Source organism: Eleutherodactylus coqui, chromosome 2, assembly GCF_035609145.1.
Source record: "Eleutherodactylus coqui strain aEleCoq1 chromosome 2, aEleCoq1.hap1, whole genome shotgun sequence".
Lineage (NCBI taxonomy): Eukaryota > Metazoa > Chordata > Amphibia > Anura > Eleutherodactylidae > Eleutherodactylus > Eleutherodactylus coqui.
In genome coordinates this window covers 266,023,588-266,095,676 of record NC_089838.1, presented here as the reverse complement: position 1 = coordinate 266,095,676, position 72,089 = coordinate 266,023,588, and the positions used below count along the sequence as shown (strand labels likewise).

The 72,089-nt window shown below is 43.2% G+C and overlaps 1 protein-coding gene across 1 annotated transcript; it reads right to left on the bottom strand.

The window, feature by feature from the left end:
• Nucleotides 1-20,067: 20,067 nt before the first annotated feature.
• NOX5 (NADPH oxidase 5) lies at nucleotides 20,068-63,792 on the bottom strand. Its single transcript, XM_066589994.1, has 16 exons — nucleotides 63,673-63,792; nucleotides 59,144-59,294; nucleotides 57,306-57,516; nucleotides 56,223-56,457; nucleotides 55,969-56,122; nucleotides 55,712-55,887; nucleotides 53,813-53,995; nucleotides 53,590-53,722; nucleotides 40,876-41,015; nucleotides 38,345-38,362; nucleotides 37,786-37,818; nucleotides 35,746-35,870; nucleotides 29,648-29,732; nucleotides 28,501-28,600; nucleotides 20,564-20,730; nucleotides 20,068-20,262 (listed from the first exon to the last, which is right to left on the bottom strand). Exons 1-16 carry the CDS (start codon nucleotides 63,790-63,792, stop codon nucleotides 20,131-20,133), a joined length of 2,163 nt encoding a protein of 720 aa, XP_066446091.1. The 3' UTR covers nucleotides 20,068-20,130.
• Nucleotides 63,793-72,089: the final 8,297 nt, after the last annotated feature.

Here is a 72,089-nt window from a genome sequence, read left to right as displayed (position 1 = left end):
AATGCTGCAGGATGTAAATGTATGCCCTGCAGCGTTAGGGGTTAAATTTTATGTGTGAAATGCCCATAATGTAGCACACTGCAAAGAATTATCCCTAAACTAATAGTCCAATATAACAATTAAAGAGATTAATACATTCATTAGCGCCATAACCAAGATTAATAAAGGGATAAACTGTTAAGTCAAGCTAGCCCTGCTATTTAAGTTTGTACTTCTTAATATGACCTGAGCAATGGTTAAGTATGATGTGAGTTGTCAGTTGACAAACAAGAATGCTACAACCCATCATCATTCTACACACCATACAATGACTACACGACTGATCAGAGACAGCCAGTGGCAGAATAAACATAGACATTGTGACTCACCACAGGACATCATCTTTAATTAGCATTGTTGTTTTCTTCTCCATCCAGTCCAGATCAACATGAGAATTTGTCCTGCATACAACTTGTCTCTTCAGAGTTTGACACACAAATGTCTTTGGCTCTTTGCTTTTTGACATTCGTAATTACTATGTTAAAATAAACTTTTAATAATGCCACACATAGTTTGCCATAAATACTGTATAACACAGCAACTCACATCACTCCCTGAGTAATGAATAACAAGCCGCACGGTCCCCTTGTAATAAATAATGATCCACACTGTCTGCCTGTAGTAAATAAGGAGCTATAGCGTTCTCCAGTAGGAATAAATAGCTATAATGTTCCCTTGTAGTAATAAATAGCCGTATTGTTCCCTGTAGTAATAAATAGCTGTACTGTCTCCTGTAGTAGCGATAATTACCCCTGTAGTAGCAATAGCCATAATGCCTCCTGTAATAGTAAAAGCCATAATGTCTCCTGTAATAGTAAAAGCCATAATGTTCCCTGCTATAGCTATAATGTGGCCCATACTAAAATAATAAATTCACTCACCTTCCCCATGGTGTCTTCCATTCACTGCTGGGCCTCTTCAGTTCAACATCCTGCGGAATGATGCAAGTGATGTGATGACGTCATTGTGCCACCTGCGTCATATAGGAGGCATCGATTGGCAGAGTAGGCAGCCCAGTGCAGCCTCTGGCACTGGTGCTGCCACTGTTTATTGTATCCATGTCTTAAAGATGCAGATACAATTAACTTTAAATTCAAGCTGAATTCAGGCAGCCGCTCTTTTGTGAATTGCTGCCCCCTGCATTTGTGAAGAGGTGCCGCCTGAGGCAGAGGACTCAACTCACCCCATAGATGGGGCAATCCTGGCATAGTCAACTACACTAATCTGTCCTCCAAAAATACTGGAAAGAAATGGAAACTTGGTCTTGTGTTACCTATATATATAGGTGTCACTTTTCATTTTAATTCTGTCTTTGATGATAATGTGATGGTTACTGAAAAGCTCTCTTTCTGCAGAACAGGAATATCAGACTATTACTATTGACTATGGTCAAAGTGAAAACTGCAGGATTTCAAGATTTTTAAAAAATATATAAATAATGACATGGAAAATGTAAGGCAATCACCAAAAATTCTTCAAACTTGATTTAAACAAGAGCTTATTTTTGACAACACATTGCCTTTAACTGAATTCTGAAATAGTTGGGTAACCAGCAAATTGAGAGCAGAGCTAGTGTAACGGTTAGTAAGAACGGTTGGTCTGTATGACACACAATAGCATTTCTTGTCGCAGGTTCAGGTCAAGCCTGCTGCTTGTGGATGAATACTGCTGAGGAAATGATTATGCATATGGTGATACTAGAAACTGAAGTGTGAATTTGGCTTTTACAGACTTGAGCAGGAGCAGGCAGAAAGCCTATAATTGCATAATAATTGTCATTGGCAAACCTATGGCTTTTAGGGCGCAAAATCTGCGATTCAAGACATATGGCTAATGATGCCAATGGAATTTTGGTTTTACAATGACTATACAGATTATAAACTGAAATGTCAAAAATCCAAAAACTGTTGTATCTGTGGTTGGTTACATAAAGCCGGTCATACAAGATCAGATGTCTCCTCCAGATGTGATGGTACAATACATAGCTGTCAGCCAAACACTTGACGTTTACACATTTGGTGGACAGCTAGAGCGTGCACATAAATGTGAAAAGGGGAGAAAGCCTCTGCCAAACTTCACTGGCAGCAGCCTATCTCCCAGAGAAGCAAAGAATCGGGCACTTGAGACTCAACTGCCTGATTCTTATCTCCCCTGATCTCCCCCACTATCTCCGGCACCTCAGAACAGGTAGAACCAGGGAACACGTGACAAATGAAAATAACTGAAAATACACCCAATGCTTGTCTGGTGGTGCAATGACAGAAAGCAAGAGCTATGTGAGATCATTAAAGGGGTTGTCCCAGAATCGCATTTTATCTCCAATCCACAGGATAAGGGATAACTTGATGATTGGTGGGGGTCTCACCACTTTCTCCCCTTTTGCGTGTCACTGTGGTGCTGCTTCTCCTCCCGCAATGATGTTAGAATAAATGGAGCACTGGGCAATCACGCACCGTTGACGCTCCAGTCATTTCAAAGGGGTTAAGTAAAATACCCAGGCACTTGCTCCTCGGCTATCTCCAGCAGTCACAATTAAAAGGAATGGAGCACCAGCGCACTTGTGTAACCAGCACTCCATTCAGTCCTCTCCTTACTGTGGGGGTACAATAACCCTGCAGAGAGGAGAACTGTGGAAACTCCTGTTCTCATGGTTGGTGGGGGTTTCAGTGGTTCAATTCCACCATTCAGCGAGTTATTCCCTATCCATTTGCAATTCTGGTACAAGTTTTTTAACCCATTAAGGACCAGGCGCGCTTTAATCCTCCTGTCTCTGCAATCAATAAGAGGCAGGACGGGTTATCAGCTGTTAGTGACAGCTGATAACCCAGAGGAGAAGGCAGGAGGGTTTTTTAACTGAGGGTTTTTCAATGAGCGCTGTGTACTAGAAAGTGAAAGCAGAAGTGTAGCTTTTACTACGGGAGCGGGGGGGTCATGTGACCGCCAAGGTTCTCTGCTACAGCAGAGCTGGAGGGTCATACTAGACCCTGGCCAGCTCTGCCAGTAACTAATGTCACTACAGGGGTTGCTTTTCCCTGTAACTGGGGCTCCTACGGATGCCCCAGCTACCGTGGGAAAGTGTCAAATAAAAAAAAGATGAATGTCCCACCAGAGGTCTTATATGACGTCTTCAGGGACATAGATAGTAAAAAACATGATTACACACACAAGTAAATAAAAATTACAGAATGCAACAACAATATATACATAAGAAAGAAATTAACCAAAAGCTGACGCCAACCAAAACCGTCGCCGTATGCGCCCTGTAAACCAAAACCATACATACTATATATCAAAACATCCAAAACAAATAGAGAAACCCGTTTCCATACTTTATTTTAGCATAAATATACAAAATAAAAAAATAGCTATAAAATGTTTTTAAAAAATCATTTTTTTAGCATTTTACCCCAATAAAACTAAAAAACGAAAAAAAAAGTCAGTGAAAAAGATATTTTTAAAAAATCATCTTATATGTCACAGAAAGAAAAAAATCGCAGTAAAATAATTTTGGTAGCTAAAGGAAACAAAATAGGGCAGTAAAACTGCCACATGGGTAAAATCCCTAAAAAGGATCTAGTCCTTAGGTACAAAACAGCTTGGTCCTTAAGGGGTTAATGTAATTCAGAATATCAGAATATGGCAGGGAGAAATACTAGGACTGTGGGGAGCACCATTACTACTGCAAGCCCCAAGGGGAGCACTATGACTACTGGAAGCCACATGGAAAGCACCATTACTACTCAGGGCTACAGAGAGAGCACCATGACTACTGTGCACCACATGGAGAGCATCATTACCACGGAAGGTTACATCTGGGAGTCAATGTCTAGGTGGTTTAAGAAGTGGAGGTTTGGAAAGATCAGAAATCTTGGAAGAAACTGTTGAGCAGACTATGCTTTTAGACGGAATGATTATTGTCCAAAATAATCGTTCAAGTGAGTGAAAGTTTGTTTTCGCTCGTCGTTCACTTTATGCATAAACACCTACCATTGGCTTGTTCACTTATGTGAAAAAATGAACAATTCTAATTGATTTCTTGTTTGATCGAGCCAAGGACGTATCTGTCTGTCTAAACAGGCTGCACGAGCAAACGATGACGTCACTCGCTCGTTGGCTTGTTCAAACAATAAATCATCTAATCCATAAGGGCCCATCATACTGTAAGTGGGCGCATGTTATTTAGGCGCTTATTATTATTTGCTTGCAGTGTTTCATTACTATAAGTGAATTCTCAGCATTACCTCTCTATATACTTGAGTTGACGGTAGAATGCTGGCTGGATGTTTAGGTCATGTCTCCATGGAAACATGTACACGTCTTCTCTCCTGTACTCTCAGACCTGACAGATTAATAAGCAGGCCTTCTGCACTAGCACATGGGTTATAATTAGTGTCTGTCTATGCGGCAAGTGGCAGCCTCCCAAGCTGCCGGGATCTGACTGAGAGTCATCAAGATCATCCGCCTGCACAGCTGTCATCCAGTGTATCACTGCAACGTAGCTTGGGGCAGGTTAAGCTCGTGCTATCTATATTGTGCATATAGCAAGAAGAGGAGATAAAAAGTGTAATGCAACCGCTCTTCGGGAGAATTACACATAAGAAAGCTGCCACTTTTGCCTTTTTCTAATTAACCAAGTCTTACTTTGTAATTGTTGTGATAAAACATAACATCATAGGTTGCTATAGGTTACAAGGATAACGTTAATTTTTGACAGGTGTTCAATACATAAGAGCAATGACATAGCTTTGTCCATATAAAACACATGAACATAGTAACATAGCATGATAGGCCAAAAAAAGACATATGTCCATCCAGTTCAAGCTTTTTACACCCCAATGTTGATTCAGAGAAAGGCAAAAGAAACAATGAGGTAAAAGCCAATTTTCCATTTCTGGGAAAAATGTCTTCCCAACTCCAATCTGGCAATCGGAATAATCCCTGGATCTCCAACCCTTCTGATGTAAATAGTGATTATAACATATAATATTGTATCGCTCAGGAAAGGCATCCAGACCCCTCTTAAACTCTTATCGAATTCGCTATCATTCCATCCTCAGGCAGGGAGTTCCATAGTCTCACTGCTCTTACGGCAAAGAACCCCCTTCTGTGTCAGTGTAGAAACCTTCTTTCCTCTAGCCGTAGAGGGCGCCCCCTTGTAACAGTCACTGTCCTGCGTATAAATCGATGATGGGAGAGATCTCTGTATTGTCCCCTAATATATTTATACACAGTAATTAGGTCTACACTTAGTAGTCTTTTGTTCTAATCTAAATAACCCCAGTTTTGATAACCTCTCTGGGTATTGTAGTCCGACCATTCCGTTTATTACTTTAGTTGCCTGCCTTTGTACCGGCTCAAGCTCTGATATGTCCTTTTTGAGTAACGGTGCCCAAAACTGTCCACAATATTCCATGTGTGGTCTGAGCAGTGATTTGGAAAGAGGAAGAACAATGTTCTCATCATGTGCCCCATGACCTCTTTTGATGCACCCCATGATTCTGTTTGCCTTGGCAGCAGCTGCCTGGCACTGGTTGCTCCAGTTAAGCTTACAGTTAACTAAAATCCCCAAGTCCTTTTCCATGTATGTTTTGCCCATGTTTACAATTACACTTTTGTACTTGTATTTAATGGTCCATTTTCTGAATGTAATATCTAGACCCCTTCAGTTCTACAGAACGAAATGTACAGCACCATAGGGGTCTTCATTATGAATATGGATAGTTAAACATAAAGGTACAACATTACCTTCTGAATGAGGTCTTAGCAAAATAATGAGTACTTTTATTTCCTTACCTTATAGCAAAAACTACTAACATTATTATTTGTGTACTGATGTGAAGGTATTATGGGAGATTTACCGAGCCAATGTATATTTTCTTGAAAAATGTCTTTTGCACCAGGGTCTTCATATCTAACATCTAATCTTATTCTAATAAGCTCATATACATCAGGTAGAAGCTGTGTTGAGCTCTTTAAAGGCTTTGGAAACCTTTGTGCATGAAAAATCAGTACACACATACTCAGTTCCCTACAGAAAAAATGAAGCACTTATCTGTTTTTGCATTGAGTTTTCATTGTTATGCATTTAGAAAGTCTCATACGTGGTTTGTATGCTCTCCTACATTCTGGCCGGACTCACGCGATTGGATTTGAACTGCGGATTCCGTGATTGTATGATCCGCGGTAATACACTGTTCAATCAAATGCATTAGATTAAACAGTTCTGCTCACATTAGCAGTTTGGAATTGCATAATCCGCTCGCGGAAAAGAACGCAGCATCTTCTATTTTACCGGATATCTGCGACATAGAGCCCATTGTGATGTAAGGTTGCAGATATACCCACAGCCCATATACAATTACATCACAAAGTGTGGTAAATTAAAAAAAGCTTCAGCCATGGGTACCACGGGAAGCAGGAAATAGGTGAGTGTAAAATATACAGCATCCGGCTCCCCGGAAATTCCACACCATTTTTACTGGCTGTGTAAAGGCAGACTTAGGCCGCCTTCATATACACAGCACACTCTGCAGAAATTCCACAACATTTACAGTTCTTACCAAGTAAATGAGATTTTCAAAATTTCCTTCACACGTAGTAGACTTTATCTGCTGCGATTACGTAAGAAAGTTGTAAAACGCTGTGAGTTACAAATCCACAGCATCTCTATTTATGTTGTGGAAATCTGCTTAGAAATCGTTGATTGCTGCTGTTTGTAAATTACATTTTCTGGTGTGACCTCAGCGCAGGAACTACCACTAACATATCACAAAAAAGCAACACATTCCACAGCAGAAAATCTGCATGTAAAACGCAAGTACATATACAAAATCTGCAACAAAAACCGCTGAAAATCCAACACATCTCATTAAGGCCTTAGTCAGACGGGCGTTTTTTTGCACGATTTGCGGATCGCATGACGGATGCGCATCCGCAAATCGCGTGACCGGTGCCCGAAAATCGCCCGAAAATCTGCTCCTAGCCGCGTTTCATTAGAAATGGGCTGGAGCTGTCCAGCGCATTGCATTCAATGGAGCCGGCAATACAGCCCGCTCCATTGAAAGCAATGGGCTGCGGGCGAGTGTGGGATGAATTGTTGGGAAGGGCTTAAATATATAAGCCCTTCCCTGCAATTCATCCAGAAAAGTGTTAAAATAAAATATATATATATACTTACCTGCTCCCGGCAGCCGGAGTTCCGCGCGGCCGGCCTGCAGTGGGTGTGAAGGGGGTGTGAGTCAGACCTGCCCCCTGATTGGCTCAGCGCTGAGCATATAGAGAAGAGAACAGGAATCGCAAATCGCCGGACGCATGCGCATGCGCAAATCGCGGCAAAAAACGCCCGTCTGACTAAGGCCTAACTCTGCCAATCTGCAGAAAAGCACCGGAAATTCAGCAAAATTTCCTCAGCTCAGACATCGTGTATGAAGGTAGCCTTACGCCGACTTCAAACGTGTGAGAAAATCACGTGACACTTGTGCATCTAACATAGACCTCTATGGGGACCCTTGGTGTGCAAGTGTGGAAAAAAATAGATCTGACAAAAAAAGGAAATGTGTATAAACCCATTGCAATCATTGGGTTCTATTCTCTGCGTATTGCGCGCTCAAATTTTGCGTGTGCAAATACGTCCGATTAAAGCTGCCCTTAGGATATGTTCACACACAGCTGATTTGCTGTGGATTTTCATCAGCTGAAAAAAATCTGCAGCAAATCTGTACCATTTTTCAGATGGGCGCTACAGGGCATACTGGCGTATTTTTTCTGGAACATTGAATCTCCATGCTATTGCGTATGAGTTTGAAAAAAAAAGGCGTGAAGATAGTTCCTGCCCTATCTTTCTCACACCTAGTATTAATGCATGAGAATACCGCTAGTGAGAATGAAACCATGCAGGACCAGATTACGCATTGGGCTGCATAGAACCTGTATTTACAAATAGAACATTTGAAAAATTACTATTTTGTAACTCCATTGTAGCATTTTTTTCCAGTGTCCAGAGCCTTTAGAATATACTTGTTTCTTTTTGCTTTCCATGAATTAATAATGTATACATTGACTTAGAAGATGCCTTATTCTCCACAACACTGCGCTGAATCTGATGGACCCAGAATTGAGGGCTGTAGGGGATGTGTGCTACTGAGTATATAGAACATCATAGCAGCTAGTCCGTACCTCTTCTGGAGCAGAGCTCAGGAAAAACTGGCAATTAGGGATGGAGCATAAAGATGTATCAGAAATACTCAAGTGTTTACTCTGAAAATACACCTGCAATGATGAGTACACTTAGAATTCACGTCAGGTGTCACTGCTGTACTTCATTTATAAACCTGTTCTCTGCTGTAAAAGCAAAGGTGTAAAATGGTTCTGTTAAAAAAAATAATGGTTTATTCATACCAAAATTTATTCTCATATATTAGAAAGACTCACGTTGCTTTCTTATAAAAAATGGAGATTTGCTGAAGCTTTATAGCTTGTAGAAATTACAAGAAGAACGACACAAAATAACATGTCGGTGTCCTTATGTAAGAAGAGGAAGTTGAATAAGTTCAGTAAGGTGACCCCTCTTCTTCAGTTCTGTGTCCATGTCTTCATTGGGTGTGTTACGCAGCCTCAGCACCCACCAAGGGACCTGCTAAAAGACCTTTCACACAAAACGGAATTATGCCGCAGTAGGCACCATAAGCCGCGGTAAATTCTGCATCACAATCCACAGACTGCTCACGGAATTCAAAACAGCTTAAAACCTGCCTGCAGTTCTGCATCAAAATCCGTAGTTAGACTTGCGGATTTTGATGTGGAATTCTATAGTTGCGGATTTGGCTGCGTCCCGCAGTATAATCCCATTCCGCATGAAAGGCCCCTAACACCTATTTAAACACATTAGGGCGGCTTCACATGTACATATTTGTGCACGTTTTTGCACATACAAAATTGTGTATGCAAAATCCAGAGAATAGAATCCATTTCCTTTTTTGTGTGTACCAAAAAGTAGGTACTGCTCTATCTTTCTGCATATTTGCACAACAAAGGGCCCCATAGAAATTTATGGGACATGCTTAAATACTTACGCAATATGCAAGGAGATGCACAATACACTGCGCAAAATTCTGTCTAAAAGAATACATTTGGACCTTGTTAGGCTAAATAGCCTTTTAAATCAGAGCGGGGATGTGTTGTGCGTGCATATGCACAGGCCCTGTATGCGCAAAAACGTGCAGTACTATATGTAGACACACGCACAAATCAACCGAGTTCACTGTGCAAATACGTTACACTAAGGCAAGGGTATCGTCCGCGTGGAAAAACGAACGCAAGTAGGGAATGACATCAGAAAGTTGCCCAACCTCCCGGAAACACACTAGTATCGCTGAAGCGACCGCACAGGCTGTCATGGTGAGCTGTTCTGAGAGTCTTCAGAACGAGATACTACTGTGGAGGAAGAGCCCAGAAGAACAAGCGGAGGTTGCAGACAGCAGGCTGGATGGTTGTGTTGCTCCCCATACCCCACAAATTCTTGCTTTTTTAAATTCCATTTGTTATCTGATCTCCTAGCAATGCGCATACGAAGCCGCGTCCATATGTAATGCTAATTGCGTATGCAGGGTGGATCAAATCTTAGAGATCAATGGAGCCCGTATATATGGAATCTGCGGTAAAATAGAGCATGCTGCGATTTTTCTTCTGCTTGCGGAATTTGCAATTCTTATCTGCAAGTGTGAGTGAAGCAGCGAAAGCCTATGCATTTTAATGCCCGCGTATCACACACGTGGACGGCCATCATGGAATCAGCCATTTAAATCAGTTTCTGTGAGACCAACCTTAGCATACCAATGTACACGAACGTATAAGAATTGTGAGAAGTTAACCCTTTCCACATATCATTTCCGTTACATTTTCAATCAATATATTAGTTTCCAAATGCACATCTCGGGGCTCACTCACACAGGTGTATGTGTCCTGCATATTTACTTACATATCCTCTACATGTGTAAAATACACAGTACACACCAAATATGCATGTACATAACACGTATTTGCTGCATAGGTTAATCCCCATACCCTGTATTGGTGCATATTACTATACCAAAATAGCACAAAATAGGTCATGCTGCATTTTATATCACACATATAATACGCGCATGAAAAAACCCAGCAGGTGTGAGTAGCCCATATAGAAATCAATGGGCTTTTAGCGCCATGTATCACACGCATAATACCCATGCGACATATGCCCATGTGAGTGAGTTCTAAGTTCATGTGTATAGCAACAACACATTTCTTATGTAGAAGTCTCATTAACATGTATAAATACACTTTGGTTGTATCCAGAATTATATGGCAAGTTGCTCCATAAATTGATATTCTTCACACCTAAATGAAAGATTCATATGTTACAGAGAATTCAGAAGAAACAAGCAGATGGTGGAGATATTACTCACTACTTAGTTGTATTAACTCCCTCGTGTCTATGGCTGTCAGATCACGGCATCCTCTCAAATGAACCGTGCACGAGAACCTCCAAGAATAACCAGCGCACAGAGGGGCAAATGTGTCATAAGTGAGCTGTCACTGGAGCTCGGTGTAAAAGCTGTCACTTATTTGATTTTATTAAAGGGAACTTGTCATCATGGAAAAATGCAGTCTAAACTGCAGGCATGATGTTAAAGAGCAGGAGGAGCTGAAAAGATCGATATATAGATTTATTGGAAAAGATTCAGTATACTTTGTATTTTATCTAAATCTCTGCTCAGTCTGAACTTAGAGGTCCAGTGGGCGGAGCTATCGGTGATTGACAGTCCTCCTTGTATATATTTGCAAACACAGATAGCTGTCAGTCACTGATAGGACCTCACACTGGACTGGTCATCCCACAATGAGCAGACTTTAAATGAATAAATAGACTCTGTGGGAAGAAACCATCATATGTATGACTGTTTGTGTCCCACATATTTCAAAACTGTGTGAAGGCCATTTAAATGATCGCTCATCAATTGGTGCTTGTTAAATGGCTCAGATCAAACTGTTTAGAAACACTTTTATTCAATAATAAACTGTACTTAACCCTCCCTGAGAAAAATCTATGTACACCCCTGGTTATGGCATTTATGTGGTATGATATTGTGTTGGCCCCCATAAGCCATTCTCAATCTGCCAGAAATACTAGGTATTAGTAATAGTATTGAGGGGGTTGTACCAGGGAAAGCAGATAAGTTGGTCATTGGTGGGGGCCTCATTCCTGGGACCCCCACTGATCATAAGAACGAGGACCCTGCATCTCCATTTGCGTGTCATTGCACGCTTCCTTCACCCCCTGAACTGATCTTCCCTGTGCTATTGGGGGGATAAAAGAATGCATACTAGGCAGAGAGATAGTGAGGGAACACATAGCTAACTTAAATGAATTTAAGTCTCAAGGTCACGATAAATTACATCCTAAGATACTAATGGAGGCTTGCAACAGAGGTGCAAAGCAATAAAAAAGGATTTTGGGGGTATGTCAAAAGCAAAAGAAAAGTCAAGATGCTATTGGATGCTTACAAGATGAAAATGGTGAATTGATTAACAACGATGTTGAAAAGGCTGAACTTTTAAACTCCTATTTTGTATCTGTTTTCTCTCAGAAAGTATATGGAACATCAACTGATCTTCCCTGTGCTATTGGGGAAATAAAAGAATGCAGGCTATCTGTAAGCAGAGAGATGGTGAGGGAATTCTTAGCTAACTTAAATGAATTCAAGTCTCAAGGTCCAGATGAATTACATTCTAGGATACTAAAGGAAGCAGCAGTGGTAATTGCTCAGCTACTCGCCATAGTCTTTGAAAATTCCTGGAGAACAGGAGAAGTCCCAGAAGATTGGAAAAGGGCAAATGTTGTCCATGTCTTCAAAAAAGGGAAGAAGGTGGATCCAGGAAACTACAGGCCTGTGAGCCTGACTTCTATACCGGGAAAGATCTTTGAACAAATTATTAAACAGCATGTATGCAAGTACTTGGATAAAAATGGAGTAATTAACCAGAGCCAGCATGGGTTTGTAAAAAACAAGTCATGTCAGAGTAATTTAATTTCCTTCTATGACAGAATCACCGACTGGGTTGATCAGGGAAATGCGGTAGATCCACCATAAATGTATTTGACCAACAGCTATGTTTTAATATTCTTAATGTCTTTTTTGTTAGCCATTAATGAGTATCATATCTGCATCTGCGTGTACCTGCCTTTCTTTTATCATCTCTGTACTGCGGATGGTCTGCAAAGTAGGCCGTCAGACATGCGCAGTACCTTTTTGTTTTTTTTAAACCTCTGCCTAGTGATGACGTGAAAACCACGAGCTTTCCACAATATCATTGCAGAAGGGCCGCACTTCGGACAGCTTCCATTGACTTCAATGGAAGCCATCTGCACAAAAATAGAGCATGCTGTGATTTTTCCTCCACTCATGTAGAGGAAAAAGCGGTTTTACAATAGCATGTTATGGGCAGTATTTGCTGCGGAATCTGCATGTATGCAGGCAGACTTGCTGAGAGTAATAAAACTAAGGTTATTGTTTTAGGTGCTAATTCAGGGCTTTTTCACCAGAGCGCATATTGTCCGCTGTTTTCATGTCCCCCCAATATACGCTACCATCTGATGCATTGGATTCCAATGCATCAGATCAGACAGGCATATTCCCGTGGTGTAAAAGCACCCGGCCGCAAATATAGCGCCAGCCGCTTTTACATTGGGCAGCAAAGATAGTCCTGGAACTATCTTTCTGTCCGAAATACTCCTACAGGAACCAATGACAGCGTCCGGAGAAGGGAGGTGGGAGGGAGTTTAGCAGCATGACTGCTAAACTCCCTTCCCCTTTTCTCCTCCCCTCCGGCTGTTTGCAGTGGGACTGGGCAGGAGGGAACTAAGCTCCACCCCACTCCCTCCTATAGCTGGCTGCGGACAAGGGGCGGTGTGGGCATGGAGCTTAGCTCTTCCCCTCGCACCACACACTCTCATTGCAAACAGCCGGAGGGAAGGAGAAAGGAGGTGAGCTGGCAAGCGAAGGCAACGGCATTGCGCCTTCGGCATATATGTGTCGGGCCTGTGCTGTCTGAACGGTGGCAAAAAACATTAGATTCGTGCAATCATTCACACGTTTTTACGGCGCTGGCATGTGCACGTAAAAATGCCTACGCCCATGGAAAAGAGCCCTTAATCTGTAAAAGAACTTTCAGATAGTTTGAACTTTAATTAACCCAGCCAATCTTTTGTTCCTGAGAAGAAAAGTGGCGCCAGGTGAGTCTTTCACCTGCTTATCCCCCAATATTCCCATAGAAAAAAAACACATGCAGGCTCAGACCAGGGGAGCCGGTACCTGAATAAGCACACAGTCAAGAGTTATCTTATGCCTATCGCCAACGTAATTGTGTCATTTCCACATCACAAAGCTGTACAGACAGTTCCAGCCACAAAGACTGTTCCTATTAATGCTGATAATAATCACCGCCTTTAAACTGCTGGTGTTATTTCACTGCCAAGAATTCCAAAAGAGAAGTTGGCAGATATGTAGATGCTCGGGTCAGGGTCATAAATATTATAGCCTCTATGAAGGAGAAGGGTTAATTACCAATGAACTGTAGTGCATTAGCACACACAGGCAGTGTAAATCAGAGCCTGTAGGGGAACATTTTCTTTAAACAATTGTTCCCTGTAGGTCAATTGATAAAAAACAACAGACATCAACATGAAGGTTATTGTGTGAAGAATCCCAGAGGTTTACGGTATTGTATTGCTGTGCATTTATATCATTAAAACTATGTTGCACTCAACTGTTGACCTTGCTTTCTGTCATGCTGATTTTCCCCTCTGGCCCAAGTTTGCAGTGATATGTGACTGTGACCCAAACTTTGTTCATGCTGTAAGTCTTTATATTGTCATTGTCGGCGTAATTTATGCTACAACCAGGAACCGTGAATCTGTGCTTGTTAAAAAAGAGAAAGCGGTGGGCATTAGCTGAATCATAACTGATTTGTCATGTGCTGTTATGCATGGTTTTATGAGTTGTTTCCAAACACTAGCTCTACTAGACAAGCTTGATAACACGTTAGAAGATACACATCCATAAAGCGTCATATCCAACACATTAAACATCTGCCAGTCATCATGAAGCAGAACACATAAACAGAGTGGAACAGATATTCAAAGGAAGCTAAACAAATGTCACCAAAAAGCATGTACTGTGTAAATCCTTTACAAAATACTTCAGTTCCAGAAGGAAGAAAACTGTCTTTCTAGTGTTACCTATAGAATGTGGCTACATTGCCCAAGGATAGTTAGTACCTTCAGACAGCAAATCCATATGAAGGTACTAAACCTGTGGAGAAGTTCCAGGATTCGGAGTCAAAGAACAAAACGGCCCTATGTTAATCTAGATTTGTTCAATAGAAAAATGTGGATCAGGTCTATGTGTTGCAGACATAAAGCAAGTTTTAAATTGCATCTGCATACTGGACAAGATGAAGGTGCAGGGTTCACTTTCAATGAATGATCGCAGACCATAACAGTTGAACATATGACTTTACTTTTTGCACATAGACTTGATGTTTACAAACAGGCTAAGTTGCACATTATACTTGATGGTTGCAGTTCACTTTGACAATATTCTTGGTGCAGTTCACAATAAATGGTTAGTGGTAACAATACACATTAGGTGATACATGTTGATTGCTGATCATACTTGGTGGTATGAAACACTTGAACATTCTAGAACTCAGTCTTTTCCCGCACAAACACTCAAACATCAGTTAAGCTCATGTTAACTTCAAGGAGACAAATTATCTTCACAATGACCACAACTTAGTTGTGTCATTCAATTTTGGTACTAACTTCACCAAGTTTTGACACTGTTCTTATTGCTAGTTCTCCTTGCATCTTTCCCTAATCTCTCCCTGATTCAAGTCCCAAACACCAGATACCACTGTCCCTAAGCAGCCGTCAGTTGTCTATGTTGGTATTCCTATCTAAAACACTATCCCTGAACACAAGATGGCACAGTGGCCCAGACAAGTACCAAACAAACAATGCTGAAATACGAATCAAGGCAGACTGAAACAAACAAGGAATGACAAGTAAATCCACAGACTAGGAAACAGAGATTGGACTAGGAATAAGCAAGGAACAAGACACTGATTGGGCAGACTAGATAAGACTGGACTAGAACAAGCAATACTTGAATAAACACAGGTTATCACAGCTATCAATTGCACCAAAATTATTGCTACTCAGTCAGACGCTCCTCTGTGTAACAAGGCGAGCATATGGTCATAGCGTATTACAAGCATAATATGCTCATAGACGGACAACTTCCAAAAGCCTAAGTAGAAATTAGTAGTTCAGCACCACCAGAACCCCATTAAAAGCCTAACTTATAGCCACCCGACATGTTTCGCCTTATGGCATCCTCAGGGGGAACAATAACCAGGGCTATAGTGTTTTTTTTTTCTGTTTGTATTTCCCGCACCGTCACTTAGTGATGACATGGGTACTGCAGTCCATACACAATGTTAATTGTGTATGGGCTGCGGATTGGACACCTCCATTGACATTAATGGAGGCCATCCGCGCAGATTCTACCGTAAAATAGAACATGCTGCGATTTTTCTTACGTTCGCGGAGTACACAATTTGTATCTGCGAGTGCGGAGGAAAAATACATACCTTTCAATGCCTGCGTTTTACCACGGATCGTCTGCATGGACGCCGATCATGGAATCTGCAATTCAAATCCCGTCTAGTGAGACAGGCCTAAGGAAGGTTTCTAAATAAAGACGCTTTTAGATGGAATGATTATCATTCAAAAAGTCATCCAAATGAGCGAAAGTGAACAATAATTGTTCAGTCTAAGGCCGGGCTCACATGGGCTTATGAATACCGCATATTACGCATGCGCCATACGGGCATGTGACATGCAATAACTCACAGGCAATCAATTACATTGCCTTACGCAGTTTCACTCACATTAGAGTGTGGATATTCCATAATACGCCAGCGCAAAAAGGAATGCGGCTTAAATGCAAACCATAGTTGGCTAGTTCACTTCTTGTTTGGTTGAAGCAGCGCTTGTTCCGTCCCTCTCATTCACTTATACAGCAAATGTGAACAACTGAACGATTCTCGTTTGAAAGAGCCAACAATGTATCTGCCTGTCTAAAGAGGCTGTATGGTAGCGAACAAGCTAGCGGTGATGGCACTCGCTCATTTGCTTGTTCAAACAATATATCGGCTTGTATAAAAGGATCCTAAGACACAACTGTGGGATATTAAAACAGTTTCAGAGTGAATAAATCTGAAAAGTGGTTGACTGAACAAACTGTTTTCTGGTGACGGACTTCTAAGACTTAAACTATTTCTAACGAAGATGCATTTCAGAAATTTAAATAATCGGATTGTTATTTACACTGAACGAGCACTGCATCAGGAACACCTACTTAATAATGGGCTGGTTTAAATTTTTGGGCAATCACGGCTTTCGGACCTCAAGAATCAGATTCCACAAAGTGAGCATTCTCTATACTCAACTTAACCCATGTCCCCTGCAGCAGCTCCGTCAGTTGGTGCACATTTTGTGATTAGCAGATCTCCCATACCTTTCTAGCATATCCCAAACATGTCCAATGGGGTAACACAGTCCGGTGAGTTTGTGGACCAAGGCAGTGTGGAGAATTCATTGTCCTGTTCCTTCAACCACTCCCTAGTGATCCGAGCTTGATGACACGGAGTGCTCTCCAGTTGAAAGAAAGTACTGTGGTTGGGAAGACTTCCTGAAGATATGGATGCAGATGTTCAGTTATCAGGTTCCTGTAGCAGTCACCATTCAAGGATTGTGATAGGATGACCAATGGTCTTAGACCAAGTCAGGAAAAAGCTTCTTGGACCATGACGCCGCAACTGCCAGCCTCTTGAACCTCCAACAATGCACCCATGTGATAAAGCTTCCTATTGTTCAAGCCAGATGTGGACCCGCAGTAGGAATTGTCACTTCAGACAATCTTCTCCCATGTGTCTAAGATACATTGACGTTTTTACTGGGCCTATACGAGACCTTGTTGGCGATGATGCAGAGTCATCACGGGTATCCTTGTCGGTCTCTAGCTGTTAAACCCCAGTTGACACAAGGTATGCCACATAGTCCTTGTAGACATTTTTCTAACTTCCCAGCTATTGCACTGCTGGGTCAGCTGATCCATTGTGGTACATTGTTGCTGAACATGCCACCCAACACCTCTAGGATCAACCACACGTGGCTTGCCGCTGTGTGACCTTCTGTCAGATGTCTGTCCATAGTATAATTAGTCTTGGTACACTTTTGATACCATGGTTTGGTAACAGCTAACAAATGCGACTATTTAAAAAATATTGGCATCACACCTTTGGGCGCCAACAATCTGCCTACAGTCAAATTCATTCAAGTCACCATATTTACTCATGACTGCCAAATGTTGCCTTCCACCATCAAAAGATGTCACGTGCTAGCTGTTCTTAATGCATTGATCTTTCAGTGTAAATAGGTTTTATCCACTATTAACAATCCCTTTTCAGTATAAGGGTTCCCCAAAAATAAGCTGATCATTGATTTTTCTGCTGCCGAGAGCCTCAGCAGTCAGCTATAATCTGTGGCGTAAACCTAGTAGCAATCTTTCTGCTTTGACTAATTGCTGGAGGTCTTGAGATAGGGAACCACTCCCTCCTTTATTAACTGTCTAATAGGGTATGTTTTTCCATAATTATTGCACCTTTAACTGTAAACCAGAGGGTAATTTTTGTTAGTTTTTGAAAAAACAATGATAGTAATTTATGTAAAATTACAAACAGACATACAGTTTAACTAAATTGCAATCATTGTTATCCATCAAAAATTTGTGTATAAGAAAATCGATAAAAGAAAAGTCAAAATTGAGTGTTCAGAGTGCGCTGGCGGTCTGGGCACCCAGGGGATACCATAGCGGTCAATATATAGAACAATTAAACAAAGTCAAAGACAACAGCTAGAATGATTTTTTTTTCTTATAGACATTCAATTGTCTTCATAACTGGCTTCCCTATTTACATTACCTTTTGTCTAATACAAACAATGCCGCCTTGGTTATGGAGACCCCTGAGAGATAAATTTGCAATCCTGTGGGCCTGTGTGAGCAGATAAGAAACAGATGAAATGACTAGTCATGCTTTGTAAATTGGATTGTTAGCAGTTACTTGTTATTCTTCTGCCAAAATGAAGACATTGAAGGGGACCACTGGGAGGACAAGAGCAAAAGACATAACCACTTGTTGGAGCACTCAGGATTTCCCTGCTCATTGACAAGTGTGGAGGCTGGCTTATCTGCCAATGAGCGATAAGTGACAGCAGCAGCTCCAGGAGTAGTTAATTCCAGGACAGCACACTACTTATAGTAATAATGCAGATATCACACAGTAATAAAGTGGTGTGCAGCTCGAGAGCTTTCTGGATTATGGAGACGACGAAGGCCAATAACATTAAGTACGCAAGTATTCTACATATTGCAGAGGCAGAGTTGGATTAGCTTTTAACCCTCTTAACGACCTATGACTGATATATCCATCAGAAGAATGCAGGTTTCATCACCAACATAGAAAGGGGTTCTTTACTGTTAGAGCAGTTAGACTGTGGAACTCTCTGCCTGAGGACATAGTGATGGCAAAATCCATAGAGGAGTTTAAAAGGGGACTTGATGTCTTTCTGGAGAGGAAGGATATTATAGGTTATAAATCCTAGTTAAATTGTTAATCCATGTATACAGGCAGGTAGGAACTATTAGGGGTTGATCCAGGGAACAGTCTGATTGCCATTAGGGAGTCGGGAAGGAATTTTTCCCCCAAAAGGGCTAATTGGCTTCTGCTCTTGGGGTTTTTTGCCTTCCTCTGGATCAACAAAACAGGAGGCTAACAGGCTGGACTAGATGGACATTGTCTTCATTCAGCCTTACGAACTATGTTACTATGTTACTATCATAGGTCATAAGGAATTGAATGAAGCGGAACACCAGCAATGGCAGCGATTGGAGCTAGCTTTAACTGCTTAAATGCCACGGTCAACACAAACACTGGCATCTAAGTAGGTGGCCAGAGAGTGTGGAGGCGCTCTTTGGTATCCCATAAATCCACTCATAATGTGATCACAAGGAACCAATGGGTTCATATAACAGCTTGCAGCTTTGAGAAGGTTATCAGGGCTGTCATGTATTTCAGCTTATGAAGCAGGGCTTAATGGACACCCTATAAAATTACAATATACTGCAATACTGAAGTCTTGAAGTCTATTGTTTAAGTGATCATAAAATTACAAGTTCAAGTCCCCTATGGGGACTAAAAAACAAACTAAAAACAAGTTAAAGGGAAAAAAAAATTAGACACACTAAAAAACGTTAAAAGTTCAACGACCCTCTTTTCCCAGTTTTCACATAAAAGAAATAAAAACTATAAAAAATTAACATAATTGATATTGCCGCATCTGTAAAAGTCGGAAATTTCAAAATATCAAATTATTTATCCTGTGAATGCTGTGAAAATTTTATTCATTTATTCCCTCAGAATAAATAACGTTCAACTTTTACCGTAACGTGAACATCGTAAAACTAAGATTCCCATGAAATGACACAATTCTACAAGTTTATGGGACTGACAGAGATAGCCAAGTGCTGTACTCGGTTACTGCAGTTCCATAAACTGTGAATGGAGCAAGTTCAGGAGTCCAGTTTTTATGATTGCTTTGCGTTCCAGCGGTGGGGTCCCCAATGATCACACATGTATCACCTATGTATTCCCTAAATAGATGACAAATGTCATTCTGGAGAATACTCCTTTAAGTGTGCCTTTTTAAACCACATGCAATACACCAATAGTGGCCTCTGTTCAAATTCTATATTGCCATGAGATAACCACTTGGCAAAATAAAAAATATCCTAAATATCCCCAATGCTTGACCTCAATCCATAAGTCTAGCACACATTTACAGGTATATTTCAGAAGAGTACAGTAACCATGCATTAACATAATGGGTCATTTATGTGGAGCTATATTACAATGCAAAGCAACCAAGTGCTAGAAATTCTCTTTGAAAAACTTGAAGTTGAACTGTTCGCAATGCGCCTTGATCACTTTCGCCAGAGCTGGGGATCCACAGAAGAAGACTTGGACTTTTCCCTTATTTTCTTCTTCTATTTTCTGGAAAACCTAAAATAATAAAATATAACTAGTTAAAAGTTAAAGCAGCACAAGAATCTCTATACACAGGGCACGTCCAAGAAAGACTTGATCCATAGTTCATGAACCAATATAGGAAGCAACAGCAGGACGGCACTCCGGTTCCAGGTTCCTTTATTCACCCATGTAACATTTTAGATTTGAATGAGCTTTTTCAGACTGAAACATTGTATTGGTGAATTGCTGTTTCCTAAAATAATAAAATATATTTCTGGTAACAAGAAGGACAAGCAAAGTAGTTCTAGAACAAAGTACAGTAAATGAATATTACCTTACTCCAGTCTGGCCGCCCTGGTTGGGTTCTGGTCTTCAGCCCTGTGATAGAGTCTCTTTCTTCTTTTTTGGCGAGAAGGTCCAGTGCCATCTGTAGTCCGATGGCTTTCATATCATTCTTGCTGAGAGCTGACGTCATGTACATATGCATCTCCAGAAATCTGCCTGTGAATTAGCAATGGGTGTATGTTTTCCAAATAAGAGCTCAGATTTAGCACTGGCTATTGTGTGTAACGTTTCAGCTACCTGGCAGTAGACCAAAGCAAAGTCCAGTGAGACAGTTCTGCACTACTATATAATAATGCCAAGCCTATTCCTGCCTCCATTATAATGTATGACATTGCCTTGATGCCAGCAATACCTTGAGCTATTGAAGCAGATTAATTGATTTGCACTGTTGCAATGTCATGGCTACCCTCTACATAACATTCTCTGGTCGGAGTGTTTTCTGTGTATCTGGTTGCTGTGTAACTGACTGGCACATATACAATGGCATGACATGCTGTTTGTAGAAAGATTTCATGCTTCTCTTGTTTTAGAGCTGCATGTTGACACTTGGTCAGTAAGGGGCTGAGAAAGGGGCTGGAAACTGAAAGCATTCGTTGTGGAAAATATTCATGTACATTGCAGAAGATTTGATTCTTGAATCATGGCACTGAGCATTGTATCGTGTATGTATACTGGGAGCCCCCCCAAAAGGGGGAGAACCTACTTAGGGTACAATGCTTGTAGGATAGCAATGAGGCATCTGCAAACAGGAAAAAAAACTGTAGGGTATTTTCAAAAACAGAAATTCTGTGTTAGCTTTCCATAGATGATGTGTTATAGGTTATGGTCACCTTTTTTCACTTAAATACATGTAGCTTGGGCTGACAATCATTTTTGCAATGGGGTTTAATAAAAAATTTTGCAACGTCTCTCTTCTACATGTCCCTATATTGTGAACACTGCAGTCTAAATCTCAATAGGAGATCTGTCAGTGAGGCTGGACTGATGGCTTTTACATAGAATGTCGTTCCATTTATTGCTGGGTTGTGGGAAGCTGAACGTTAATCATTTAGTGTAAATACTTCCAGTGACTGAGTAACGAACAATAATTCGTTTGTTTGTCATCCCTCATTGAGTTTATGCAGGTAAAAAATAAAACAAAGATTTGCCTGTGTAAACAGGTAGTCATTCATCAATGAACGACTCTCTTTTTATTGTTAATGGAGGCGGGTGGCTGCAAGTGTTCTTTTGCCCACTCTGCCTCCATTCACTGAATGATTACACTAGTCAACAAATTTTAACTTTTTTTCTGTTTCTGGTTTGCAAATATGTTGATTTAGCTAATTTTAGGGTACTGAATTCATTGGAAGAATCAGATTCTATTATGTCACATTTCTGAGATAGACAGCACTAACACAGAGACGGTATTAGTGTATCTTGACGCCACCAGGAAGAACTGGTGGAGTCAAGATTGACAGGGTGGTTGACGCCCCCTGTACCTGATTGGCTGCAGAGCTCGATGGGCTGCAGGTCCTGGCAGCCCACTAGACTCGAGCAGCAGCTGTAGTGATTTCTGAGAGGGATGGAGGCTTAGGATGAGGGCTAAGTGTACCACTTAGCCTTAGATCTATACGACTAACTGTTACACCTACCCCTAACCCTCCATCCCTGGCATAAATAGTTGGACAGTGCTTTGCCTATGCCTTACAGCTGACAGGCTCCCTCCCTCCCCATCACACTATAGTCCTACGGCCGCTCCCCCAGTGGGCGAAGCAGCCGGGTGCGCTGGCAGAGGTGTTCCCGCTGCTGCGCCCTGCTCCCGCTCACGCAGCACCGCCAGAGTACTGTTCAGCTGCGGCTCCCCCTGGTAGCTACTTTGAGGCGGCCGTGGAACGCGCTGCGCTGCCGGTGCTTCCTCAGTCGGCAATGTAGAGTGCAGGGAGGGTAGCGGGGAAGGCGCTGTGCCTCTGCTGCTCCCGCAATGTCCCCTGCCACTGCCCACTACAGCCAGGTTGCTGGGAAAAGGTGTGTGCTGCCGGCGCCACTCCATCACTGTCCTGCACCACTCACAGTCCACTGACAGAGACCAGTAGAGGCACGACTACGGCAACAACTATCTTCAGGCAACGCTCCGTTACTGACCCCCAGACCACTGCCGAGTGCAAGCAGCCCGGCGGGGAAGGCGCTGTGCCGCCGACATTCCCTCGCCTGGTAAACACATTTTACTGAATGGCAGGACCTGAGACGGGAGAGTGGCCGAGCTGTCAACCTGAGTGTATCTTGTCACTACCCACACTTCTGGTGGCGTCAAGATACACAAGATACAGTATTGGCAAATATTGACTAGTTTTAAGTACAAAAAAATATATACATTCAGAACTCAGTAATGTTTTTCTGGTAATGTATTTGTAAACGTGAGACTAAAGGCTCATTTACACGGGACAAATGTCGGGCAAACGATGCCTGACACTTGTCCCCGCACATACTCGCTCCTGTGCTGTTACACAAGATGGAGTATCGCTGGCTCGCTCAGCAGGAGGTGGGTTGGCGGGAGGAGATTTCACTCCTCGCTCTCCCCCGCCCCTCTCCATTCACTTTAGCAGCACCTGTTCAGTACTGCTGAACGGCTGCTGTTTACACTGAATGGTCATTGTTCATCGTTTAAGCTGCATAAAATCATGAACACTGATCGTTCAGTGTAAACAGCAGCAGTTCAGTACTGAACATCCGCTATGTTAAGTGAATGGAGAGGGGGCGGGGAAGAGCGAGGACTAAAATCCCCTGCTGGCCACTCTGTGAGTGAGTCAGTGATACTCGCTTCCTTGTAACTGCACGGGAGTATGTGCGGGGATTTACATATTGCAATATTCAAACTGATCTGGTTTGAAACAAATGGGATGATGAAGCTTTTCTCTTTCATCACTGAAGGAACCCAAATTTTCTGGGAAGAAATCAAGGTGTGAATGTAAAAAATGAATTTTTATAAACATTCTACAGCCCATGTTCTTGTAGCTGTCTAACAGATCACTCACTAAGGATACATAGTTATTGTCTTTTCCGTTACGCAAAAAGCCATACACAATCACTTTGAAAGAATACCAAGAGGCTAATTTGAGATTTGTGAGTTTAGTATCAAAGGCTGGATCTTTCAGTAATTTTCTGATTTGTGGCCCAACAAATATGCCGTCTTTTAGCTTTCTGTCGCTCAATTTGGGAAACATTTTTCAAATGATTGAATGCCTGACCTTCTTTATCAAGAGCTTTTACGAAGTTCTTCATCAGGCCCAACTTGATATGAAGTGGAGGCAAAATGACTTTACTCAGCTCAACCAATGGAGTATTCTTTATGCCTCCAGTATCAAAGCCATGCTTTCATATGTTTATCTCGTGACCACTGCATAGGCCAAAGGCAGTGATGAGAGTTTATTGCCATTATGCACTAGCATTGCTTTTAAGCTGGTTGTACTGGAATCAATAAATAGTCGCCACTCCTGTGGGTTACGCTGAACACCCAGCTCCATCATCGAACCATTCACGTGTAAATACACACACACTGAATCCTGCATTCAAAATATTCAGATACATGGCTACTTCTTGATCTAAAAGTTGAAGTCTTTGTCCCTTCAATTACAAAGTTCCATTGTTTCAATCTCGAAGCCAATAGTTTAGCTCCCTATTTAGAAAGTTGTAAATAACGGACCAAATAGTTTAGTTCCTTCTATTCTATGAAGTGAGGCAATCAGTCATGAGATTCTGGGTTGTACTCTTCTACAGGTCGGCATCTTCTGATTAGTTTTCCTCTGATAGGTCCGATGCAGTGGTTTGCAAATTACGGGCAGGAATAAGCAAGCCTTCCCCATGAGGCCCAGATTTATGCACTGAAGACACATCTGGATACTTTTAAAAAATAGAAAAACTAACATAAAAACCTTACATGATACATCATCTCCAAAGGCAAATTCAGATTCTACACCCCAAAATCCATAAGAATTGATGTATCACACACCAGAAACAAAAATGTTGTTGACTAGTGTTATAGCTCCTGTTGGGACGACTGTCCCCAACAATTGCCCTGTGTAAAAGGAGCCTTAGTTTAGCTTTGCTAATTTATGAATACAAAAGTTATTTTTAAGGCCCATTTATGCGCAAAAACAATCTTTCTTGAAAGATTGACAGTTTTAGCGATTGTTTTGCATAAACTGCTAATGAACACTAATACCCATTAGCAGTTTATTACCTTCATTTGTGTGTAAATAACCCTCCAGCAGGTGTTTGCAAATCCCAGCTTGCAGTCTGGACTTTGCACTCAGCTGCATTGTTTTCTCATGGGCTGTCACGGGCTGTCAGCTGAATACAATGTAATCAGCTGGCCCCGTGGAGAACACAGCATGCGGTCCCTGCTATCTCTCTTCAGCTAAACAATTGATTTTATGCTCACCTAAAAAAAATCAGCGTTCAACCGAAGAATGAAAGATGGTAGCACTTACATACAACGATATGGCTCAAAAGCCTCTTTTGAATGAATTTTGAGCGATAATCGTTGTGTGTAAATGGGGCTTTACTGTGATCATAAATTAACTGATAAGAATATACAAAAGATAACAGATAAGGGCTGAAAATGAAGCCATCAGTCTAGCCTCACTGAAGGATCCCCTATTGAGACATAGACTGCAATGTCTATATACAGTAATATATAGAAGTTGCAGAAGATAAACACTGCAAAATCTTTAACCCAACCCAAAAAATGTACATTTAAGTGAACAAAAAAGTTGCTACCCAAAAGGTGTCAATAAGCTCTAAAGAGGTTGTACCATAGTAGACTTTTATCCCCTATCCATAGGATAGGAAATAAAGGTTTGATTGGTAGGAGTCTCACCTGCTAAGACGCCTACTGATCCTAAAAACCTGTGTCCCCCCCTGTGTCCCCCTCTTCTTGTCACTGCACCAACCCAGAATGATATCATACTAAATGTGCAGTGCCACTCTATTCATTGCAATGGGGCTGACAAGACTAGCCAGATACAAGCACTTGGCTATCTCTGGCAGTCCTATTGAAAATTCATGGAACAGCACTGTGCATGTGCGACCACTGATGCATTTAATGCAATGAGTGCAGTGAACCTGCAGTGAGGAGTAGAGGGAACAAGGGACCTACACCAATCAGGCTTCTATCGAAGTGCAAACGATCACTTGTCCATCATTCTGTGTGTGATGTGTGAGTTACATGCAGAGCCTGACAGAACCTGTGATGTCAGTTCCCGGCTCTTAGCTCCGCCCTATGATCACATGACAGTGATGTAATCACAGGTCCTTTATCCTCCTTGTGCAGTGAATGAGGGATTATGCGCAGACTACATCCCCCATAAACCCCTGCTCAGCCTCAGTTGCTTTAGATGCAGCAGTATTCGGTCTGGAAGTTTGTAGTTGGTTGTGACACTGCTGCGTACCTGTGTGGAGATTCCAATAAATGACACCTCACAAATTTACACATACATAGCTTGTGTGCTCACAGAACTTGTGATGATGTCACCATCATGTGATCAGTCACATAGTCTCTGAGTTGAATGAGGGATTATGGGTGGAATACATCCCACACAAACCCCCGTGGCCTCAGTTGCTATGCATACAGCAGTCTTCAGTCTGGCAGTTTGTAGCTGGTTGTGAGACAGCTGGATACCTGTGTGGAGACTTTAATAAATGAAACCTGAAAAATGTCCGCATGCATAGCTGACGGTGCATATTGACCAACGACATTCAAGCATAGTCCATCACTATCTTCACATCTCCTGAACATAATATCAGGTCATCTCAAGTGCTATTGCCGCAACACCAGTCCAGCCTTCATCTAATCGTCAACCGTTGTCCAGTGTTGAAACAAACCGTCGCTGTCATGCAAACCTGTCACCACAGAGTGTTCATTGCCACCGGAAACTAATGCAACTTACATGACACAACGACAATCCGCAACGTCACTTCAGCCACCAGCTGAAGTTTGTAAAACACATGAAGCTCATATGCGAAAGCTACAAGCGAACATGTCTCTTCAGCAAGCTGCTGAAGTTTGTAAATCACGAACCACTACATTGCACCACCTGAAACACTGGTACTATAATTTCCTAATAATTACTAGCCTTTTATCCTATGAATAGGTGATAAAAGTCTATTCTGGTACAACCAGTTTAAGTCCCATAAAAGAGATGAACTGACCATGTCGCAAATCGGCACTGCCAAGAGCCTACAATGTTATAGAGGGCCACGGCCCTCTACTGAGAATTTGTGCCATATGTCTTTATGGTAGGTTTGAGCTCTTTTTTTTCTCAAATGGTGTCTTAAATTCCTATTATAGAATTAGATTAATTTATGGCTGCCTAAAGCTCTCTCTAGGAGGAGGAGACTGTATACAGATGTATACAACTCCCATTGTGTTACATTGGAAAGGTAAAAATGCATGCAATAAGCTCCTCCTAGTGTCGTCACAGAGTGTTGTAGACTAGTAGCAGAGAAACAGCAAATAATTTTGAGAGTATAAATATTACTACGGTAGCTTTTTTTGCAAGTTTTCTGAGTTTTTGTAATACTCCGAAAACTTACTTGAAGGGCCACTCCAGCAGAAACACATTTTCTTCATTCCTGCCCCCCTCACCTAATTGTCACACTCTGGAGTTCTACTCTGTATATTGCAGTCCCTTCCATGCAGTACAGCCTTCTGTCTGATACTAATCAGGCACCATATCGCATCAGCACAACATCACATGATCAACTAAAGCCTGTATGATCTTTGCTTACAGGGAAGACACTGCCATTATAATCTGTATTATATATTCATCTAAATAAGCTGCAGACCATAAGTAAACAATCAGGAAGCTGAACTATCATCTCCTTCATTCTAACTGTGTGACAGGAGCCACTAATCATCAGCAGTAACTGTGTTTGGAGTGTCTATGTCTCCCGCTAAAGAGCTTGTGTGGTAGGGCCCATCACACAAGACTGACTTAAAAACTGACTAACTTGAGAATACATAAACCCAACTAAATCTGAGCTGGTCAGAATTGAGATCACATGACCACCTGAAGAGAAAGAGGCCAGGAGATTCCAATAGAAAGGAAGAACTACACAGGGTAACACTAGCTCCCAAATACATAATGGGGGCTAGCAACATAATGAATGAAAAAAAAATCATTGGAGTGACCCTTTAAATGAATTGAACATAATAAATAGATGCATTAAAGGGTTGTCCAAAAATACATCAATGTTATAGACTAGAGTCCCTTGCTCAGGATCCCCCTTTATCAGACGGAACAGAAACTTGCTTTGTAAGAGTGGCTCCTGTTCTCGTGAACTTGGAGCCATCTTTGTAGTACAAAGACTGCCATTCATCTGAAAGGCGATCACTAGATGTGCCCTGCAAGGTCCAAGAAATGCCTGGCTAATTACAGCTTCTCTCAGCAAAATCAACTATTTGCTGAGGGTGGCAGAAATAGGACCTGGGACCGCTGGCGTAACTATAGGGGATGCAGGGGATGCGGTTGCACCCGGGCCCAGGAGCCTTAGGGGGCCCATAAGGCCTCTCTTCTCTGTATAGAGAGCCCAGTACCATGAATAAAGCATTATAGTTGGGGGCCCTGTTACAGGTTTTGCATTGGGGCCCAGGAGCTTCAAGTTGCGTCTCTGCCTGGGACAATCAGCTAGTCACCATTGGAGCTGCATTCTGAAAGGTTTTATGTCTCATGGAACAACTCTTGTAGAATTTTAAAGTTATGTAAAAAAGTGAACACACTCTTGGTAAGGGGCCCACGGCTCTTATTGCCCAAGAGGTCACACAATTCTCACTTCACCCCTGAGAAACCCAAGGATACAACTATGTATTATATCATAATCTTCATAACATAGATTCCCCAGGTCTTTATAATTAGACTGATACATCCAGTCCTGGAGAGAACTGCTTACCATCAGGTTCCTCATCGGCTTGGTCTAGCTCAAGCTTGGTTAGCAGGCTGACAAACCATTCGAAAAATTTCTGGTCTCTGTTAATCCAGATGAAATCCACCTATCAAACATGATGTGATATTTACTATTGTGCAATCATCCGCCTTCCTGTTGTACGCGGGTGTAAATTGTATATTAAATATAAGAACATTGGGGCAGGTTTATTTTTGGTGTTGTGTCTAGGGTAAGTTGTACTTTTTGGCGCAAATTAAATTAGAAAGATTTACTATTGATTTGCACAAAAAAGAAAATGTCTTATGGGGTTGAGTTTAGTGAGGCTTTTAGACAGATTTTAAAAATTCAACTTTTTAAAAAGTTGCTAAATTTGTCACAGTCTCACTCCGATAGCTGAGTGGTGTACAAAGTGACTCCACATCACTACACATATTCAAAGATATGTATAGATACATATTATGCGACATTTGATAAATTTGTTGAATTTTAAACTAGAGACGGGAAAAAGAGCTAAATTCTACTGATGATAAATTCCCCATAGTATCTCCATGTTGCATGTGTTGTCTATGTATTCAGTGTCCATGTTAGGCTAGGAGCATACTACCTGTAACTATGAGTAGCACCTAAAGAATTGCTGTCCATGTGCTATCCAATACACATGGACACAGCACATTCACATGCATTGGCATGTCCTATTTGTTGTCCGCCAAATCTGAAAAAAAAAGTCCACATGTATAAGCTCATACGTTATAATGGGGCCGTGTGCTACCTGGGGAATTGCACAGACAGCACATGGCCCCAAAATACACTAGTGTGCACCAAGCCTTACTGTGGTATGAAAATATTTGTATGCCATAATTTTGTATTTAGATATTTCTTCAAGCCATCATTGATGGAGAGCCCCTTCTCTAAACGAGGACCCACTGGCAATCATCTGATCACTATGCATCCAGCACTGGAAACCCCAGGAATCAGCTGTAGGGGGCCTTGCATTATTCCTGCAATGGTCACTGCATGAGAATTGTGGTCTTTCTCAGGAAATCCTACTCTAGGTTGTCTATTTGTCTAAATAGGTCATAAGGACAGGAAGGGGTTCTCCCATTTATCACATAGCAGTTCCCACATATTCCCACATATTTCATATAGCGCCTACCTTTCTGAGCTTCATCTCATTGTCTTTCAAGGTCTCACACCAGGAGTACTTGCAGTTGGGGCAATTCTGTTTCCTCATTCGGTATCTGCCAAATCAGAATTATGACAAAATAGTGTAGACATGTTGACACATCAAATCGAGCTTTACTGTACTCTAGAGTTAGTCAGGTCAGTTCTGTCCTTTTTCTTAGGCCCACTGTCCACAGGCGAGGTGGAAGATCGCTAGCGATATTCCGCCGCGGGGGAGCAGGGAGGAAAAATGACAGGTCTCCATGGTGAGCCTATCTGACAGATAGGCTCACCGCGGAGAGTTGCGGCAAATCGCAGCATGTCGCGATTTGAATCCCACGCTATGATTCTCCGCTTGTGGACATGGGGCTACGCTTTCCATAGTTAGTCTATGGAAAGCGTTCACTGCGTTACCCGCAGCCAGATTATCGCCGCGGATAACACAGTGACATATCGCCCATGGACAGGGCCTTGACAGGGCCTTGGTCTTTGACTTATCTGATCTTAACAAGCTTTAGCGCCCTGTTACACGGCATTAATATCAGGCGCAAACATGCCCAACAGGCGTCCCAGCAATACTCACTCCTGTACTTTCACACAGCAACAATCATCACTCAGTAAATGGAAGCAGACCGGGCTAGGGATTGCTCTGGCTTCTCGCCTACATTCACAGTAAACAGATAGTCAGTCATGGATGACTGCCTGTTCATACAGACCGATCGTCATTTGGTTTTCATGCTGACAGAAACTGAAAAACGAACGATCAGTGAACAAATTTTCGTTCGTCATACGGTTGCTGCAAGCATTTAGACAGACCAATAATCGTTCAGATGTCTGCGATCTAGCGAGAATATGGACAATAATCGTTCCATGTAAAAAGACTCTAAGGCGGGTTTCATACAGCCAAGAAACTCACGCGAGATTTGTGCATTTTCAGACTCACAAATTTTGCACGTCTATGAACCCCATTCTTTTGAATAGTCACACATGAGCAGTGAGGAAAAGAATCGCTGCATGTCCTATCTTTTTACTTCTTCAGAACGCCACACCCATGGTACACTAAAACACATCGCATGGCGTGCTCTGTGCACGAGAGTGGGATGCAAGGTTTCACATTGAAAACAATGGGAAACACTTGCCATTCCCCCAATGTGCTGAAGGATCGCTACTTTACAGCATCGCTGTGAAAACGCACGTTGGAGAGCGCGATATCGGGCTGAGTTTCTTGGCCTGATATCGCACCTGCCCATGTGTGGGTAGCCTTACTGTATGACTATACTGTATGTGTAAGAGTCCTTTTACATGGGCCAATTCCTGTCATTTGACGTTAATTATTCATCATTGCTCATTTAAATGGACTTTACACAGTCCAGGCTAGCTGTATGAGGAACAAATAATCTTTCACTGCAGCAAAATAAGCCAATCAGCCGACAAACGTTTACTCGTTTGTCTACTCATCAGGCCTCGTTCACATAAATGCTGTTTTAGGGCGAGCACCCACTGGCGTTTTTTTACCTGCGTTTTGCGTTTTGCGTTTTTCCTGCACAGGCATAGAGATAACATGTGTTCCTGTCCACTGGCGTTTTTTTTGCGATGCGTGTGCGGTTTTAACATAGGAACTGTCAGTTGCATATGTGTCCTTATTTTTCTCCATGGAAATTAATGGCAAAGCCGCGAAAACGCCGCGAAAACGCCGCGAAAAACGCGCGGAAAAACCGCGGGACACGCGGCGAAAACGCTGCGTTTTTTTCCCGCAGGAAACGCAAACGCCAGTGGGTGCTCGCCCTTAGGCTGCATTCCCCGATATACGTCGACCTCGTGTGCAAGGGGGGGAGGATGGAAGAGCCAGGAGCAGGAACTGAGCTCCCGCCTCCTCTCCACCCCTCTGCACTATTTGCAATGAAAGGAGGTGGGGCGGGGCTAAGTTGTGAGAATTAGCCCCGCCCACATCCCGCCTCTCCCCATTTCGAATAGTGCAGAGGGGCGGAGAGGAGGCAGAGAGGGGGCGGGAACTCAGTTCCTGCTCCTGGCTCTTCCATCCTCCCCCCCTGCACATGAGGACAACGTATATCGGCTTGGCGTGAAAACCGAGCCGATATACGTTCGTGGGAATGCAGCGCAGTATAGGTGCATGAAAAGATCGCGGCTATACTGCACTAAAGATCGCGTGAACGGGTCATTTCCAGATAATTTTTTATTAGCAGTAAAATTGCCCTCTCGGAGTTACATGGTGCGTGTTATCCAGCTCCCATAGGAGTCTATGAAAACTCCTGCGCAGCACGCACCAAAGATAGGTCAGGTCCTATCTTTTCTTGCAACATTGACCTTAGATGCGAGCTTTGCAGTCACATGTCCTATCTTTATTAGGTGTGAGTATTTAGCCCATCTAAAATTCCTTCATCTGAACGGTTCTATAGGAAACCATTGGTTCTAATGGACGCGCTTTCTTTGCGTGCCTCTAATGCGCTAAAACAGCACTCATGTGAATGAGGCCTCAGGTACATATTCATATGGTGCAACGCTCAGGCAGACATACATTCATGTCCGATCGTCGAGTCAAGTAAATGGGCCTCAAATGGGTATTCTTGTCTCTGCAATCCTTAACCTATCCATATTCACTTCAAGGGGAATGCTCGCTAGAGATTGTGAAGTACTGGAACTTGACTATCACCAGCTGTTCTCATTGAAGCGAATTGCTCTCAAAATTTAGGGACAAGCCGGGGCGATATCTCTGGATCACTGGGGGTCGCTGCAGTTCCTGGGGATAACTTGCCAAGATGGGAATATTCCTTTAAGGTTGGATTCATTCTACTTTTGTATATATTTTTTTTGTAAAAAACAAACATATGGTGCGAAAGGAATGCAACTTTATACCACCTGTGTACTTTCTGACAAATCTATCCACCAGATTGTCAAAAAAGTATACACTTGTTATATAGCTGTAAACATTTAGCATCTATGTGATCGTTCTTTATTTTCAGATGGATCCAAACATGTACTCTGCAAACAAATGACAATTTATATACATACTACCAACTTTATGGTTAAAGTGGTGAGTAGAGCCTAACCCCTGTAGCAGAGGCGTAACTTGAAGCTCCTGGGCCCCGATGCAAAACTTGTAACAGGGCCCCCAACTATAATGCTTTATTCATAGTACTGGGCTCCCTATATGGAGAAGAGAGGCCGTATGGGCCCCCTAAGGCTCCTGGGCCCGGGTGCAACCGCATCCCCTGCATCATCTATAGTTACGCCCCTGCCCTGTAGTATTTGAAGGTCAGACAGAAATATTAGTTGCTACCTGATGCAAACACTGAGATGAAAAGTATGAAGCTCCTTTAAGTTCTAATTCCTTTATTTATTCAAGCACATAACACACTCTCAGGTTTTATCAAGAGAAAGCATTTCAGCACCTGGGGTAAAGAAATGCAGCTCCTGCCTATAAGACAATTGTACAGAACAGCGTTTAGAAGCTATTTGTGCTGTAATGGTATTACATTATTTTAATAAGCCATTTAAAGACAAATAGTGTTAGTCGTTTATGGTTTACCCATTGAAAATGGGACGAACGAACACAAAAGGACTGTTCCTGGAGTGCTGCCAAACCAAATCTTTGGAAAGGAAATCAGAGATCATCAGGATGTCTTAAGGGCCCTTTACATGGCTTGATAATTGAGCTCACATGTTAATTTGTCCAATCATCGGGCTGTGCAAATGTGCCAACAATCAGCCGATGAACAGGCAAATGCTGTGTAAGAAATTATCATTACTGGCAGCACTTCTCCTAGTGTAAACAGAGGATGTACTCCTGATAGCGATGATACCATATGTATCGTCTCCAATACAGCTGTCATCTGCCTATGTAAAGGCCATTTAAATGTGCCTTAAAAAGAAAAATTACAAACATTATTAAAAGCAACTATTTATAAGGTTGTGTTCACTTCTGCATTGTGGTTCCCATTAAAAACAGTAACCACAATGTAGTTCTGGCTCAGTCACGTGATGGACACCAATGGCACCCTACGGACCTCACTGACTCATAACCAGGTCAGTCAGAATCTGTCATATTGTCTGAAAAAAAAACCAAAACTGATTTGTCTGGCACACTATTTTTTTCTTCCATTGTGATGGAATCTGCAGAACATAGTCCAAAACATAATTCTTAGACCGAATAAACAGCAAAGGTTCTCGGACACAGGCTTAGCTTGCAATCAAATGACCAATAGGTCTATATGATTATTAAATCTAAAAAAATGTTAATGCAGCTTTTCAAATACAACGCGTTTCAGAGTATCGGAACGCCTTTTTCAATAACACACTTCTATATAGCCATACTATACTTACAGTCCGTCTTGTATCGGACACCGGCAATAGGACGTAATTGGATGGGAGGAGAGTTTGTCTCTGTTCGGTCACGTGGGGCAGTACATAAAGCGCTGTGTAGAATGGTGCGTGGAACGCTACGTATGTTCCAATCTCAGGTCTATTGTTTAGAGTGCAAACGTGCATTCCATTTTCAAGAGCGGAGTGACATCACAGATGGGGATTAGTTAGATGTGACTTTTCAGTGAGAAATATGTTAATATATATCCAAAAATATCATGACCGTGAGTATACAATTCAATAAATCAAAAATCCATCATAACGTGTTGAAGAATGAAAGCAGAGAGCTTCTATGTCTCTACAAGGATTTGTTTCTTATACGGGCGGCTAGAAGGAACGGATATATGTCATGCCATATCCAAAAAGTTTTCCTATTGGATATAAAATCTAAATGCTTAGAATGTATAAATTAGATTCATCAGGATCAATTTACACTTGTTGTTATTTGTGTCAAATAGAATGATGGTTCTAATGGCTATGGATAGTGCGTCATGATTTTACATACACAATAAATAATATAAACAGCATAAAAAACTATATACAAAAAGAACTTAGAATTGATTTTATCACACCACCAGACATATAGTTTATCAAGCACTATGGTGCTGTTCTGATTATCTATTGTATATAAAACATAATTCTTATTCTGCATACCGATCTTCTTAGTCCACCAGAACTGTAGTCAATTTTAGGCTCAAAAGATAAAAAAAATAAGTAAAAACAGTAGTCTTACTTCACTATTTCGTTGTCAGGGAATAATCATCCTCATTGAAAATACATTTGTTTCTGTTAATTAGGGATAGAATACTATAATCATAATTAGTAGTGGAGCTGTATCCTAGAAAGAAGCTGTACGCATTTTTTTCACTGCTCCTTAAGGCCCATGTACACTAGTAGATGATTGTTCAAAGATCGCTCAAATGACAGTTTGAGTGACAGCTCTGAGCGATCATTTTGCATAAAGTATTAAGTAGCTACTCAGATACTTAAGTACCAATTAGGTGTGCAAATGAAGCCTTCCTGAATGCAGTTACTGGCCCAAGGCTATTATTTTGTTCTCCATGGGGAAAAAATGCTATCAGCACTCCAAGTGGAGAACATCTGATTAGAGTGCAGGACGATTTTCAGGTTAGCTTGAATTTAATGATCAGCTAACCATGCCCGAAAAGCGCACGATGGGCGCACATTTACACACACCGATTATCGCTAAAACGATTGCTGATTAGCAACTTTTTAAATTGATCATCGGCTGGTGTAAATGGGCCTTTACACTAGTGGCACACACAGACACCAGTCCTTATGTTGTCCAATATACACAAACAAAGCACATTCACAAGCATTGGCATGTCCTATTTCTCGTCCTTGCTATGAGTCCTTTCACGTGGACTATGTCCATATGCATAGCCTCTGAGGCATAACTTGAAGCTCTTGGGCCCTAATGCAAAACCTGTAACAGGGCCCCCAACTATAATGCTTTATTCATAGTACTGGGCTTCCTGTGTGGAGGAGAGAGGCCTCATGGGCCCCCCCACCCGGGCACAACCGCATCCCCTATAGTTACACCCCTGCATAGCCTCATAGGCTATAACTGAAACATAGAATTACATGGACAGCACATGGTCCAAAAATACAGTAATGTACCACTAGCCTTATACAAATACGTAAACATCCCTTCAAAATGAGGCTTAGGACACTTCATTGCATATGAACCTGTACATGATGCTTTGCAGAATTGAAGCAAATGGAGTTATGCCTATTCCTGCCCCAATCAGCACTGCATGGTCTGAGGTGAAGATCCTCCGGCTTGGAGTTCCAAATGGACCGTCAATGTAACACTGCAAACATAAGAAACATACTAAACATGCTGTATTATAGAACACACAGATGAATGGAGAATACACAAGTGCTGCAGATACATAGATGTCATATTATAGTGTCATAACATGATCACTAATAACCCAACCTCCATGGTATAGATCAGTGGTAGCAAACATACCTTATTATAGGGGGGCTTGGTCACAAAATGCATTCAATGTCCCCCTTTTTTTTAGCAGAGAAGTACCTACACACGTTCATTTTGAATTAGAGCGTATGGGAAATACAGAAACTGCAGAATGAGTATGCCCAGTTGTTTCTGTATCCCGTATTTGATGTAATGAAGAGTTAACACAGCTACATCACCACTTTTCTTAGGATCCCCAGTCTACTAGGGATAATATTTATGACAGATCCTGTGTATATGCTTTAAATGTGTATACCCTGCTTCCCCCAAAATAAAACAGGGTGCTCCAAAAGATTTCATTTTTTTACATGTATAGCTGCTTGGACACTATTTAAATTGACTTTTTTTATTAACTGTAACTAGGGCTTAATTTTGGAGTAGGGCTTATATTTTAAACATCCTGACAAATCCTGAAAAAAATCATTCTGCATGCTCAAAAACCCTGAAACATATCATACTAGGGCTTATTTACGGGTAGGTCTTATTTTCAGGAACACGGGGGAGATAATAACCATTCAGTAATCCTAGCACAAAGAACTGTGTATTGAAAGTACACAGGTAAAAGAGGGGACCCAGAGGCTGCATTGTCCCTCAGGATGCTAGTTGTCTATCATTTGCATAGATGAAGTACCAGCAAAACTAATACAATTGTATTCCATTGCTCAAGATATGATCTGCTTTCAAACTTTTATCAATCGTTTAATGGTAATAATACGACTGCACAGCACGGGGGCATAGCTATAGGAGTTGAGGGGTAGCTGTTGCATCTGGGCCCTGGTATCTGGGGAGACACAAAGCCCCTTTACTAGATGAAAAGACACCAGTATTACAAATGGCACATGGTAGGTAAGGGTTGAAAAAAAGAAAAAAAAGCGTATTAAAAAAAAGATAGCCTGGACCCAAGTATTACTTTCATGCAGAAGGAGCCTATGCAACCTGCAGCTTTAGGCTGAGTGTCCACGGGCAGGACGGAGTATTGCGAGTGAAATTCCGCTGCGGGGGAGCACTAATGTTACTCAGATTTTTCCGCCAGGGTGAGGTCCGCGGATAAATCCGGGGGCCTTAGGTACGTAATTTTATCTCCACTCACGGATATGATCCATGAGGGGAGATGAAACTTTTTTTTCTGTTTTTAGACTTTTTATTTACTTTACACGATCCATTGGATAATGGCGATCATGCAATCGGGAACCGCATACAGCAGTGCCCGGTAACATCTCCCTGATCTTGACTACTCATGCTAGCCGGGAGCAGAGAGATTTTAAAGCTCCCAGCCTTCTGCGCATGCGCCTGACTTTTTACGCCATCAGGTTCTTCCATGGTACGGGACATCACGGGGGACGGAGGTGCGTAGGTTCAGTTTCCCTCATGGATACAATCTGTGAGGGAAGCTAAAACTCTACATTTTTTTCCCTTTCATGTGATGACTGTTATCCATTGGATAACGGCAGCTGACAGCAGGGAGCTGTCACATCCACAGCCCAGGGGATTAAAGCCCACTTAGCTAGGATGTAAAAACACTATGGGCCGGTCACTAAGTGGGTAATTTTTCCTGTTGAAAATCAAATCTTCAGTGATGCGATGTGATTTTTTTGCAAATCGCAACATACTCACAGTGAACATCGCAACTTTGCAAGCGCGATATCAGTCCGAGTTTCCCAAATCTATATCACACTCGCTCATATGAATGCACCCTCATGTAATGAGAAGGCTGACAGACAAGTTATTTGTGAGTTCATGATACTTGCCTTAATATTACATATCTGATGATTTTCACCACCCTGAAAAGGGATTAAAGCGTTATATCAGATTACTAGCTCAGTTATGAAGGAAGAAACATTTAAGTATTTATGTATATTATATAGTAAGGTCTTGTTCACACAACGCATTTTGCTGTGGATTTAAAGCTCAATCTGCATCAAATTCCCAGCAAACTCGTGTCCTAAAAGCCTTCAAGGAGAGCAATGTATATAATCCAGCACCAGCATTATAAAACTTTACGTAATCAACGTCACAGCTTCCTACACATTGAAAGTGATGACATTTTTACCGATAGCATGCTTTATATTGTTTTTAGGGATGAGCGAGTATACTCGCTAAAGCACTACTCGCTCGAGTAATGTGCTTTAGCCGAGTATCTCCCTGCTTTTCCCTGAAGATTCGGGGGCTGGCGCGGGGCGAGGAGCGGCGGGGGAGAGCGGGGAGAAACGGAGGGGAGATCTCTCTCTCCCTCTCTCCCGCCCGCTCTCCCCTGCTCCCCACCGCGACTCACCTGTCAGCTGCGGCGGCCCCCGAATCTTTAGGGACGAGCAGGGAGATACTCGGCTAAGGCACATTACTCGAGCGAGTAGTGCTTTAGCGAGTATACTCGCTCATCCCTAATTGTTTTAGATTGCTTTGCTGGATTTTATCCATTTCTCTTCATGTATGCTACACTTGGAGGTCCACAAGCATCTTGAACTTGGATTATCACACATGGAAAGTTGCACCACAAAAAGGTGAGCTATTCCTTCTGTTTTTAAGTTTCAAACTCCTTCATTGACTCTCATGTAAATCTGTGCCATAGTCCTACAAGTAGATGTGCAAGTTGAAATTCACGTGCGGATGCAGCGTCAAGAAATAAGAATTCAGAATTGCGCCATTGAAAATAACTAAATACATATGCAGATTCACTGGAAACTGAACTGCAAATCCACAGAAGAAGCCTTGGACTTCAACAACTGATTTTGAGGCGGAATTCATCTGAAAAAATCCAACATAGATTCCACCGTGTGAAGAAGGCCTGTAGGTTGTTTTTGTAGAGGACACACGTGGATATTATTGGTGATCCCTAAATTGACTAATCTAACATTATCCCAAAAGTCATCATCTATACCTGTAATTCTCAACTTTTTTACTATTGAGTAACCCCTAAAGTAAATTACTGTAAACTACCCAATTAGTAGTGAACGAGAATGATAACTCCAGCAGAACCCTGGTTGGGAAACTGATCTAAATCCTGATGCCTAAAAGCCACAGAGACCAAATCAGGTTTATTTACCTACATACATATTTATATAATATCGAATGTATACTGTAAATGCCTTAGTGTAGGCCTGCACAACTTGCTAATACATAGGGGCAAAAATTGAAAATAGGCAAACCTCTTGGGGCCGTAGATAGGTTTTTAAAGCCAATTTACACGGGACGAACTGCTAGGCAAATGATAGCCAGCAGTTCATCCCAGTGAAGTTTGCTCCTGTGCTGTTACACAGGAGCGAGTATCGCTGGCAATGTTCAGAGCGCTGTTGGCATGGAGGTGGAGCGGCCAGGAAGTATTCCCCCTCCGCCCCGCCGCCTCCATTCACTGTAAGCAGATAGTTATTTAGAACTGAATCACTGCTGTTTATACTGAACGTCTAGTCATCCAGGTTTCTGCATGCAGACGCTGAATGACTGAACAACTGTCACTTAGTCGTTCAGTCTCTGCATGCATTTACATGTGACGACTATCGTCCAAATTTTTGAACACCTCTGAATGATAATCGTTCCCATGTAAATGGGCCATAACGGTTTACTCTTGTAAATGATTACACTTTCATTACAAAGTAAGCCATTAAAAACCTATTAGAATCTATTCTATGACCGAACAGGAAAACAGAATCCCCGACTGCAGATGTGAACAGAGCCTAAATATATTTCTATTACAGTCACTGTCCCGGGAAGGGTTATCTTCTAGTATAAGATAAAGATGTTTAAAATTTGCATTATGATTAGAAGTCTCATAAGATTCACTTATACACTCAGTATGTGTGGTGTGTCTGATATTCTTACATTTCGACCCTGGGTACTTCCACGCTTCTCTAAGCTGATGCAAATTTCATCTGCTGGCTGGCTATGTCGCGGTTTGTAGGATGTCAGTTCAATCTGGTCATCTGTGTTATTGGCAATTGCTCCACTGAGGTTGAGGAGATGTTCCTAAATTAATAGGGAATATAACGGTATCTGTAACTATTCTAATTTACGTAAAACGGCAATATTGTCCACAGTCCATAAAAGTAAATATGTAAGGGGGATGGAAAAGTCAACCCTGTGAATTTAGGAAAAATGTCATGTTTAGTAAGGAAAACTCTGTAGAACGCTGAGGGTTGATAGGAAAACGTTAGAATTCCAGTGTTGATTAGAATAAGGGCTCATTCACATGGCCATATGTGGGTTTCTGTTGTGTAAATACGCTGCGTATTTAAGCGACCAAAACCCACATTGCCCTGCGTATTTTGGCTCTTCGACCTCTTTCATATGGGCGCTGAACGAGAGGCAGCTGCGACCAAGTCAGGGCTGCATCTCCGATTTTCTCGGCCATTCAGACGGCCAGGCCCCGAATACTGTCAGCCAGGGGGGAGAGAAATCAGCTCCTATCTTTTCCGGTCACGCGTAAAAGCAGCCGGCCAGAATGTGCACCGCGTGCACTATTTTTTTCAGCTAGCCAATTTTATGCATCGGTAAAATTGCCCATCTGAACGGATGCTTTGGAATCCAATGTTTCAAATCGTCGTGATTTTCGACCGGAGTTTTATCACGGCAAAATAGCTGCATATTTGCGCTGGACCATTTATTTCTATGGCCTATTTTGTTGCATAATACTGAAAGTTGCGTGAAAAATACGCATATGTGGATGAACCTACTGAAATAAAAAATATGCTTATAATACATAGCGTAAATACTACCGTGTGAATGAGCCCTAAAAGTCAGTAATGCTGCTAAATACTAGGGGGTAATGTTAGAAATACTGTGTCTTTACCCGGAAGACTGTTAGGTTGCATTTACATCTGTCTCCAGATAATTTACATTCATAATACCTGACTCTGATGTTTTTTCTTCTTCATATTTTGGGTCAATCTTTTATTATTATGTCTGTTAGCAGTCTCTGGGGAAGAGAAGTATTCATACAAACTGTTTGTCCATTGTCCCAGTGAACGGACATGTAGCCATAGAGTATCTGTAGGGAAAGAAGTGTCATGTCAGCTTGAGAAAGAAAGGGAATAGCCAAAAACCTTAGCAGGATTATAAAAGTTACCTTCTTAGGGCTTAGTTAGACTACGGGGGCGGAGCTAAGTCCCGATGCTTAGCTCCGCCCCCGTTCTGCCAACGGCAGTGGCGAGGGGCGGGGAAGGGGCGGGAGCTCAGTTCCTGCTCCTGGCTCTTCCATTCTCCCCCCCTGCAGACAAGGACACCATATATTGGCTCGGCGTGAAAACCCAGCCGATATACGGTCGTCTAAATAAGCCCTGCAGGAAGCGGGCCTTTTTTCTTTCATTTTAGTCTTCTTCTCCCTACTTTTAAAAAATCATAACTCTTTTACTTATTCATAGAGATGAGCGAGCGTACTCATCCGAGCTTGATACTCGTTCGAGTATTAGGGTGTTCGAGATGCTCATTACTCGACTCCATTACATTTCCTTCCCTGAGAAATTTGCGCGCTTTTCTGGCCAATAGAAGCACAGGGAAGGCATTACAACTTCCTCCTGTGGCGTTCCAGCCCTATCCCACCCCCCTGCAGTGAGTGGCTGGGGAGATCAGATGACACCCGAGTATTTAAATTTGCCTCGCCCGCGGCTCTCCACACATGCATTCTGACAGAGATCAGGGAAAGTGCTGTCTTGCTGTAGCTGCTATAGGGAGAGCGTTAGGCTGTTATATTCGTCTTCAAGAACCCCAACGGTCCTTCTTAGGGCCACATCTGACCGTGTGCAGTACTGTTGAGGCTGCTTTTAGCAGTGTTGCACTTTTTTTTTTTTTTGTAGATCGGGCGTGCAGAGCATTGCGTCCTCAGTCTGCAGTCATTTTACTCAGTATAGGGGCAGTACTGGTGAGGCAGGGACAGTGGTACAGGGAAAGAGGTAAACTGGCTATATAGGCAGTGGGCTTTTTCAAAAAAATTGGGGAAAAATACTATATTTGGGCTGCCTGTGACTGTCTTCAGTTTACTGCGTGTCTGTTGGGGGTAGTAGTTGCTAATGAATACCCAGCTAATTGTTTCCTGGCTCTGCTGTGCCCGTTACATGACCGCCGTCATCCCGCCACAGGGAAACAGTACACATTATATCCACTGCATGCGGTGTCTCTGGTTTTTCACCTCACCATTTTAAAAAATTGAGGCAAAATACTTAAGGCCTACCACTGGGCTTTGTCCACTTCACTGGTTCTGCGCTGTGAATTGCAGCAGCTCAGTCATACGCACCTAGGTCTCACGACAGGCTTGCGCATAATTGTTTCCTGGCTCTGCTGCGCCCATTACATGACCGCCGTCATCCCGCCACAGGGAAACAGTACACATTATATCCACTGCATGCGGTGTCTCTGGTTTTTCACCTCACCATTTTAAAAAATTGAGGCAAAATACTTAAGGCCTACCACTGGGCTTTGTCCACTTCACTGGTTCTGCGCTGTGAATTGCAGCAGCTCAGTCATACGCACCTAGGTCTCACGACAGGCTTGCGCATAATTGTTTCCTGGCTCTGCTGTGCCCGTTACATGACCGCCGTCATCCCGCCACAGGGAAACAGTATACATTATATCGGCTGCATGCGGTGTCTCTGGTTTTTCACCTCACCATTTTAAAAAATTGAGGCAAAATACTTAAGGCCTACCACTGGGCTTTGTCCACTTCACTGGTTCTGCGCTGTGAATTGCGCAGCTCAGTCATACGCACCTAGGTCTCACTACAGGCTTGCGCATAATTGTTTCCTGGCTCTGCTGCGCCCGTTACATGACCGCCGTCATCCCGCCACAGGGAAACAGTACACATTATATCTGCTGCATGCGGTGTCTCTGGTTTTTCACCTCACGTTAGACGCATTCTGGCCACTACGGATTACGGGGTGTACATGCTGCTCGACCCACGGTATAAGGAGAACCTTTCCACTCTCATACCCGAAGAGGAAAGGGGTTAGAGAGTGATGCTATACCACAGGACCCTGGTGGACAAACTGATGGTAAAATTCCCATCCGACAGCGCTAGTGGCCGAAGGCGCAGTTCCGAGGGCCAGGTAGCAGGGGAGGCGCGGAGATCAGGCAGCATGTACAGCGCAGGCAGGGGAACATTCTCCAAGGCCTTTGCCAGCTTTATGGCTCCCCAGCAAGACTATGTCACCGCTCCCCAGTCAAGGCTGAGTCGGCGGGAGCACTGTAAAAGGATGGTGAGAGAGTACGCAGCCGATCGCACGACCGTCCTCCATGACACCTCTGCTCCGTACAACTATTGGGTGTCAAAGCTGGACACGTGGCCCAAACTCGCGCTGTATGCCCTGGAGGTGTTGGCGTGCCCTGCGGCTAGCATCTTGTCACAGAGGGTGTTTAGTGCGGCCGGGGGAATCATCACGGATAAGCGTAGCCACCTGTCTACTGACAGTGCCGACAGGCTTACTGTTACGGCACTCTGCCCCCCGAGCGCCAGTTGGGGTGCCCTGATCTCCTGCACCCCACTGTCCCTGCCTACTTGCCTCGGCCCTGGCTAACCCCAGGCGGACAACTGGGCGGCAGTCCCTGCACTGGCTAGGGACCTGGCGACTGCCTATATGGAACTACTAACAGGGGACAGAGTGCCGACAGAAGAGGCAGGTGTAACAGACCAACAAAACTACTAGGTGAATCAAGGCTGGAGGTGTAGCTCTCAGGCAAACGAAAAAGATACTGACAAGCAACTAGGACAGACTAGAATAGACCTGACTAGAGGCTAGCAGAACCAATAACTGGCAGTGAGTTCAGGTCACTGCCAGCCTTTTAACTAAAAGCCTCCGCCCCGGGGCGGAGAGTGGGAGGAGCCGACTCTCCCACTGTTGCATAAGGGAGGTGGATGAGAGCGGGCGGCACCCTACGGGCGGACACGCCCACGCCGCAGCACGCTGGCTGCTCCACGCCGCTGCACGCTGGCTGCTCCACGCCGCCGAGAGATCCCTGACAGCACCGCTCCGGGACGCCGAAGCCGACCTCGGAGCGGCGCGCGCCGGCCGCGGGACCCAGCGCCGCCCTGCATGGTAACATTACCCCCCCTCTGACGGGGGACCTCCGGGCCCCCGGAAACTCGACCAGGCTTATCTGGAAAACGACGGTGGAACCGCCGTACCAACACGGGAGCATGAACATCACATGCGGCCACCCAGGAATGATCTTCTGGTGGAAAACCCTTCCAGGCCACCAAGTATTGTAGGATTCCTCGACACCGACGAGAGTCCAGTATCTCCTGGACCTCGTATTCGACTTCATCCCGGACCAGGGTGGGCGGAGGGGGACCGGAGGTGGGTATCACCGAAGGGACAAAAGGTTTCAGCAGCGACTTATGGAATACCCTGTGAACCCTCCATGTGGCTGGCAACCCCAGCTCGTAGGCGAGTGGGTTCACCACACGTGTGATGGCAAACGGCCCCACGTAAAGTGGCGCCAGCTTTAAGGACGGGACCCGCAATTTGAGATTTTTAGAAGACAGGTATACCTTCTGTCCCACCCTGTAAGGTTCAGACACAGACAAACTCTTCCCACTGCGCAACTGCATACGGGCCCCCGCTGCCTCCAAGTTTCTCTGCACCTCTTTCCATACTCCCCGAAGCGTATCTGTGGCGTCATCAGCTGCCGGACAGAGCGACGGAGTAGGGATTGCTGTAAGGAAGCGAGGATGCTGACCGTATACACTAAAAAATGGAGACACCCCAGTAGAAGAACAAAGGCGGTTGTTTAGTGCAAACTCTGCCAACGGCAGGAACTCTGCCCACTGGTAAGCCTTTTCGCTAGCAAACAACCGTAAATATTGCACTAAGTCTTGGTTCTTCCGCTCAGTCTGACCATTAGTCTGCGGGTGGAACGCTGACGAGAAGGAAAGCGACGTTCCCAGGTTTCTGCAGAAGGCACGCCAAAACTGCGACACAAACTGAACCCCGCGGTCAGATACAATAATTTGGGGAACCCCATGTAGGCGAATTATTTCCTTTACAAAAATCGTGGCGAATTCTTTTGCCGAGGGTAGCTTTTTTAACGCCACAAAATGTGCCATCTTTGAGAACCGGTCGACCACCACTAAGATAGTGGTGCACTTCTGGGATTCTGGTAGGTCAGTGATGAAATCTACTGATAAGTGAGACCAGGGACTGGAAGGAACCGGTAGTGGTCTCAGAGGACCCTCCGGAGGACGCCGCCGACTCTTATTGCGAGCACAGACCGAGCAACCCCTCACAAAGTTGCGGATCTCCTGAGACATGCCTGGCCACCAGAAGTATCGGGAGCAAAGCTCCAGGGTCCCCTGGAACCCTGGATGCCCGGCGAGAGCCGACGAGTGGGACTCATCCATGACTCTAGGGCGTAGGGTCTCTGGCACAAACCATCTGCCCTCCGGCACCCCTGACGGAGCGTCCTGCTGAGCATCCTGTAGTTGAGGGACGAAGTTAGACTCTAAAGCTGCCACCACCACGCCGGGGGCTAAGATATTCTCGGGAGTCATGGTCCCACTGTCTGGTACCCCGAAACTCCGTGACAGGGCGTCCGCCTTCACGTTCTTCTCTCCGGGGATATATGTCACGACGAAGTTAAACCTGGCGAAGAACAACGCCCACCTGGCTTGACGAGCAGTGAGTCTTTTCGCATTGGCGAGATATACCAGATTCTTGTGATCAGTATATACGGTAATTGGGTGTCTAGCACCCTCAAGATGGTGTCGCCACTCTTCCAGAGCCCATTTGATAGCCAACAATTCACGGTTACCCACGTCGTAGTTGCGCTCTGCTGAATTGAACTTTCGCGAAAAGAACGCACATGGGCTATAGCCAGACCTCCCACTGACTTCCTGCGACAATACTGCTCCTGTCCCCACTTCCGACGCGTCTACCTCAATAAAAAAGGGTAGTCGTGCGTCCGGCTGTATTAGCACCGGGGCAGTCGTGAATGCCTTTTTTAGACGGCTAAAGGCCTCAAGGGCTGCAGGCGACCATTTACCCAAGTCAGCCCCCTTCTTAGTCAGGTCGGTCAGAGGTTGAGCAATAACTGAGTAATTTCTAATGAATTTGCGGTAGAAATTTGCAAAACCTAAGAACCGCTGGAGAGCCTTGAGGTTGTCGGGTCTGACCCATTGGGAGATTGCTGCTACTTTATCAGACTCCATCTGAATCTCTGTGGGTGAGATTACATAACCCAGGAAGGATACTTGTTTAGAGCCAAATGTACATTTCTCTAATTTGACAAAAAGTTGATACTCGCGCAAACGGGTCAGGACCAACCTCAGGTGCCGCACATGTGAGTCCCAGTCAGGTGAGTACACCAGGATGTCGTCCAGATAGATGACCAGAAATACCCCCAGGAAGTCGTGGAAGACTGCGTTCATAAAACCCTGAAACACAGCGGGGGCATTACAGAGTCCAAAAGGCATGACCAGACATTCAAAATGTCCTAACGGGGTGTTGAACGCTGTCTTCCATTCATCTCCCTCTCTGATGCGAATTAAATTGTAAGCCCCCCTTAAGTCCAGTTTGGAGAACTAGTGAGCCCCTACCACCTGATTCAACAAGTCAGGAATTAGGGGCAAGGAGCACTGGTTCTTCACAGTGATTTTATTCAAGGCCCGATAATCCACACAAGGCCTTAGTGTCCCGTCCTTCTTCTCTACAAAGAAGAGACCTGCCCCGGCAGGGGACCTGGACGGCCGGATATGTCGGTTGGCCAGAGCTTCCGAGACATAGGACTTGAGGGCTTCATGCTCACGACCTGACAGATTGAAAATGGCTCCCTTAGGGATGGGACCGTCGGGAATCAGGTCGATACCACAGTCCCACTCCCTATGAGGAGGCAGGGCCTTAGACAGTTGTTTGGAGAATACATCCTGAAAGTCTGACAAATACTCCGGAATGAGCACCGTATCTGCGGAGCACACAGCTATGGTAGACAGGTGATTGTGACACGATGACCCCCAATGAGTCAATTCCCGGGTGGACCAATCAAATTGGGGGTTGTGCAGTGCCAACCAGGGCATACCAAGCACCACATCAACCGACATTTTTTCCATAACCAAGAAAGACAGTTCTTCCGAGTGGAGGACCCCCACCGTGAACTGTAACCTTGGGGTCCTCCATCGTACCAAGCCTGTAGAGAGAGGGGTAGCATCAATGCTGGTAAAATGAATTGGCGTCTTCAACGCCACAAATTCCGCCATCAGAGAACGGACAAAACCCAGACTTATCAAGTTAGCGGCTGCTCCGGAATCAATAAACGCCCGCCCTGATCGGGAAAAATCCCAGAATCTCACATGACACGGTACCAAAAGTTTAGGAAGTACCTGAAGTCCTAGGCGATCCTCCCTGCAATCGCCTAGGACTCGGAGTTTTCCGCCGGTTCCGGCTGCGGGCGTTGAGACCTCAGTGGGCAGGTTATCACCCGATGTCCAGCTTTCCCGCAGTAGAGGCAGAGGCGATGCAACAAACGGATCCGGCGTCGCTCTTTGGGGTCCAGCGGGTCCACCTCCATCGGCTCGGGCGCAGAGACTGGTAAGGAGGAGGAGGGACCAGGGCCACTGACCTCCCTGACTCTACGGGTCTGCCTGTCCTGCTTCCTAGACCTGAGCCTCCTATCTGCCCTCACCGCTAGCTCCATAGCCTCCCTTAAGGACCCGGGAACGGGATGGGAAATTAACAGGTCTTTAACTGCGTCCGAGAGGCCCTGCAGAAAAACGTCCTTCAGCGCGCTATCGTTCCATGTCGTATCCCCCGCATAGCGTCTGAAGTTGGAGCAATAATCCTCCACACACGACGACCCCTGCCGCAGCGCCAACAACCGTGAAACCGCCAACCCCGCTCGGTCCGGTTCGTCGAAGATACCCCCGAGTTCCTGAAAAAAGGAGTCCACGGACCGCAGGCAGGAGGAACCCTCGGGGATGGAGAAAGCCCATGTCTGGGCCGAGCCCCGCAGCAGGGACATTATCAGCCCGACCCTCTGAGCCTCCGACCCGGAAGAACGGGGACGCATGCGAAAAAACAGGCGACATGCCTGTCGGAAGACAAAAAACTTGTTCCTCTCCCCAGAAAACACCTCGGGAAGAGGGCACTTGGGTTCGGGGCTGGTTGAGGCGTCCGACCCCTGCGACACCCCCCGCTGCTCCTGGGCCACCATGCGGGCGGATAAATCCTGGATCACAGGCACCAGGGCCTGCAGCTGGTTCGTGAGGGAACTGATCGCCTCCATGACAAACGGTTTTAAAGGGCCAGTTATTATGTTACGGCACTCTGCCCCCCGAGCGCCAGTTGGGGTGCCCTGATCTCCTGCACCCCACTGTCCCTGCCTACTTGCCTCGGCCCTGGCTAACCCCAGGCGGACAACTGGGCGGCAGTCCCTGCACTGGCTAGGGACCTGGCGACTGCCTAGATGGAACTACTAACAGGGGACAGAGTGCTGACAGAAGAGGCAGGTGTAACAGACCAACAAAACTACTAGGTGAATCAAGGCTGGAGGTGTAGCTCTCAGGCAAACGAAAAAGATACTGACAAGCAACTAGGACAGACTAGAATAGACCTGACTAGAGGCTAGCAGAACCAATAACTGGCAGTGAGTTCAGGTCACTGCCAGCCTTTTAACTAAAAGCCTCCGCCCCGGGGCGGAGAGTGGGAGGAGCCAACTCTCCCACTGTTGCATAAGGGAGGTGGATGAGAGCGGGCGGCACCCTACGGGCGGACACGCCCACGCCGCAGCACGCTGGCTGCTCCACGCCGCTGCACGCTGGCTGCTCCACGCCGCCGAGAGATCCCTGACAGCACCGACCTCGGAGCGGCGCGCGCCGGCCGCGGGACCCAGCGCCGCCCTGCATGGTAACACTTACACTCATAAAGATGAACAAAGCCTGGATTTCCCCAGACTTCTCTTCTCCACCAGCGGACAGCAGCGGTACCTAAACAATACGTAGGCTGCACCCGCGGATGGAAGCATCGTTCTCTATCACCATCCAAAACGGGGACCTTTTAGCTTCATCAATCTGTGTATTATATTCATCCTCCTCCTCCTGCTCCTCCTCCTGAAACCTCACGTAATCACGCAGAACGGACAATTTTTCTTAGGCCCACAAGGCTCAGTCATATTACTTTAGTAAACAATGTTTATACGTTTCAATTCTCATTAAAGCGTTGAAACTTGCACCTGAACCAATTTTTATTTGAACTGGGCTGCCTACAGGCCTCGTTACAAATTAAGCCACATTAACCAAAGCGATTAATGGGTTTCACCTGCCCTCTTGGTTGGGCATGGGCAATTTTTCTGAGGTACATTAGTACTGTTGGTACAGCAATTTCTTTGGGCCCTCGCCTACAGTGTAATCCTAGTAATTTTTAAGGGCTTCGCCTGCACTCATGGTACAGCAAGGTGTGTGGGGTTGGCCTACACTTTTGCTACATAAATGTAACTGGGGCCTTGTCTATACTGCAACTACTGAAATGTGAAAGAGACTGTTATCTCCCTAAACTGCTGCAACGGGAATGTTACTGTGGCCTGTCTTGACTGCTACTACTACTGAAATGGAACTAAGCCTGTGCTCCCCCTATACTGCTGCTTCGGAATTGTTACTGGGGCCTGTCTTGAGTGCTACTATTACTGAAATGGAACTAAGACTGTGCTCCCCCTATACTGCTGCTTCGGAATTGTTACTGGGGCCTGTCTGGACTGCTACTACTACTGAAATGGAACTAATACTGTGCTCCCCCTATAATGCTGCTAGTGATATGTCCCTAATGCTACCGCTGAAATGTTACTAATTCTGGGCTCTGCCTATACAGCTGCTAATGCTATGTCACTAGGGTGTGGAAACGGAGGCTTTCCAAAGACATGATGGCAGCGAGGCCATTTCCCACCAACGCGGTTACTGTTAAGGTGCATATAACCACGGACACGTGGAGAGGACACGTAGTGCCTCAAAAACATCCCCCTCCTCCTCCAACAATGAAAACATTCTTGGCAAATACCTTTGCATTGGTCCGTCTGGTGGCAGTCCAAGAATTTCACCTTTAACGACACAACAAGAGAGCTCCCCCCACTGTCCCCCCGCCACGGCCCACTTAATCCTGGCCACATTCCGAAAACCAAATAAATAAAACCGCGCTACTAGGTCCGCAGTCGCCACCACATTCTCACCAACGCGGTTACTGTTAAGGTACATATTACCAGTCTGACTGGGGCATGCACTGTGGGCCGAAGCCCACCTGTATTGTATCTGACGTTAGCTCTGCTGCCCAGGGGACTGCAATGGGATTTGTTTATGTACCGCCGGTGGGTTCCAGGGAGCCACCCATGCTTTGGGTCCACACGGACTTCGCATTAGGGATTTGTACCTGCCTGTGTCTATGTATTAAAAACCCCGGTCAGACTGGGGCATGTAGTGTGGGTCGAAGCCCACCTGCATTTAATCTGACGTTACCTTAGCTGTGCTGGGCAATGCAATGGGATTTATTTATGTAACGCCGGTGGCTTCCTGGGACCCACCCATGCTGTCGGTCCACACGGAGTTGTACCTGCCTGTGTCTACTTATAAAGAACCCTAGTCTGACTGGGGCATGCAGTGTGGGCCAAAGCCCAGCTGTATTTAATCTGACATTAGCTCTACTATCCGGGGCACTGCATTGGGACAAACTACAGGATCAATACAGCGCTAATGAGACGTGCACAGCTACGCTAGCATTGGAGTCCGCTGTAGGCACGCGATTGCTGAGGGTTTGTGCAGAGGCATGTTCTGGGTGCAGTGAAAGTCCGCTTCCAGCCTAGGATTGCTGAATCTGTGGGCCGAGGCCTATGCCATGGGCGCGGTGCAAGTCTGCCATGTTTGGCCGCTCTGATCAATTTTTTGTTCATGTCTTGGGTTTCCTAGGACCCACCTATGCTGTTGGTGCAAACTTAGTTCCCTTTGCGGTGTTTGACCTGTCTGGCACAAAGGCACTGACTGACTTGGGTAGGGGGCAGAGCGCTGACGGCTTTTCCCTTGCAGTGTGGATTGAGCTATGGGACACCTTGACAGAATGAATACTGTGTGGCACATGGATTTCCCATTGCTATGCCCACGTTTGCAGCTCCTGACGGAGGTGGCACAGGATTGGAGTTCTCAGTTCTCATTGCTTCTGTACAGCATTGTGGGCTATCGCCCCGCCCCTTTTAAAGAGGGTCGCTGCCTGGCCCTGCCAACCCTCTGCAGTGTGTGCCTCCGGTTCCTCCTCATGGCAGACGCACTTATAAATAGACATGAGGGTGGTGTGGCTATGAGGCCAGCGTGTGGCATGAGGGCAGCTGAAGGCTGCGCAGGGACACTTTGGTGTGCGCTGTGGACATTGGGTCGTGCGGGGGGGGGGGGGGGTTGGGCAGCATGTAACCTAGGAGAAGTGGCAGTGGAGTGTCATGCAGGCAGTGATTGTGCTTTGTTGGAGGTAGTGTGGTGCTTAGCTAAGGTATGCCTTGCTAATGAGGGTTTGTCTGAAGTAAAAATTGGTAGGGGGGCCACTCTTGCCGCTATTGTGGCTTAATAGTGGGACCTGGGAACTTGAGATGCAGCCCAACATGTAGCCCCTCGCCTGCCCTATCCGTATCTGTGTAGTTTCCATTACTTTCTTGAATTTCCCAGATTTTCACAAATGAAAACCTTAGCGAGCATCGGCGAAATACAAAAATGCTCGGGTCGCCCATTGACTTCAATGGGGTTCGTTACTCGAATCGAACCCTCAAGCATCGCGGGAAGGTCGACTCGAGTAACGAGCACCCGAGCATTTTGGTGCTCGCTTATCTCTACTTATTCATCAACGTAGATGTCTGAGGGCTTGTTTTTGTGGAACAAGTTAAATTTTTCAATGCACTGAAAAACGTTTAAAAAGTTCTAAGTGGAGTGAAATGGAAAAAGTGCAATTGTATCATCTTTGGGGGGCACTTGTTTCTACAGTGTGCACACTGCAGCAAAAATGTAATGATAACTTTATTCTATGGGCCAGTATGATTACTACAATACCAAATTTATATCGTTTTTTTTTTTGCCGTACTACGTTTAAAAAATAATATATCTTTGGACATAATGTTTTAATTTTTTGTCAATATAGTTGTGTGAGGGCTCATTTTTTGCGGAATGTCCTGTAGTTTCTATTGGTACCATTTCGGAGTACATGTGACCTTTTTATTGCTTTTGCTTAAATTTTTTCTTGGAGATGGGGTGACCAAAAGAGCACAATTTTGGCGTTGTGTAATTTATTTCCTGGCAACGTGCATTGAGCAGAGTAAATCATGTATTACTTTGATAGATTGGACTTTTATGGACACTGCGATGCCAAATATGTTTTAGTTTTTTTAAATCTAGATTTTTTTATTATAAATATGACAAATGTTTTTTTTACATTTTTATTACCTTTAATTTTTTAAAATAATTAATAAAACTTTTTAAACTGATATTATCATTCTTTTTTAGTCATCACAGGGGACAAGAACTTTTGATGTTTGATCCCTCCTGCAGTATGTTGTAATACCATAGTATTACATTATACCACAATCTAACAGATAATCTATCAAGCCACACCACAGGCATGGCTTGATAGACAATCTGCAATGGCAGCCCTGGGAGCTTTCAGAAGGCCCCCAAACTGCCATGGTAACCGAATGGCACCCCGCGATCGCATCGCAGGGTATGGTTCAGGACCTTCAAACTCCGATCGGGGCATTTAAATGCTACTGTCAAAACTGACAGTGACATTTAAAGGGTTAACAGCTGTGATCAGTGAGAGTGCTGATCGCAGCTGTTGCAGGCGGGTGTCAGCTGTGAGAAACAGCCGTCACCCGCATTATACGAAGCAGAATTGGCTCCTAATCAACCTCCATACAAACCCTGAGCCTCCATGACATAACTGTACATCATGGAGCGTAAAGGGGTTAAAGAGATTATTGCATGAAAATCACATCAAGATAGGTGATAAATGATTGATTGCTGGAGGTCTGATCCCCTGAGAGTTTGAGAACGGTGCACCTGAAGCCTGCCAGGTGAATGGAGTGGTGCTTACTACCACTCCATTCACTGCTATGGGGCTGATGGAGATAGCCAAGTGCTGTGCTTGTCTATCTTCATAGAGAATGGAGCGGTGGTCATCATACCTGCACAACACCACTTCATTCAGCCAACAGATTTGTGGTGCACCATTCTCCTCATTTCAGGGGGTCCCAGCAGTTTGATAATTAGAAATGAATCATTTATCACCTATCCTATGGATAGGTGATAAATGATTTTTGTGGGATAACCCCCTTCAAGACCCACTCTATGAAATAAATGTTATCATTCCACATCATATTTTGCAATGTGCATAGCGGCTGCAAGGTGTTGCACTCATTGCGAAAAAATGAGTTGTCAAGTGTTAGAATATGTATTTTCCCATACACATACTTTGAAAAATCTAAGCTGCCTGCTGTTGCCACTAGAGAGATAATCGGTCTAAGCAGGCGAGAAATTGTAGAAAAGGAGAATGCAGCGTTATACTAAAGCAATGGAGCCTATAGCCTTGTAACGTATAGTAGGGAAAGCTGTCCATAGATACATATCTTACCTTCCTGCTCAGGGGCACTGCTGATGGTAAATGGGTGCCATTCATACTTGGCAATAACTGGTATATTCAGGTATACATAGTCACCGGGCTTGTACTGAAAGGATGGCGGTCTCTTAACAACAAGATGCGTCACCTGCATGTAGAAGACAGATGAAGAATGACTTACAGTGTAAATATTTCAGGGTATGAAGTAAAAATAGAGACATAAGCATAGAAAAGGAACCTTGGAGGGTAACAAGTTCACTTCTACAATGTACAGTCCACCCATACGTGATGCTGCCATTCCAAATACTTTCTCCATCACAAATAGAAGTCCAGGGACTAGAAACCATTTCCAGAATTTGGGAGTATGGAGGAACAACAGAATCCAGATCCAGATGTAAGACAGGTGAGTCCAGTAAAATACCTAAAGCAGAAAGTCCTTATGATATTCATCAATTTCATCCACCAGAAATGTTTATATTATTGTATATAGCTTTTTATGGGCATGGTGGGCATTACAAAATATTGCCATAGTGCAAATGAGGACCAGCAGAAGGATCACACGGGGTAGGTATTAGCACAGGGTATAGTGACAACTAATGGAAGCACGGGGATTATCAAGTTGAATAATAACCTAATTATGGTAACTATTCAAGCAGTCAAAGTATTGCACAGAAAGCACCTCTCTGTACAGATTCCACACAGAAAAACTAGGATTTGGCTTAAATAAACTAAAATAAGGGTGAATCATTGTGGGGAATCACTGAAACATCCGTGGTAGAGATCCGGCTGTCAGAATCAGATTTCTGCAGTGGATTTTTTTTTTTCAAAAATACACATTGACTTTGCCTACTTCCAATCCTAAATGTGTGGACATAGCTTTAGTGGTCTACAAATCAAAGTAAAACCATGTTAGAAATTAACTTGCTCAAAGATTTATTGATACAAGGAAACAAATTGCATCCCTGTATAAATATGTCTCAGTAAGAGAAACAATGTAATCTTGTACATATGATACCTTTTAATGGCTAACAAGAAAAAATGATGTTACAGCAAACTTTTGAGGCCTCTTAGGTCTCTTCATCAGGTATGGTATATACAATGCCTGATGAAGAGATTCAAGTAGCCTTGAAAGTTTGCTGTAAAATTTTGTTCTACTGGCTAACACGGTTCCAAACTTTGTTTTTATGTCCTAGGCGGAAATATACTTTACTGCACAGGACAGGGGAAGAGGTTAGGCCAATGAAGCTGGTATGTATTAAGAGAAGCATAGAGTCTAGATCACGTGAGGTCATTATCCCCCTGAACTGGAGCAAGTTCAGAGAAGAGTTACCAACATGGTGAGCGGTCTGCAAACCATGTCCTATGAGGAACCGTTAAAGAATCTGGGAATGTTTAGCTTGCAAAAAAGAAGGCTGAGAGGAGACTTAATAGCAGTCTACAAATATCTGAAGGGCTGTCACAGTGCAGAGAGATCAGCCCTATTCTCATTTGTACAAGGGAAGACTAGAAGCAATGGGATGAAACTGAAAGGGAGGAGACACAGATTAGATAGTAAAAAAAACATTCTGACAGTGAGGGTGATCAATGAGTGGAACAGGTTACCACGGGAGGTGGTGAGTTCTCCTTCAATGGAAGTCTTCAAACAGAGGCTGAACAAATATCTGTCTGGGATGATTTAGTGATCCTGCACTGAGCAGGGGGTTGGAGCCGATGACCCTGGAGGTCCCTTCCAACTCTACCATTCTATGATGCTATGATTCTACGCAGTTGGCTTGATAGCTATACCTTAGTTGACAAAATACCTTGTGCTATCTCTAATTCAAGTTAAATTACTTTCTTAGTTTGCATAAAAGCAGCAAAGTATATAGGTAGCATGGGCCAAAATACAACATATTTCACATCATAAAGGAGAATAGATGTTGGCGTTATTTAAACAGCAAAAAGTAAACAATTACACAATAGAAACGTGCGTGATACAACGGTTATATTAAAACAGATCCTCATAGAACACTCCTTACAACCCTTTGGGGTGTTAAAGTACAAGTGCCCAGTGCCCATACATGTAATGCTTCGGTTTATCAATTTGTATATGAAGCTATTTGCTAATTAGACTATACTCTGTAAGCACAATACTTACTTCAAAGTGTCCTCCTTTCCTAACAAATGTGCTGGAGCACACCAGCATGAGGCAGATGAGAAGCTGCAACAAGATCCCTGTGATGGAGGCACTGCCATAAACCCAGCCAATGCCGGGCCGCAGTGTGAGGAGATATTCCCAGAACGTGTATGAACCTGGGTTTATGGCCTTGTTTACTACAGGAAGACATAAGTGTTAATTGCACAACATTGTAAAACTTCGCAATAGCTTAACCCACAAAGTAGCTTTCCACTTACTGAAATTTATGACATGGGCAGAAGTGTGAACCAGAGTAAGAACGAAAATTGTATAGCCAACCAGTTCATGGAAGATAACATTCTGATCTAATGGGAGGAAATTCACAACAAAGGTGGTACGAAGCCATGTCAGACAGCGACGAAGCATCAAGACCTGACAGTGGACAAAGGATTAGGTAAGGTCTGTGGACAGCTATGAACACTAAGGGTTATGAACAGGGACCAAAAACTGAAAACGTGATTTAACCACCTACCACAATAAATGTGCAGTTAAAGTTTAGGCACTGACCACAGCCCTTGGCCACCATGATCCAGCCACCAAGACTAGAATGGTTGACGGCTGCCAAGGTGAAGAGCAGTATATTAACACAGCAGTAGGAGCACATGAACAGAACCTTGCTGCGATTGTTGTGCCAGTAAGCTCGGGTCAGGTAGCGGGGTGTGTGAGTCTTCTTTTTTAATGTTGGAGGCTTCAGCCAGTTGGCAGCACTAAAATGGTTGAGGAAAACAGAGAATGATAACATATATGATATATTGTCCCTACAGTTTGTTGTAATATTGATTGTATGGATGAACTGCACAATGCAGCTCTTTGGATAACCTATCCTCAGGATAGGTCATTAATGGTTAATTGGTGGGGATCCGTCACTCGGGATCGCCAACGTTTAGGTGATCCCTGGGTCTCCTCTCAGTGCGGACAGCGCTGAAAGCAGATAGTGCTGTTCATATCGCAGCCGGTAGCTTGGTGCCGCAGGGACAACCCCCACTGAATTCAATATGAACTGTGGCTGCAGTACTAAACTGGCCACTGACAGCATGCCCGATCATCATCTGATTGGCGGGGATCCCAAGTGGTGGACCTTCATCGATCAACTGTTGATGATCTATGCTGAGGATAGGTCATGGATAGTAAAAGTCCTTGACAACCCCTTTAACATTTGTACAAAAAATTAGGCAGGGAGAAAAGGTAAGCCAAAAAATCTGTTCTGCCTAGGAAGGCGATGATTAAAAGAGGAAGTGCTGTATGTTTTATTAATTTCACCACTGTACCCTATCACATGATTCCCCGATCCAATGAAGTTCAACAAACTCTAGGCCAATATGACCCATTAATAACCCTTATTGTGAAAGGTGGCCCAGCACTAAGGACCCCCTGACTTATTCAGCACTGGGGCACACAGTCCAGTAACCCCCATAAACTAAACCATCTATGTTTCCCAGTGGTGAATAACAAGGTATATTGAAGAAAGAGGCAGTCAGTGTTTTTTCTGCTTCCACCGTAATTTATGAGTTTACAAGAAGCATGTGCGTAAATTGCTGAATTAAAATCCAGGTACCTGATTGTAAGATTTTCCATGACTTCTGGGAAACGCTCCAGCTCTTCTTTTAGCTCTTGAAAAGTGATGGATCCACTGTTGTCCTTGTCAGCGGACTGGAAAAGTACAAGAGTCAAGTCATCTAACTTCTCCTCTGGCAGTGAGATGGCATTTTCCAGCAGGCACGACTTCAGCACCGTGCGCAGCTCATCTGGGTCAATGGAACCACTGCCTGGATGAAACAAAAGTCAATGTCTCCACTATTGGGAGGCAGCCATATTGATTTCAGAATGGCTTACTCACCAATATGTTTAAGGTAATTACACATACCACTGCAAAATGATACGTCTTAAATGTAAACCCTTATTTAAAGATACTTTCGAACATAATTAACCCCAATATACAAAGACAGTAATAAAGTGCAAAAATAATGCGGTTACTCTTAGGGTTAGACATCAGGTATTCCTGCGGTACTCACGGTTTGTAAATTGAAACTCATAGTCATGATACTAAATGAATAGATGATCATGGGCTTTGGTGATACTCTGATAACACACTATCCCTATAAGAAGCCCTACAATCACTCTAGGCAGTCACTGCGATCATTAAGGGATACTCAAAATATGGAAGGACATGAAAAACTCATGTGGATGTCATAATGATGGATGCTACCTGTCGTGGAATATATAGGGAATATATAGCACATATCCACTCCACCCACCACCTAGAAGATAGATTAATCATTATTTTTGAACTTTGTTACTATGTGTTTATATTTTGGGGTTTTAAGGTGGTATCCTTTTGCAGTGATATGTGTTCTGTTGTAGGCCCCTGGTGCTTTATACGCCTATTGCAGTGATATTGGTTTAAGGTAATTGCAGCCAGGAACCTGCGGCAGACTCAAATAGCAGAGGACCCCAGACCATTATTACCTGGCGTGCTAAACAGATGGAAGCAGCACTTTTTTAGAGTCGGTTCATTCATCACTTATAAGCTACGATGTTATACACTTAACTCCTTCCCCTTAAAGCCATTTTTCATCTTCACCTTACAAGAGTCATAGCACTTTTATGTTTTCATCAACATAACTGTATGAGGGCTTGTTTTTTTGCGGGATCAGTTTTTAATAGTTTAACAGTTTTCCTTTATATTATAATTTATTGAAAAACGTTTTGTTTTTATGGCGTTCATTATGTGGCAGAAATGACATGTTAAAGGGGTTTTCTGGGCAAATGTTATTGATAAATCAATTTATTTTGCAAAAAACAATCCCCTGAAAGGCGAATATGAAAAAACAAAAGCCTCACCACCAAAGCTAGCTGTGTTGGGACGGAGCTAAAGGACTGGAATATGATGATCACTCCTTTCCATACGGACATCATAGTGAGGGTCGCTCAACTGGGACTTGAGACTTTTGAGACTGTCCAGTACTTAACATTTGTCATATAGACGTAATACCAAGGAAGGGCTGACTCAGCATAGACATTGGTAGCATATCGCTGGTTTATGTCATCAATGTCCAGTTGGCGATGGTCCAATTTCTATGAGTAAAGTGGCACTAGGAAAACACTTTGCCACTTTTTAAACTCCAGTTGGCTTTCTCTGGAGGCTGCATTTTTCGACCCATTAGAATCACAGCAATTAGACCGTCTCCATTTGGACATAGATGGAATATTCTAGCGAAATGTCTCATCAGGCCCTCCTATATAATGCATCTATAGGGACTAGGACACTTCTCCTCTCAGACAGTTTAGATACATAAAGTTCATAGATTTCAGTGCACAGCTGTTGTTACATTGAATTGTGATCAGTGTATGTTGTTAACACAGACTGTTGTTCCAAGAGCCCCATACAATTACCATCAACGTCATATACTTGGAATAGGAATTGCAGTTTATCGGTATCACTTCCATGTATTAGGAGGTTAAAACCCTTCAGCAACTCATCCAGGGTAATGGAGCCACTGCCGTCTGAATCAAATAAAGCAAAAAATCGCTCTGCAAAGAAAGACTGAAGAAAGAATGGAATTGGATGTAAGTTATTGACATGTACTTGTTCTACTTTTATAGAAACACATATGCATTATAAGCCTTGTGTGCTAAATGTGTATACAAATCTCTAGACTATTCTGCAAGCTACACACCAGAATACGTACTTAACCCCTTAATGACATGGCCTATTTTGGGCTTAAGGACGCAATGATTTTTGGCAGATTTTCTTCTCCATTTATCAAAAGTCATAACTTTTTTATTTTTCCGTCAACGCGCCCGTATAAGGGCTTGTTTTTTGCGTGGCGAACTGTAGTTTTTAGCGGTGCCACTTTTGGGTACATTTGACTATATTGTAAAACCTTTTTTTTTTTTTTTTTATAATAGCAGGGAGAGAAAACGCATCAAATCTGCAATAAATTATTTTTTCTTTTACCGCGTTAATCATGCAGCATAAATAAGACAATCAATTTTTTCTGCGGGTCGGTACGGTTACAGCGATACGAAAATTTCTTACATTTTTCTAAGGTGTTTCCACTTTTCTGCAATAAAAACCCTTTTTTTGGAGAAAAAATTTTTCTAAATCTCTGCATTCAAAGTCCTGTAACTTTTTTTTTTTAAATGTACGGAGCTCTGTGAGGGCTTATTATTTGCGAGACGAGCTGTAGTTTTTATTGGTACCATTTTGGGGTACATACGACTTTTTTGATCACTTGTATTGTGTTTTTAGGGATGCAAAATGCTAAAATTTAGCATTTTGCCTCAGTTTTTTAGCGTTTTTTTAACGCTTTTTTCCGTGCACACTCAAAAGCATGTGCAGCTTATTGTACGCGTTGTTATGGACGCGGCAATACCGAATATGTGGGGTTTAAAAATTTTTTTTAACCTTTTTTTATGCTATTATGAGAAAAAGCCGACTCCCACTGCGGGATAGCGCGAGATCATATGTGATTTCGCGCTATCCCCAGGACGTAAGTTTACGCCCTGTTGCAGGAAGTACCCCGTTCCTAGGACGTAAACTTACGCCCTGGAGCGGGAAGGGGTTAAAGGGAACCGGTCACCTGGAAAATTGATTTTAATCTGCCTCCAGAGCGTTAATGGGGTTTTCCAGGGAAAATAATAAATTCCGTGAATTCCGGGAAATCTCTGTGACTACCTCTGCGTAGTGGCCAGCATTGATTTCAACGAGAGACGTGCCAGCAGTTACAAGCGACGACCACTACACAGAGGACTGTGCGAAGACTTCCACTGCTTTTGCTCTAACCTCTGTGTTATTGCAGCGCTGACAGCATGCGTCCACTCAGCTGATCGGTCAGGGTCTGGAGCAACGGACACCAGCTGATCAACTACTGATGACCTATCCTGAAAAACTGGCTGGCTGCAAACAACCGGAAGCCGTCCACGTGGAATCCGCTCAAAGATAGAGCATGCTGCAATCTTTCCTCCGCGAGCGGAAAATCGTGAATGATTTCCGCTTGTGTGCAGAAAAAAGCGCTTTTCCATAGTATGCTATGGAAGGTATTTGCTGCGGAATCCAGAGGCTGACGCCGGCTCCAGATTCCGCACTGCACATTCGCCCGTTTGCATGCACCCTTAAGTGTTGTAGCACATGAAGGACAGGCATAGCTCTATCCAAAAAACATGTAGAGAAAAAAACTGAAGTGCAGGACCTTTGCTTTTCCATACAAAAAACAGAAACCGGACTAAATGAAGCTTGCCATTTTTTGTTTTGTATTGTACTCAATGGGGAACGGACACAAACTATTCCATTTGTATCTGTACTGGCTTTGGTTTAACATCCATTCAATCAGACTGCATATATGCCATTGTAATACTACAGCTAAAAATGGAAAAAATGGATCTGTTAAAAACTGATCGTAATGAATAAGAAATGATGTAAACGGAACATAATTATTTGTTGTTTTTTTTTTAAGGATCCATGTAATGAAACCGTCAAGATACTGAATCTGTTCGCTTCAGTTTGCATCAGTTAGACATCCACTTTTAAATTTTGAAAAGTTAAAAAACTGATCCATTAAAAAGATTTAAAAAAAAAACGCAGATGTGAACAGTTTTCTGTTCAGCTGAATCCAGCATTTTGATTGCTTTTGAGGATCACATTATAACAATACTGCCATCTTGTGGTCTTAAGGGTGATAACCTCACTAGTTTTTACATATTGTAACTAGACCAGCATTAGTTTAAATTTTTTACTTTATCCTGACAGCATAGTATTACTGGGGCTACATGCTTATTTTGGTGCATACTGTAGAACCGCACTGCCAAACATAAAGCATCATACCTTTTCACAGGACACTATGTGTCATAAAGGTCTGATAGATGTAGCTTCCACCTATTTCGAGTTCTGCTCTTGCATGGCTGTACCGATTTACAGAAGGTGATTCGGATTACACAAGCAGCCAAGTAGGCTGCACTCCTCTGTTTCTGTAACCCTCAATCACTTCTATAGAAGTTTAGAAACAGTATTTGACAGCCTGCTTGGCTGTTTCTATACTCCGGGCTGTCCCATACAGTCGAGTATTCCCATCATGGCTATGATTGGCCAATATGGGAGTACCCCTTTAAACCGCTTTATACCGTGATTACCGCGGCATTTTGAACGCCACAGTAATCATGTTAGAACATTCCGATTGATTTGAATAGAACCTTTCAAACCTCCGCTCGAACACGGTATTTTCAAGCGCTGACTGCTTTATTTTTCATGTTTTTTAATGCACCTAATCACCCATCACAATGATGCATTAAAGACCCTTGTCAAAAACAAACAGCGGTAAGATCGCAGCGTTTTGCCAATGATGTGTGTGAGAATGGCCTTACAGTGAAAAAGCGTGAAATAAAAAAAAAAAATAGACAATGTGAATGACCCACATAGGTCTTGTATGACGTCATGGGGGACATAGATGTTAAAAAAAATAGTTACAAAAATAAGTAAAAAAATAAAAATATATACATGAAAATGAAAATGGCAGACCACTGATGCCAACCAAAACCGTCGCCGTATGCACCCTGTGATCCGAGACTATACAAATTTTATTTCAAAATGTCCAAAACAAAATGAGGAAACCATTCCTGTACTTTATTATAGTGTAAATATACTTATTTTAAAAATAAAGAATAATTTAAAAAATATATAGTTTTTTTTTTAGCTTTTTCCCCCCAATAAAACTTTTTTAAAAAGTCAGTGAAAAAAGATACTAAAAAAAATAGTCTTATATGTCACGGGGAAAAAACGCTGCAAAAATAATTTTGGTAGTTGAAGAAAAAAGAATAGTGTAGTAAAACCACCACATGGGTAAACTCCCTAAAGAGTATCTAGTCCTTTAGATTCAAATCACCCTGGTCCTTAAAAGGTTAAGATGTTGATCCTCCACAAAGAACGCTCATGAAAATGCTGAAATTACCAGCCACTGCCCTAGGTTCTAGTTTAACAGAGATGAAAAGTGCAGCATGATGTGTTTTATCTTGTTAAACCCTGGAAGCAGCAGCAGCTGGGGGTCTCAGCGATTTACTCATTACTCTTTATGATCATTATTAGAGATAAGCGAGCACCCAAATGCTCGAGTCCGCGTTATTCGAGTCGAGCGTTTTGTAAAATTCGAGAGCTCTACTAGAGTAACGAACCCCATTGACTACAATGGGAGACTCGAGCATTTTTGTATGTGGAACGCAGGGTCCCAAGCTTTTTATTTTTTTTTTCCTTGGTCCGTCCCTCTCCCCATCCCTCTCCCCCTCCCTCTCCTTGCCAGACCAAAAATTTGCCAATGACGCGCGCTGCGTCGTGGCAGGGAGGGGCCAAAACAGGCACGTCACAGCGGGGAGGAGCCAAAAGCTGGGGCGGGGTCGAATGTGATTTGTTGCTCGTTCAAGTAACGAGCACCATCGAGTACACTAATACTCGAACGAGTATCAAGCTCGCCAGAGTATGTTCGCTCAACTCTAATCATTATGCCTTTCCCTAATGTTAGAAATACCTAATGTTCATTTGGCTATAGTCAGTCTTGCGAAGAGCATGTAGCTGATAGCAGCAGCATTGAGTGCATCACTCCACCATTTGTGGTTGAGGATTGGCCATGTGTTATAAATGCCACTAGTCCTGATCACATGACCGTCTCTGTTCACCAGAGGAGAGGCATTTGCTATCCACTTACTCCAATAAATTAATTGTGCGCACTTGTATTGATACTGCTGTATTTTTTATCTGAATGTTTTTGTTTTTTTTTTAAAACCAACATGCCAAACAATGTAATTATTTATTGGATTGAGTGGATAGCCAACAGACGATCATGTGACGTCACAGATGGCCAGTACCCCAATCCACAAACGGTGAAGTGATACTCTGACTACAGCTAATAGGAAGAGCTCTAAAGGTCCACACCAACCTCTTTAACTTTCAGGGCTGTCTTGAATTCTTCTAGGTCAATTTCTTTGTCTTCTCCAGCAATGCTCTCAAACTGCTTGGTCACCCACTCCAGCCACTTTGCATCCTCATCTGTGCTCATGTTTCTAGGATAAGAGATAACATATAACACTACAGCCCATAGACCTTATGTAATAAAACAGTGATATGTGACCTATGCCCTTTGTAAAAAAAAATCAAGCCCCTGGGAGGAGTTGTCATTTTGCTGCAAAACTCAGCATGCAGTTACATCTCAGGCAGATATGCAAGTGATGAGATGATCAGTCTTGATACCTGAGGCCCTAAAAGTGGTTCCCCCCTTGGCCTATAAAAAGCTCTCAGAGGCTCCTTCTGTGTAGTAACCTCTTCTTCCGCTTGTGTAGAGCTTGTTGACCACTAGACGCCTCTAAGACGCAGAGAAGAGAGTTCACCCTGTTACCAGAGTCTGAGAGGGGCGTGTTATTGGGATGTGAGAAGTCGGATAGTCGTATCGACGATATGTCCGCCGCTTGAGCCGTTCTGTTAGGTGTTGGGACCAGTGGATGTGTGAGGGTACACACACAAGGTGACCGGGCTCAGGATGCCCTTGACAGACCAGCAGTAGAGAGGAACATCTGATTGTCTGACAAGCACAAGCAGTTCCAACTGTTTAGTTGTCCGCCATCCAGAGACAAGTGGCACCATTATTACAGGCTTTTGTGTTTGTCAGAACCATTTCCAGGCACCTGGCTGGATTACGTATACTGCCTTTGACATTCACCGCACCTCCGCTTTCAGTGATGTCGTGAGCGCCAAAACTTTACTGCTGCGAAGTAGAACCCGGTTGCTTTCAGCGATGAATCCAGGTTTCGTTTGGGTATGGACAACGGTCGTATGCGTGTCTGGAGGTCTAGGGATAAGTGCCTGAATCCTGCCTTTGCTGTGGAGTGGCACACTGCCCCCAGCTGGTGTGATGGTCTGGGGGGACATCGCATACGTCACTCGGTCACCGTTAGTAATGGTCCGAGGGACAATAGCAGCTATAGGATGCGCGTGTATGTGTATAATATATGTGTGTGTGTGTGTGTGTATATATATATATATATATATATATATATATATATATATATATACACACACACATATGCACGCACACAATGGGGCAATGTTCAGGACATCTTGCAGCCACGTGTGTTCCTTCTCATGGCGGCTTCCAAGAGGCCAATGAAGCCTTCAACATCTTACTATACAAATTAGGCTGCCTACAACCACCACTAGGAGATGTTTACAACTTTACAGCACATTCTTTTATTAATGAGTCCTATGTAACGTAGTTCTACTCAACAATACTACCATGGTAGTAACCCTGAACAAGCTTTTAATTCCTGCTGACCCCATATTCCAATTCCTACGCTTGATGTAGGAAAAGAGACACAATTGATTATTCTTGACAAACACTAAAAACATAGTAATATAGTATGTAATGCTAAAAAAAGACATATGTCTATTTAGTTCAGCCTACTACCACCCAATGTTTATCCAGAAGAAAAACCCCTTGAGATAGAAACCAGTTTTCCTCATCTTAGGGGGAAAATTCCTTCCCGACTTCAATCTGGCGATCAGAATAATCGCTGGATCACCAACCATTCTGAAGTTATTAGTGACTATAACATGTAATGTTGTGACACTCAAGAAAGACATCCATGGCACCGACCGAAGCCTTCTTCTGCCTGGATTAGACGCGCTTGCGCAGTCTGCCCTCTTCTGTCCAGCTCCGGCGTGCTCGCGCCGCAGAGGTCTTCTGTGCATGCACAGAAGACCTGTGCGGCGCGAGCACGCCGGAGCGGCCCCTTCAGCGGGACAGAAGAAGCAGATAGCGCAAGCGCGTCTAATCCAGGCAGAAGAAGGCTTCGGTCGGCGCCATGGAGACGGGGACGCCAACATCGGAGGGGGTAAGTGTATAACTTCTGTATGGCCAATATTTAATGCACAATGTATATTACAAAGTGCATTTATATGGCCATACAAAAGTGCTTAACCCCACTTGCTTTCGCGGGACAACCCCTTTAACAAATATAGACTCTGTGGTATCATTAAATAGTAGATGATATACATCCTTTCACCTCCCCTCTTTTTTTAGGGGAGAACACTTCCCCTACAGGTGCAACAAACATATAATCAATAAACCTTGGTATATGTTACCTCATTGTGATATATATAAGTCCATGGGTATCTGGGGTCCAGGTGCCAACCATTAGTTCAGCCATATTCATCCATGTGCAACTGTGCATGCGCACTAGTAACAGTGACCCCTCATAAACCCAAGCTGATACAGCCATTTTCCTTGAGGTACTCCATAATAGCATCTCTTAGAAGCCCTTCAAACATTTTACACACAATAAAAGTTAAACTTACCAGCCTGTAGCTTCCAGACTCACTTCTTGACCATTTTTTGAATACTTGCACCACATTTGCTTTGCACCAATCTAGTGAAACAGACCCCGTCACTATAGAATCTTTAAACATAAGAAACAAAGGGGGAGGAGGGCAAATGCCATCGGGACCCAGTGATTTGTGAATTTTAATCTTTTTAAGACATCTCTGCACTTCTTTCTGGGTTAGACTGATAACATTTAATGGAGAGTTTACTTCATCACTCTACATTTCACCTGTCATTTCTTTGTCCTGAGTGAACACAGTGGCAAAAAAATATTTAACAGATTTGCTTTCTCCTCATGATATTCTACACTTTTTCTTTTATTACCTTTGAAAGGGCCAATACTTTCCATTTTAATCTTTTTGCTATTTATATAGTTGAAGAACAGTTTAGTTTTACTCTCTTTGGCAATGAGTCTCTCTGTTTCCACTTTTGCTGCGTTTATTTGCTTTTTACATAATTTAGTTTTTTCCTTAGAGCTTTTTAATGCGTTTTAATCCTCCTTGTTTTAGTAGTTTTTTTCCTGGAAGGTATGAACCACTCAGTGAGTATTTAATTTTTTTTTTACAATTCCCCATTTATTGTTTGTGCTCTTATTTCTGAGGACATCATCTCAGTCAATAAGTTTAAGGGCATCTCTAAGCTAATTGAACTTTACCTTCCTAAAGTTTAGTATTTTCGTAGCTCCGCAATAAAACTCCCAGGAATCACCGAAGCAGTAGGGATATATACTAAATAAATTCACAGCTTACCCTAAAATATAACTTTTAATAGTATGAATAAAACAAGCCTAAGGAGGCCAAACAAAGGACTAGGACAGACACACATAACCAATGTACAGAGGGAAGACCAATTTCTTTCAGAACTACTGGCCCATCCCATCACGCTTGTATAAGGGTGTGTTACCCCTCCATTCACACCTGTGCTGTCTAATATAGCTTCAATATATGATATAGACAGCTATAGTGACATGAAGAAAGGATATTCAAACACTTGCACACTCAATAGAGCAGGGATCTATAATATAGTATTCCCTGCAAATATAATATAAGCTCAAAGTTAATTGAAAATTGACAATATTAATCACCGATGGGACCAGAAAACTAACATAAAATATAACCTTTATTAAATCTATTTAAAATTTGGTGAAAATATCTATACAAATTGCTTGCAAGAGCCTAAGGAAAATCGTCACAGCTTCTCGCGACCATTTTTATCTTTATATCAGTCAGTAAATTTATAAATAAATCCCTTTACTGACAGTCTAACTATGGAGCCCCTACAAATTATGGGCTACAAAGGATGTTCTTGATACTTCGTACATCCCATAGATAGTTAAGTAAACGGCCCATACAATTTAATTTGGGTCATGACAGAAATCTCAAAGGGACTCCACTTGTTGAATTAGGCCTCAATGAACCAACTCACTCTCTGAATATTAATTCTGCTGATCATTTTCACTTTGGTGTATGATACGTAGTATATGTTACTGATCAATTAAAGATGGTACTTAGATTCAAGATCTGATAAATCAGAGATCATCCATGACCAGGTAAGTTAAACAGTGCTTAAATCAGATATAATAAGACCACTGTGTCGGTTTCTCAATGGACACAGGAAATAAGAATTCTAGGCTGTTAGGGATAATATCATCCCCATATGATAGAATGGCCTGCTATTTTTTTGTATATTCCCATTCAATTACCTAAATTGCCCAGTAATTCAATAGATCCTAGGATTATTTAGTGCCTTCCATGTCTCATAAGTCCTGATCTGCTAGTAAATATCTATGTCCATCTAGATAGATGCAGTGATGATAGTTATATATGCTATCTGTCATGCATAGAACAGCTTCACAGAGAAGACTGTAGATACGCCTCACTACACAGGTGCACTTGTAACCTACTTAGTTTACATATAATATGGCCCCAAACCGAGATGAAAGCCTAATGGGACTACAATGTAATATAGTGTAGTCAACCTCGGATTATGATAGGCTCACAAGTAAATACATCCAATCCTTGATGGATCTTGCAAGGATAGATCACCGAGGGAACCACTAAATAATATAATATAAAATATAACCTTTATTTCGAAAATTAAAATGTTTTATACAAAAGGGCGTGATAATTCTAAGATATATATCGTGCCTGTCACGACCAAATGGCACCGTACCATACGTTAGATAGCTAGGATCTATGTGATGTTGTGGTTATCATGCAAAGTTGTATTGACCAACATGCACTATATATCCCCTAGTCTGTTGGGTCTCATCCAATAATTAAAGGTTGATCTAGTATGTCTCTGATATCAATGATATGATCACGGGATACTCGAGTGCTGGATGATCAAATAACCCACAGATTGTCATATACACGCTACAACAGAGATGTTTTTAAAGATATTAAACTCCTGTCACTGTCAACCTATGACAGTAGGTGATATTAATATAGACACAAGAGCTACACCCCTGATGTTAGAGTGATGATGACACTATGCATAATCATATGATGGTTATGATATGCAAGAGTTACACCATTAAATGGTATATATTGAACCCATTGGATGGTACGAGGATATGTAAGAGGATATGTAACCACTGTCCCAAGTATCAATAAATATGGCGTATAACTGTTAACCAGATATACTGTCAACAGCAATACACCAGGCTGCTTGGACGTGCTCGTTCTTATAACAATTATATTGAATGAGCACTAAGTACTTATAACTATGACAGCAGAACGATACAACCATATAGCTGTTCATAAGTTATACCGTACTGAAAGATCTGGTATGAAAGGCAGGACTTATAAGTAGTCCATTGATCGCCTAACACCTGATCTTATTAAGATCCGTTTAGATAGCTCAAATAGAACCAGCATCAAGGGCACAATAGATTGCCCGATGCTAAGTCTATTAAATCACTTGGTAGCACAGTGATGAGCTAACAGTAGATGGTCTATACAAAGACTTACTACTGATTCTTAATCAAATGAGACCATTTCAATTAGCATCAACATGGAACCATCTACGCGTTTCAACAGCTCAATCATAAAGCTGTATCATCAGGATGGTGTGAATTGATGCAAGCAATGATAGAGAAATTGCATCAAAAATTGCCAAATGCTGTGCAATCATAGATATATGACCGCACAGCTAACTTAGCTAATGTTAGGGATGGTAAACCTAATAGCAATCCAGATGGAAAGATTGCATATATATATCAGCTCAATTCTGCAACAGTCATGGATATAAGACTGTGCAGTAAGATTAGCTAGTCTCAAACGGATAGAGATGTGAACAGCCTGACAGGCTGTGTATAACTGAGCAGCAATGGTCAGTAGCCCGATCACAGGGCTTTAAAAAGAACAAACCACGCCTCCCTGAGTGAGGGGCTCGTCCCCGTTCAGCCAATCTGCTTCACTCCTTCACTCAGCACCGCCGGTACCGAGATCTCGCGATACTAGAGATCCCGCGCATGCGCAGACATGCACAGCGTCCGTGGATGCCAACCAGCGCCAACCATAGGATGGAGGACGCGGCGGCATCGGGACACTCTGCAAACCTAGCGCATGTATCGTGCATGTGAAGCGGGGCTCAATCCAGCCCAAATCAGGGCGATAATCATTATGGTGTGATGAAAGTTATGACTGTGGGAAATGAATAAAGATCAAATGGAAATAAACATATATTTCTCTGTACAATTAAAAGGACACATATTCATGCAAGGAAACAGGTAGGTGTACGGACGGTTCCTTACTGCAGCGGTGGAAAAGCGTAAATCTTGGGACAATAGGATGACTGCATGGATAAAACTCTGACAGTAGCCCTATTCCAGAGACAATGATATATTCAAGGGCAGTATATAACGCATATAACAGCAATCATCCTACATAATAGTCCCAATATATATACATGATGGTAAAAAATAGTAATGATGAAATATCTGGGACACATAATCATGCATTCTCTAGGGTAGCGTGGATAGAAATGCTGTAGTTCACCTCATAGCGAGGATGGTGATCTATTACAAGATAGCATATACCGCATATATAACAGCCCTCCCATAACTGGCTGTAACAATATATGCATGATGGATAAAAGATATTAAATACTGGTGGTGTATCTAAGACGCATAAACACTTATTTAATCCAATAGCATACAACATACACCATAAAAGACACAATCATATGCTTGTATATCTATATCCATCAATATCAAATAAACTATACGTGCCGCATTACCAGTTAGTTACATAGATGCTTGATGATATTATCGAATATTATCACTATCTGGTTAGGACATAATTAAATAAATGCTGCAAAGGATAGCTGATCATTTAAGCCCTTAGGGCTACAGCAATCTAATCGGTGAATCCACCGCGTCTCTTTTTGTAGCAGCATTCTGTCCACATCGCCCCGTCTTCCGTTTGGCCTAATTATTTCAATGCCTTGAAACTGAATGCAATCTGGGTCATTATTGTGTACATCACGTACATGCACTGCCAAGCTCGTCTTGTCACCACGATTGATATTACCAATGTGTTCAAGCACACGTCTACGTAGTTGGCGGATGGTCTTGCCTACGTAATCCAGTGGGCACGGGCAGGTTGCTTTATATATCACACCACTGGATCTGCAATTGATAAAGTCCTTTATCTGATAAATCAGACCAGTGGAGGAACTGGAAAAATTTCCACCCCGTTTCATGTACTTGCACGCCTTGCAACCAGTACACTTAAAGGACCCTTTCGGGAGATCGGTCCCAAGCCAAGTTTTCGTGGATGTCTGTACCGAAAAATGGCTATGGACTAATCGATCCCTTAGATTGCGTCCCCGTTTGTAAGTGATCAACGGTTTGTTTGGAAGATGTCCCACCAAATCTGTATCCTTGCACAGTATGTGCCAGTGTTTATTCAAAATCTGTCGAACTTCATTGGATTGGTCATCGTAAGTGCCAATAATCCGTATCTTAGCATCACCATCAGTTTTATTCCTTGCTTTCAGACAATCATCTCTTTTAATACTCCTTGCATGTGTTTGAGCTTTCTCAACCACCTCCACTGGATATCCTCGGTTCGTAAATCTACGGCTCATCTCCTGAGATTTGATCATAAAATCATCATCCGAAGAACAGTTCCGCCGCGTGCGAATTAACTGCCCCTTGGGTATGCCGCGTTTCAGGGAGGTGGGATGGTGACTCTGCCAATGCAAGAGAGTGTTGGTTGCTGTCGCTTTACGAAATATTGATGTTTGTAATGATCCGTTCGGCATCTTATTTATGACCAAATCCAAAAAGGTGATTTTGAGCGGATCAATTTCAGCGGTAAAGTACAATCCTAGATCATTGTTGTTAAGATGGCTGACAAAGGTATGAAAGTCATCTATTTCACCAGTCCAGAGGATAAGCACATCATCGATAAACCTGACCCAAAGATCAATATATGGGGTCCAGGTCTCACTGTTCTCACTAAATACGGTGGTCTCCTCCCACCAGCCCAGGTATAGGTTGGCATAGCTGGGGGCACACGGGCTCCCCATAGCCGTACCCCTGAGCTGGTGGAAGTACCTCCCCTCGAAGAGGAAGTAGTTTTTTGTGAGAACAAAGGACAGCAAGGTCATTAGCAAATCATTATGCTGTTTCAGATGTGTGCCCCTCTGGTTCAGATAGTACTCTACGGCTTTAAGGCCCCCACTATGCGGTATTGAACTGTACAGAGCCTCAACATCAAGGCTTGCCAGTTTCGCATTCGGGGGTAGGATTATGTCCTCCAGTTTTTTGAGGACATCCGTTGTATCCTTAATATAAGCCGGCAGTGACTCAACAAATGGTCTTAATGCAATGTCTAGGTATGTACTGATGCCTTGAGTCAGGCTATCGTTACCCGCAACAATTGGTCGCCCCTTAACGGGGTTTAGGCCTTTATGAACTTTTGGTAAGCCGTAAAAAGTCGCTATTTGAGGTGTGAATGAGAATAAGTACT

Coding starts and splice junctions, on each gene's coding strand:
- NOX5 (XM_066589994.1), bottom strand. CDS start 63,792: ATGAGCACAGATGAGGATGCAAAGTGGCTGGAGTGGGTGACCAAGCAG. Junction 59,295..63,672: donor CAGCCCTGAAAGTTAAAGAG/GTTGGTGTGGAC, acceptor TTCTTTCTTCAG/TCTTTCTTTGCAGAGCGATT. Junction 56,458..57,305: donor ATGGAAAATCTTACAATCAG/GTACCTGGATTT, acceptor CAACCATTTTAG/TGCTGCCAACTGGCTGAAGC.